The following is a 72,089-nucleotide window of genomic DNA, read 5'->3' as shown; positions in this document are numbered from 1 at the left end:
AGAAGGTCCGCAGCCCCAAGGTATGATCGGTTCCAGCAACCATCGTCAGCGTCTGATTTACATAGTGCAGGAATACCTAGGGGCAAGGTCAGACTTGGACACCTTCCCCACCGAAAATCCTCTGGCTTACTGGGTCTTGAGGATGGATCACTGGCCAGAGCTTGCACAGTATGCAATTGAGCTACTGGCCTGTCCTGCATCCAGCGTTCTTTCGGAATGCACCTTCAGTGCTGCTGGTGGCTTTGTTACCGATCACAGGGTGCGCCTGTCCACCGACTCAGTTGATCGACTGACCTTCATCAAGATGAATCAGTCTTGGATCACCCACAGCTACCAAGCACCTGAAGCTGATGTAACTGAATAATTTTTTTTGAAATATCACATCCCTTCAAGACTGCCTATGCTGATGCTGAGTGACTTTTCTGTTTTGTTGATTGTCTATCCTCTTCCTCCTCCGCTGATATGTTGGAAGAACATTTTTGGTTCTGGGTGATGCCACCAGCCCAATTTTTCTGCCCCTGTTTAACAGGGGCATTTAATTACAATTTTTGATGCAATGTTTTGCAGCAGGGCTCATTCCTGCACCACAACTAGAGTATATGGGAGAGGTTGCAGTGTCGTGGCACCAGCACCAGTGCCTAAGGCCCAATTTTTCAGCCCCTGTTTAACAGGGGCGTTTAATTACAATTTTTGATGCAATGCTTTGCAGCCGGGCTCATTCCTGCACTACAACTAGAGTATATGGGAGAGGTTGCAGTGTCGTGGCACCAGCACCGTTGCCTAAGGCCCAATTTTTCAGCCCCTGTTTAATAGGGGCATGTAATTACAATTCTTGATATAATATTTCACAACAGGGCCCGTTCCTGTGCCCACCGAGAGTAACTGTGAGGACTTATAGTGTTTTGGCCCCAGCACCAGCACCACAACCATCAAAGGCCCAATTTTTTTGAACTGGACAGACAAGTGTCTTTATTCAACCTTACTAACTATGAAACTTTGTGTTTAACAAAGGGACAGTCCCACCATTCCTCTTAAAGAACTGGTTATCCAAATCCCATGTGCACAAATCCACATTGGTGATTGGAAAACATTCAACAATTTGTGATATGCCACAACCTTCTAAAATAAACACTCATCAGTAGGGATGAGCTGGTTGAACATGCGTTCGACTCGAACATCGGCTGTTCACCCATTCTGCGTAACCAGAACCTTATGGGCCGTTTGTGCCACATTTGAATGGCGCTCACGGCCCATAATGCACTGCGGCATTGCCGACTGATGATTGGCCAGGCATGCACTATGACCCGCATGCTTGGCCAATCACAGCACCGTCAGCGAGGAGAGCCATTAGGGCTCAGGGGGTTTAGTACACGCCCCACACTATATAAAGTCGCCTGCGCGGCGGCCTTGCATAGTGTGTTGTGGCAGCTCATAGAGACAGACGCAGAGACAATGTCTTCATTTGAACCTAGTTCAAGTACAGTTTGTGTATTGTGCCCCCTGCAAAGTGCACACCTGAAGCTACTCCAATTGCTCATGTTCTTCAGATCCTATACAACAGGCAGGCAGCTGCAGTAATTACAATCGGTGTACTGTGTCATCTGCACAGTGTGCACCTAAAGCTACCCCAATTGCTGGTGTTCTCATCTCCCTGCATGCCATTAGTATGTCTGGAAGGCCAACAAGGAGAAGCAGATAAAAGAGGGCAAGCAGGCTCTGTGTCTAGAGGCAACAGTGCTGGTCGTGGATGCGGTGCATCGTCATCAGCACGTGGCCATGGGACACACTTTTCCTTATTTTCGGCAGCTGGACGTGTTGAGCCGCATCATGCCGAAGACTTGGTAGAGTGGATGAGCAAGCCCTCCTCATTCTCTCTCACCCCAGCTCAGGGTACTGGCAAAGCAGCTGCCAACGTGGACTCTTCCCTCATCTCAATGGCATCAGTCACTCCTTCCCTAGACCCACCATGTCCTCTGGAGGAGTCCCCCAAACTGTTTGAGCACAGTGTTTGGTACATGCTCCAGGAGGATGCTCAGCGTTTTGAAGGTTCTGATGATGATACCCAGCTAGAGGAAGGCAGTAGCATGAGCCCAGAGAGAGGGAGTGCCCAAGAAGGACAGCAATCTGGCAGTCATGTTCCACCAGCTGCAGCATACTGCCAGGTTTACTCCAGTCATGAGGAGGGAGGGAATGATGAGGTCACTGACTCCACGTGGGTGCCTGATAGGAGAGAGGAGGAGGAGGAGGAAGTATATCTCTAATGAGGCAGGATGCCCTCCAGGGGCCAGCTTAAGGGCAGCACACTGACTGAATCACACTGCAGAGCTCCGCCTTTGCAGGACGCTGCTTCTATGCATTATTCCAAAAGTTCTTTGGTGTGGGCTTTTTTTGAGACGAGTGCATCAGATCGCACCGCTGCTATTTGCAACATATGTCTCAAGCGTATCTCGCGTGGCCAAAACATCAGCTGCTTGGGCACCACATGCTTGACCAGACATATGTTGACCTGCCATGCAGTTTGTTGGCAAGTGCACCTTAAGACCCACACCAAAGAACAAAGCAGAACTCTCCTTGCTCCTCATCAGCTGGGATCTCCAACCCCAGTAGACCTTCAGTCCTCTCTGAAACCTGCTCTGAGAGGAATGAAGGTGTAGAATTAGATGTGCCACAACCAAGTACCTTCGGGCACTCTGCTAGCAGTACACCGACGTCCGATTGTAGCAGGCAAATTTCCCTGCCCCAGCTGCTGGACCGAAAGAAGTTCACTCCCAGCCATCCAAGTGCCCAGTGGTTGAATGCTAGCTTGGCTAAATTGCTAGCACTTCAACTGCTACCTTTTCAGTTGGTAGACTCTGCCCCCTTCCGTGAGTTTCTGCAATGTGCGCTTCCTCAGTGGCAGGTTCACAAATGCCACTTTTTCTCACAGAAAGTGATTCCGGCTCTCTACCGGCATGTGGAAGGCAATGTCCATGCCTCGCTGGACAATGTCTTGGCCTCATTGCACAGGGCGGTCAGCGGTAAGGTGCATATTACCGCTGGCTCATGGTTCAGCAGGCATGGACAGGGACCTTACCTATCTTTCATGGCGCATTGAGTGCCTCTTCTGGCAGCTGGGAAGGTTGCAGGACAAGATGCAGTAGTGTTGGAGGTTTTTCCGCCACCACGCCTATAAAATGCTACTACTGGTTGTGACACACCTCACTCCTCCACCCCCTCCTCTTCTTCTTCCTCCATGGCCTCTTCCTGTGCTTTTTCCTCAGAACCAGCAGTGCTTCGTAGGCGTTTAAGGGGCTACGCAAGTATGCTGGTGTGCTTGGGGGACAGAAGCCACACTGGGGCAGATATTCTGTCAGCTCTACAGGGGCAGACTGAGAGGTGGTTGACGCCACGCCAGCTTAAGTTAGGAATGGTGGTTTGCGACAATGGCACCAACCTCTACTCTGCCCTCCGACAGGGACAACTGACCCATGTGCCCTGTGTGGCTCACGTCCTTAACTTGGTGGTGCAGCAGTTCCTGGGAAGGCACCTGGGCTTACAGGATGTCCTGAGGCAGGCTAGGAAAGTCTGTGTGTATTTCCGCCAGTCATATAATGCCAGTGATCGGCTGGCTGAGCTCCAAAAGGAATTGAATCTGCCCAAGAACCGCCTAATCTGTGACATGCCCACCAGGTGGAACTCAACGTTGGCCATGTTGCAGCGGCTGCACACACAGCAGAGGGCCATCAATGAGTATCTGTGTGACTACGGCACCAGGAGGGTGCTGCGGATCATGTCATCCTTAGTGACCCAGAGGACTCCGGACCGAATGCCTCAGCTAACCTACCCTGCATGGCCTCCCTGATCCTGCAATGCCTGCAGAAGGATCCTCGTATTCTTTGGATCAAGGAGAGGGATCATTACTGGCTGGCAACTCTCCTTGATCCACGGTACAAGAGTAAGGTTGCGGACCTTATCTTGCCATCGCAGAGGGAACAGAGGATGAGACTAGGGATGGCCGAACTGTTCGCCCGGCGGTCGGTTCGCGCCGAATTTCGGCTGTTCGCGGTCCGCCCAATCGGCGGACTATTGCCGCTGTTCGCCCGGCGGACTTATGTGTTTACTGTGTAAAAGAACTTTGACCTATGATGACCCATCTATCATGTGGTACAGGATAGCTAATTGAGACGTTATAGCACATGGACACTTGGACATTCCCCCTAACTTATAAATAGACCCGATCCGGTGGCCATTTTACATTCTTTCTACTGTCACTATAGGGAAAGGTTGCTGTGTGGAGCAAGGAGAGACTACAGTGACACAAATCGCTAGCTATTAGGTCCACAAAATTTCTTTTAAGGACTGGTATGGTATAGGAGTAGTACAGTATATAGGGTTGAGTGAACTGCTGTGCTTGTAAATTCAGCAGCCTGTCTTTAGTGAGTGCAGGGAGGGACAGGACGCTGTGTGTAGCAGGGACAGTCAGTTTAATCATTAGCTGTTACTATTAGGTCCACAAAAGTCCTTTTCAGGACTGGTATGGTGTAGTAGTACAGGATATAGTTTTGAGTGCAGTGCTATTCAAGTTATTGTTGCAGCAGCCTGTGTTTTGTCAGTTTAAATAGGGACAGACAGGAAGCTGTGTGTAGCAGTGAGGGACAGTCAGTTTAATCATTAGCTGTTACTATTAGGTCCACAAAGGTCCTTTTCAGGACTGGTATGGTAATAGGGTTGTACACGTATAATATTCTTTCTTCCAAATATAGAAAGAATATTATACTTGACTGCTGCCCCTTCTGCTGCAGTAGTCCTTTATGAGTATAGGGACTCAGGTACAGTCTGCTAATCACAACCTACTAGTTCCACAAAGGTCCTTCTATAGACTGGTAAGGTATAGCGTACTACAGTATATAGGGTTGAGTGAGGTACAGTCTGCTAATCCTTAAGGACTGGTATAGGTCCACAATATATAGGGTTGAGGTGCACTACTGCTGACTGCTGCCCTTCTGCTGCAGTAGTCCTTTATGAGTATAGGGACTGAGGTACAGTCTTCTAATCACAACCTACTAGTTCCACAAAAGTCCTTCCAAGGACTGGTAAGGTATAGCGTACTACAGTATATAGGGTTGAGTGAGGTACAGTCTGCTAATCCTTAAGGACTGGTATAGGTCCACAATATATAGGGTTGAGGTGCACTACTGCTGACTGCTGCCCTTCTGCTGCAGTAGTCCTTTATGAGTATAGGGACTGAGGTACAGTCTGCTAATCACAACCTACTAGTTCCACAAAGGTCCTTATAAGGACTGGTAAGGTATAGTGTACTACAGTATATAGGATTGAGTGAGGTACAGCCTGCTAATCACAACCTACTAGTTCCACAAAGGTCCTTCTAAGGACTGGTAAGGTATAGCATACTACAGTATATAGGGTTGAGTGAGGTACAGTCTGCTAATCCTTAAGGACTCAAATAGTCTACGTATTCCTAATAAAGTGCAAGTGAAGCAATAAATAGCGAAATCGCAGGTAATAATAATAATAATCCAGAAAGGTGTGCAATCCAAAATGTGTCTCAATCCATAAAAGTGCATCCAAGTGAAAAAATATATGTTAAAAATTGTATAAAAGTAGAATCCAGCAAATAAATAAACAAAAAAATAATAAATATAAAAATATACAAAAAAAAAAATATATAAATAAAGCTAGATATAAACCACAATCCAAAAAAATTTCTTAAAGTGTCTCTATTTGTCGAAAAAATGGCAATCTATATCAGGTCATGCAAATAAGTGAATCCATCATTTTTGACATGTTCCTTTATATGCACTCTCAGAGGTCTTTTGGTGCGGCCTACATATTGTAGGCCACAACTGCATTGTAGAACGTACACAGCTCCTTCCGTGTTACAGCATATAAAATCTTTGATGTCATAGGAGTTCCCAGTACTTGTAGAACTAAATTTGAATTTTTTCTCAGGTGGGCGTTTTGTTTTTGTACACGCAAAGCAACGTTTGCACGGAAAGAAGCCTTTTCCCGTGAAGAAAGTCACACCATTATATGGTGGATCGGGGACATTCCTAACAATCTTATCCCTCAATGTAGGTGCCCTCTTGTACACAAATTTTGGGCATTGGGGTAAGAGGTCCTTCAAATGTACGTCTGAGCGTAGAATATACCAGTGTTTTTTAATAATCGTCTCAATTTTTCTATATTGGGCATTGTAATTCAATATAATTGGTACTTTGCCAGCTTCCAGCTTAGGAGTTTGTTTATCTTTAATCATATCCATTCAATCCATGTTTTTGACTTCCATAATCTTCATCCTAATTTCTTCATCCTTATACCCTTTGTTTGTAAACCTTTGGCCAATTTTATCTGCTTGTGTGAGATATTCTTCAACCTTTGTGCAATTTCTGCGTAATCACATCAGCTGTCCTTTTGGAATATTGCACAACCAGTTTCGGTGATGGCAGCTCATGACTGGCAGGTAGCTGTTCTTGTCAACATTTTTGAAGTGCGTTCTTTTGCGTAAAGTTTTGTTCTCTTGTAAAATTTCTAAATCAAGAAAAGATATAGATTCACTACTGACTACCCACGACAGTTTAATATTCCTGTCGTTGTGATTCAATGTTTCCAAGAATGCGATTATGATAAACAATTGATTTAAACTGTATCTATATCCTATATGCATCCTTCTAAGGACTGGTAAGGTATAGCGTACTACAGTATATAGGGTTGAGTGAGGTACAGTCTGCTAATCCTTAAGGACTGGTATAGGTCCACAATATATAGGGTTGAGGTGCACTACTGCTGACTGCTGCCCTTCTGCTGCAGTAGTCCTTTATGAGTATAGGGACTGAGGTACAGTCTGCTAATCACAACCTACTAGTTCCACAATGGTCCTTATAAGGACTGGTAAGGTATAGTGTACTACAGTATATAGGGTTGAGTGAGGTACAGTCTGCTAATCACAACCTACTAGTTCCACAAAGGTCCTTCTAAGGACTGGTAAGGTATAGTGTACTACAGTATATAGGGTTGAGTGAGGTACAGTCTGCTAATCCTTAAGGACTTGTATAGGTCCACAATATATAGGGTTGAGGTGCACTACTGCCCTTCTGCTGCAGTAGTCCTTTATGAGTATAGGGACTGAGGTACAGTCTGCTAATCACAACCTACTAGTTCCACAAAGGTCCTTCTAAGGACTGGTAAGGTATAGTGTACTACAGTATATAGGGTTGAGTGAGGTACAGTCTGCTAATCACAACCTACTAGTTCCACAAAGGTCCTTCTAAGGACTGGTAAGGAATAGCGTACTACAGTATATAGGGTTGAGTGAGGTACAGTCTGCTAATCCTTAAGGACTGGTATAGGTCCACAATATATAGGGTTGAGGTGAACTACTGCTGACTGCTGCCCTTCTGCTGCAGTAGTCCTTTATCAGTATAGGGACTGAGGTACAGTCTGCTAATCACATGCTGTCCCTTACACTATTGTCAATGTATACGCTCCTAATGTACACCAAACGCGATTCCTCCGTAAACTACATAAGAAAGTTGCTGCAGTTCATCAGGGTGCAATGATATGGTGTGGAGATTTTAATTGCACTCCTGATCCCTCATTAGACTCCTCTGTTTGCACCAAAAGACGCAGACCAGCTCTAAACCCCCTTCTATCTAACTTTCGTCTCTATGATGTCTGGAGATGTATGCACGCTGACGAAAAGGATTTTACCTTTTTCTCTTCCTGCCACAACTCTTACTCACGTATAGACTTGTTTCTTGCGGACCCTTGGACTCTACAAAAAATCTCCTCCTCAACTATTCACTCTGCGACCTGGTCTGATCACTCTCCGGTTAGTATAACTATTGAGGACTCCTCCAAATCCCCTCCAGCCTATCTATGGAGACTCAACACTAGGATCCTGCAAACTGACCCATATGTTGGTCTATTACAGGACAATCTACTAGATTTTTTTTCCCACAACAAGGACTCTGTTAATGATCCCCGTATATTATGGTCAGCTCACAAGGCTTACATGAGAGGCCTATTCATCCAATATGGAGCTAGGGACAGGAGGCATAGGAGGCAGCAGCTAAACGACCTTCTTACCAAAATACAAACTACTGACTCACTGAACAAACAAAACCCTACTTCGGCACTTAAATCCCAACTAACTTCCCTAAGACTCGAACTTAGAACCTTGCTATTAGAATCCATGACCAGTTGCAAAAACGCTTTAAAATGACATTTTTTGCTGAGGGCAATAAACCAGGTAAACTACTTTCACGTCAGATCAATGGACATATGTCGAAATCGCCCATACCCTATATGTTCCACCCCACTATCAAAATCTAAACTGACCAACCCGCAAGATATTGCCAATGCCTTTAGTGATTATTACAGTGGCCTATACAACCTTTCTAACGATACCTCTCTCAGCCAGCCCCAACCCTCTCACATTCAGGACTTCTTACACTCGGTCCATTTACCCCAACTAACCCCTCAACAACTGGAATGTCTAAACGTTCCATTCACACCTGCTGAAATTGGCAAGGCCATCCAAACCCTACCAAACAACAAAGCCCCCGGTCCGGATGGTTTTGTAGGAGAGTATTATAAGTTATTTAATTCAACGCTTACTGAACACTTAACCTCTGTATTCAACTCAGCTGCCTCCTCCGCTTCCTTCCCTCAAGAAATGCTCAAAGCCTTAATTGTTACCATACCGAAGCCAGGGAAAGACCCAAACGTACCTCAGAATTTTCGCCCTATTTCTCTCCTCAATCATGACGTGAAATTGTACGCGAAAGTGATCTCATCTCGACTCCTTGATCTATTACCATTATTAATACATCCTGACCAATCAGGATTTGTCAAGGGACGCCAGACTTCTGATGCCACGCGGCGTATGATCAATATCATACACTATGCAACGACCCATCGAGTGCCTTCTCTGCTCCTTTCTTTGGATGCGGAGAAGGCATTTGATAGGGTTCATTGGCAATACCTAAAACTAACCCTTGAGAAATTTGGTTTTCAGGGTTTTATCCTCACTGCAATTTTAGCTTTATATTCTACCCCCTCAGCCCAAGTCTACTGTCTTTCTATGTTATCTACCCCATTTTCCATCACAAACGGCACGAGGCAAGGTTGCCCCCTCTCGCCCCTGATTTTTGATCTTGTAATAGAACCCCTCGCAGCAAAAGTTAGGTCCCACGATGTCATTTCTGGTTTCTCTATTGGAAAATCTGATCACAGAATCAGCCTTTTCGCTGATGATATTATATTTGCATTAACCAACCCTTCTATCTCCCTGGCTTCGGTACAATGTATAATTGATGATTTCAGCTATGTTTCGTACTATAAAGTAAACACTACTAAGTCCTATATATTACCTATGGCTTTAACTGAGCAGCAGTGAACCTTCTTGCAAAACAGCTATCATTACGCGTGGTCAGCAAGAACTCTCAATTATCTGGGTATAACACTTACTGCTAACTCAACTGACCTCTACCAAGCTAACTATCGAACCTTCCTGCATGCTTTACCCACAGATTTGCTTAGACTATCTAAAGAGACGCTCTCCAGTGCAGGCAGGTTAGCTGCCTTCAAAATGATCCTACTTCCGCGATTACTCTATCTCTTCAGATCGCTGCCCATCCCATTACCCACTTCTTTCTTTACGCAAACCCATTCCCTTCTCAAACGCTTTGTATGGCAGAGCAAAAGGCCTAGAGTGAACCACAAGACTCTTACAAAGCACAAACTGGCAGGTGGTATGGGATTTGTTGATATCAAAGACTACTATAATGCAGCAATTTTAGCGCAACTAAGAGCCTGGTTCACTCCTGACCCTATTAACCACTGGAGCTCCATTGAAGCTTCCCAGGTCCCTAGTGGCAACCTGAAAATTTGGCTCCTGAGTGCCCCCACTTTACGCAAATCTGACAAACTTATGTCTCCGACCATTCGTGCATCAGTAGCAGCATTCTCCTATCTCCTCACTAATTCACCTGCATCTGACACTTCGTGTAAAATACCCATACCGATAGACATCCTCAATCTGCTCATACCCCACATGCAGATAACCCCATGGAAAGATAAAGGTATAACACATATTGCAGACTTATACTCTTCTGACTTCCTCCATTCATTCCCTACATTGCAACGTACCTTTTTGCTCACCTCAAAAGATTACTACAAATATATTCAAACATCGCACTGTTTAATCAAACACCCGCACCTTCAAATTACCATGCCCTTGAAACTCTGGCAATATCTCTCTAGCACTACAGCCCCAACTAAAGGCATATCGCTTTTTTATGCTACGCTTAAAGGTAAAACCACTTTCGATAAACTTCCCCCTATGCTTAAATGGGAAAGAGATATCGGTACTACTTTCTCTTCGCAACAATGGCAATCAGCACTACGTTCCGCCTATACAACAACAAAATCAGCTAACCTACGGGAACTTACATATAAGCTCAACCTCAGGTGGTACATTACTCCCATGCAAATACACTCCTACAATAATTCCTTAAACACCAACTGTTGGCGTCAATGCGGTGCCCCAGGCACCCTTTATCATATATTATGGGAATGCCCCATAATCAATACCTTATGGGTAGAGGTTTTCCGCCTCATTGCAGAAGTCACTAACATCCCTACTAAACCGTCCCCTGAAATGGCAATTCTGTCCATAGGCATAGAGAACTACCCGCACAACCTCCGATGTATAATTACACAGATTCTTTTGGTGACTAGACTAATGATAGCCCGCAACTGGAAATCCTCTGCACATATCTCCTGTGCGGAAATTATTCGCCTGGTACATACTTATAGTTCGTACGAACGAATGTACGCTATTGCAGAGGGACACCTAACCACAACAGCAAGGCAGTGGGAAACATGGGATGCTTGGTTCTCCAACCAACGCCCTCTACACACCTGACTTATCACTTTTACAATATAGACACTATAGTACACCATACTTTATACCACCTGCTTCTTCCCCCTATATCACACCCACCCCCCTTTCTCCCCCCCCCTTTTTTTTTTATTTTTATTTATATATTTTTTTTTTCCTTCTTCTTTTTTTTATCTATATTGCTTTTTCGCAATACCACATTACACTGAAGGCACCATAAGATTCGAGTTCCTCAACCTCATACCTTAAGATGTGCTGTTCAATACTTACTTGTTCAGGTTTATATAGTTTTTGGTTTACTTACCAACCAGTTAATATGTTGTTTCTCTTAATGTACTGTACTACAGGCAGCTTGTCTTAACGTCCTCATTGAGAACTTCACTCCTGTGTCAGTAGAGTGCCTGCTCCTCCAGATACAGCATGATCCCAGTTGGGGTGTCTGGAGGGGAGGCTTTCCTACATAAAGTTGTTCTCCTTCTGTTTCGCATGCCATGTCTTATATTTGCACGGCCTGGATATCTTATATATCCTTAATTCTTGGCCTGAACCCACCTATGCAATATTGTTATAATGTATAATGTACATGTGGTTCACTATCTTCTTTATTTTGCTTTCTTTTCTGTTTATGAACTCCAATAAAAATATTGAACACAAAAAAAATGACAGGCAGAGGAAGAGGCAGGCCCTTCCGCAGGGGTGGTAGGGGTAGGGCAGGAGCAGCAGGCTTGAGCCAAAGTGAGAAATTGCAGAAGGTGCTGTATATCACGGTGCTAGTGTCAGTGCTTTATGTCACGCTGCTGATGTCAGTGCTCTCTATCACGGTGCTGGTGTCAGATCACTCTATCACGGTGCAGGTGTCAGTGCTCTATATCACGGTGCTGGTGATCATCTCCTGCACCCTCTTCTTTGCCTACCCTGACCTTCCCTCACCTCCATTGTCTCAAGAGCCCTGAATTCTAAGAATTTCACATATAAAAAAAGAATGCTTGTAGTTGTCGATCCCAGATTCCCCTCATACATGTGTTATGTCATTGGCCATGTGGTGGGACTATGTGTGCACAGCTAGTAATTATTTTGTGGCTGCAAATATGACCTGTAGGTTTGTAAAGTTCACCATTCCTGTGCTGTACTGACTTCCTCCTGGGGCTGCTTATTATGAGGGGCTCCCACCATCCCTGTGCTGTGCTGACTTCATCCTGGGGCTGTACCTCTGCTGTGCATATTATGAGGGGCTCCCACCATCCCTGTGCTATGCTCATTATGAGGGGCTCCCACCATCCCTGTGCTATGCTCATTATGAGGGGCTCCCACCATCCCTGTGCTATTCTCATTATGAGGGGCTCCCACCATCCCTGTGCTATGCTGACTTCCTCCTGGGGCTGCTTATTATGAGGGGCTCCCACCATCCTTGTGCTATGCTGACTTCCTCCTGGAGCTGTACCTCTGCTGTGCATATTATGAGGGGCTCCCACTATCCCTGTGCTATGCTCATTATGAGGGGCTCCCACCATCCCTGTGCTATGCTCATTATGAGGGGCTCCCACCATCCCTGTGCTATGCTGACTTCCTCCTGGGGCTGCTTATTATGAGGGGCTCCCACCATCCCTGTGCTATGCTGACTTCCTCCTGGGGCTGTACCTCTGCTGTGCATATTATGAGGGGCTCCCACCATCCCTGTGCTATGCTCATTATGAGGGGCTCCCACCATCCCTGTGCTATGCTCATTATGAGGGGCTCCCACCATCCCTTTGCTATGCTGACTTCCTCCTGGGGCTGCTTATTATGAGGGGCTCCCACCATCCCTGTGCTATGCTGACTTCCTCCTGTGGCTGTACCTCTGCTGTGCATATTATGAGGGGCTCCCACCATCCCTGTGCTATGCTCATTATGAGGGGCTCCCACCATCCCTGTGCTATGCTGACTTCCTCCTGGGGCTGCTTACGGTGCAGGTGTCAGTGCTGTATATCACGGTGCTGGTGTCAGTGCTCTCTATCACGGTGCTGGTGTCAGATCACTCTATCACGGTGCAGGTGTCAGTGCTCTATATCACGGTGCTGATGTCAGTGTTTTATGTCACGGTGCTGATGTCAGTGCTCTCTCTCTATCACGGTGCTGGTGTCAGATCATTCTATCTCGGTGCAGGTGTCAGTGCTCTATATCACGGTGCTGGTGATCATCTCCTGCACCCTCTTCTTTGCCTACCCTGACCTTCCCTCACCTTCATGAGTCCTGAATTGTCAGAATTTCACATATAGAAAAAGAATGCTTGTAGTTGTCGATCCCAGATTCACCTCATACATGTGTTATGTCATTGGTCATGTGGTGTGACTATGTGTGCACAGCTAGTAATTATTTTGTGGCTGCAAATTTGATCTGTAGGTTTGTAAAGTTCGCCTTCCATTGAAGTCAATGGGGCCCGCCGCGAATGTTACGGTTCGCAAACTATCGGCCGCGTTCGCGGTTCGCGTTCGCAAAACATCCCATCGGAAGTTCGTCCATCACTAGATGAGACATCTCTGGGAGGCCTTGCAGAAAGGTCTGTGCAATGTGTTCCCAGAGACTGGGAGGTTACAAATTCCTGGTCTTGAACAACGTGTTGCTGAGGCTTCGGTCAGTCACAGAAGGAGCAGAGGAGAAGGTGGCCGTCTGACCGATGTGTTCAGACAATTTTTTGTCCGCAGCCCCAAGGTATGATCAGTTCCAGCAGCCATCGCCAGTGTCTGATTTACATGTTGCAGGAATATCTAGGGGCAAGGTCAGACTTGGACACCTTTCCCACCGAAAATCCATTGGGTTACTGGGTCTTGAGCATGGATCACTGGCCAGAGTTTACACAGTATGCAATTGAGCTACTGGCCTGTCCTGCATCCAGAGTTCTTTCAGGAACGCACATTCAGTGCTGCTAGAGGCTTTGTAACCGATCACAGGGTGCGCCTGTCCACCGACTCGGTTGATCGACTGACCTTCATAAAGATGAATCAGTCTGGGATCATCACCAGCTACCAAGCACCCGAAGCTGATGTAACCGAATAATTATTTTGAAATGCCACATCCCTTCAAGACTGCCTATGCTGATGCTGAGTGACTATCCTGTTATACTGACTGACTATCCTCTTCCTCCTCAGTGATCCTGCTGATAGCTTGGAAGAACATTTTTTTGGTTCTGGTTACCGCCACCAGTGGCCAAGGCCCAATTTTTCAGCCCCTGTTTGACAGGGGCATGTAATTACATTTTTTGATGCAATACTTTGCAGCAGGGCTCATTCCTGCACTCAAACTAGAGTATCTGTGAGAGGTTGCAGTGTCGTGGCACCAGCACCAGTGCCTAAGGCCCAATTTTTCTGCCCATTTAACAGGGGCGTGTAATTACAATTTTTGATGCAATATTTTGTGGACGTCCGTGAAAATCCCGGAATATCCAACACCTCCAAAGGCCAGGGGCCCACAAGCCACTGGCACCCGAAAATGGCTGAGAAACCTACCAAGGCGGGGCCATCTGAAAAGACCCTGAGAGAGGCTGTCGTAGGTGGATGAATGAATATGGAAATCCCATTCCACTCACACAAGAGCTGATCCCACATCAGTAGATCAGCCCTAGCGTTGGCCTGCAACCGCACCACCGAGTCAGCGTCTTGGAAGAGCGGAAGGAGAGCCAGGAGCCTGGACACAAACGACCTGCCCTGAGGAATGATCCTCATGGCAAATTTGAGCATGCCTAAGAGAGACTATTGTCGCATACACACAACTGTTTTTTCTGTCAGAATAAACGCTAACGATTTTTCCGACGGAGTTCTGCTGAAATGGACTTGCCTACACATGATCACACCAAAGTCCATTCAATTACAATGCGATGATGTACGACTAGAAAAAGGAAGTTCAATAGCCAGTTGCCAATAGCTGCCCTTGCCTTGTTTTTGGTCCACCAGAATAACATACAGATAAACGGTTTTCCTGAATTGAAAGATTTAAAAAATATTCTATTTCTAAGTCCATCAGAATTTTAGAATAAAAAAAATTCAGATGAAGCCCACATACAATCGGAATATCTGATGAAATGATTCCGTCTGACCTTTTCTGCCAGAAAGTCTGGCCGTGTGTACGCGGCATTACTCTTTCTTAGAGCACACTGGGGACCTGACCAAACTGTGAATGATCCCGTGGATCCTGACCAGCTTATCCTGCGGCAAACAAGCGATCATGCGGACAGTGTCCAAGGTGATCCCTAGAAAGGTGATCACAGGTGGAAGGCCCGTCAATCTTGTGGGAAGCCAAGGACACATTCAGATCCCTAAACAACTCAGTGAGAGTAGCAAGATCTTTGGAGAACTGGGCCCACATGGCAGTGATTTTGGATGAGAAAGACTTGTAATAGTCATAAAAGGTAGAACCGTCATACTTGTGGGCCAGACCTACCACCTTGTGGAGATAGAGATCCAGCTCCTCCCTCCTGCCAGGAATGACTGCACAAATGAAATCCCTGTAGATACCAAAGGCAAGGACAAATTCAGCAATGCTCAGCTTGTTGTTAAGTTTGGGATCATGGGTTCTGAGGACCATCAAGACTTCCCCGCAAGCACAAGCCTTGTTCTCAAATACGTCCTGAGGTGCAATGAGCAGGGATGCCAGATTGACATCCTTCCCCTCCAAAATGTCCTTCTTTAGATTTAACGGCAGATGTAACGGCACACTGGTGTTACCTGTGGAGGATCCAGATGGTCCAGGACCTGAGAAAGCTGCCGCAACCACCACGCTGGCTGGATGGGCCTCCATCACATCCACTCTGTCCTGCAACAGCTGAACAGAAGTGGAGAGGGTTTTCAACACTGTGTGAATCTGCTTCAGTGAGGTGGTCAGAAATGCATGTTCCGCACTGGTGGAAGGCTGTGGTTGGGATGGGACGGAAAAGGGGAGTCAGAACAATTCCACTTTCCTGGCTGTAGCTGGGAAAGGAATGCCCCTGCAATGGAGCTCGGCAATGAGCTTAGGTATTTGTGCAACTCCCTAGGATGGAGTGCTGCTGTGCTCCGAGCCCCTAGCTGGAGTTAGGAGGGATGAAGGAAAACTCATCACTTTCTGACACGTGACACATGTTCCAATCTGTGGAAATAAAAACAACCGATAAGTCAACTCCACCCCAAACCCGAACAACCCCACCCTCACTATACGAAATGGTGAGTGGTGCTGTAGAAAAATAAAACATAGCACATGAGATACTAATGACCGTGACCCCCTGTGTGAGTGTGGTGCGAGCCTGAGCAACCTATGGTGCTGGGACAAGTAATTAAAAACGAACACTCAGGGTTTGGTACCTACAGACCGTGGTAGGCAGAAATACAAATGTATGTGATGTGCAACGTATGACATGAAGTACGGGCAAGAAGATGGCTGATAACAATCATTAAAAAAGAAAACTCAGCCCGTATGGCTCTGAAGATGTGACAGATCCTGCTCAGGGATGAGCTTTATGTTCGAGTCAAACTCATATTCGACTTGAACCTTGGCTGTTCGCCAGTTCGCTGAACAGCGAACAATTTTGCGTGTTCGCGGCACATTCGAAAGCCACGGAACACCCTTTAAAAGTCTATGGGAGAAATCAAATGTGCTCATTTTAAAGGCTTATATGCATGGTATTGTCATAAAAAGTGTTTGGGGACCTGGGTCCTGCCCCAAGGGACATCTATCAATTCAAAAAAAAGTTTTAAAAACTGACGTTTTTTCAGGAGCAGTGATTTTAATAATGCTTAAAGTGAAACAATAAAAGTGTAATATAGTTTTGTGTGTGTTACTGCCAGTTTAATGTCATATAGTTCTGTGTGCATTACTGCCAGTTTAACGCCATATAGTTTTGTGTGTTACTGCAAGTTTAACATCATTTACTTCTGTGTGCGTTACTGCCAGTGTAACTCCATTTACTTTAAGTTTAATGCCATATAGTTCTGTGCATCACTACTGTACGTAGTGACCTGGTGGAGTGTCCCTACTGACATCTTAACAGGAAGAATCTGGAAGCGGATAGGGCCCCCTGGGAGAACAGTGCCATCAATTGCCAAGACCACCAATGGCGTTGTAAGGGGCAAAAGGGTAAGTCTCATGGAGGATGCAGTTTCCCAATCCATGAAATTGGCAGCGGCTCCGGAATCCAGATGTGCTGAGACCGAACGAGAGGAAGCACCGACATGAAGCAACACAAAAAGGAGAAGACGAGAAGGTGAAGGTGATATTTCAGGGTCTAATACTCCACCTTCCAGATGTATTAGCCCTGAGCGTTTTATCCAGACGAAGAGAACAAGTGTCACGGAAATTACCTTTGGCCCCACAATAGAGGCATAGGCCCAGAGTTCTGCGCCTAGCACGTTCTTCGGGAGATAACTTAGTTCAGCCCAACTGCATAGGTTCCTCAGTAGGCAGGGGGTGCTCCTCGGATCGAAGAGAAGGGACCGGGGGCTCAGGCTGCCTAAAGAACGGGGAGTGCTGGCCTCTTTTTTCCAGGGCCCTCTCCTGAAACCGAATATCGATCTGGTTACACAAGGTGATGACACTGTCCAGATCAGCAGGAAGGGATCTTCCTGCTAATTCATCCTTCACTCTATCAGAGAGGCCATGTAAAAAGTTGCAACTAGGGCCTCATTATTCCAGCGCAATTCAGCTGTGAGGATACGGAACTGAAGAACATACTGTCCCACAGACGTGGACTCTTGACGGAGTCGTAAAAGAGCGCTAGCCGCTGAGGAGACACGACTCGGTTCCTCGAAGATATTCCGAAAAAGCTTCAAGAAATCAAACAGGCTAGAAACCACTGGATCATTTAGTTCCCACAGAGGGGCAGCCCAAGCTAGCGCCTCGCCGGACAGGAGGGATATAATATATGCTACTTTTGCCCGATCGGACAGTAAGTTTTGGGGCTGAAGTTCAAAATGAATTGTGCACTGGCTAAGGAACCCCCTGCAAGCCTTGGAGTCCCCAGAGAAATGGACCGGAGCTGGTAGTTGTAATGAATGTGTGGCTGCGACTGATGCGATAGGTGCAGCAGCAGACAGCGGTTGAGGCTGTTGAACCGGGGGTCCCAACGAGGCCTGAACCTGTTCAAAACGGGATGCCAAATCCTGAAAGAATCGCATCATCTCGATCTGATGCGATTCTTGGGTCTCAAGTCTGCGAACTAAGCCCTGCAACAGATCGACTGCAGGAAGCGGCACGTCAGCCGGGTCCATGGCTGATCAAACTGTCAGGTCACCTTGAGGCCAGGTGACAGATGCACACCATAGGGATAAGGAGTACACCGCAAGGTTGTGGACCCTAAGGCTGACTGATGCGGACGGGAGTCAAGGTGATAAGGAAGGCAGGGCCGCCAGAACACCAAGACCGATCCCACCGGGGTTAGAGCGTAAGATTCCCTGGGGCGCGGAGTCTAAGAGCCAGCAGGTGTTCACCAGAGCCTCTAGTGGTGAGGATGGACTGGGCTGCAACTGGCTCCAGGTCGCAACCCCCAGGGTCCCCCAGCTCGCACCCATAGTAGGCAACAGGAGGATAGGGATAGTGAGGGATAAAGCCAAGGTCGGGGCCACAAGCAGACAGGAATAGTCAGGGACACGCCAATAGGTCAGGATCACAGGCAAACAGGGATAGTCAAGGACACGCAAAAGTCGGTAACGGAACAACAGCAGAGCACACGGCAGGTAACAGGAAGCTAAACACACAAAGGTTGATCAGCAGGGTTGGCCTGCAGTACACAGGTTAATATAGAGTTCTCTGATAGGAGCTAGGGTGGAGTCATGCCAGAGGATGGATTACAAAAGCAGTCAGATGAGGGTCGGCTGGTCTCTAGAAATGAACTCATGGAAACAGGTAAACAGACAAACTCTATTGCAAAACCATGACAATTGGAAGAAATTTTTCATTTTTCTGCTTTCACTTCACAAATCTAAAAATAACTGCTCATTTTAAAATTAAGTTTTTCACAAACTTTTTTTTATTGATACATGTCCCCCAGGGCAGGACCCAGACCTCTATAACCATTGTATGCCCAATTACTTTTATATAAGCCTTCAAAATGAGCACGTTTTTGATGTCCAGGTCCCATTGACTTTAATGGAGTTCGATAGTTGCGTCTGAACTTTTCCGGTGTTCAAAAGCTCTGGTGCAAACCAAACAGGGGTATGTTCAGCCCATCCCTACTCATACTAAATACCTTGGAATAGTGATGGACGAACTTCCGATGGGATGCTTCACGCACGTGAACCGCGAACGCGGCCAAAAGTTTGCGAACCACAAAGTGCGGACCCCAATGACTTTAATGGCAGGCGAACCTTAAAAACCTACAGGTCATATTTTCAGCCAAAAAATACTTACTAGATGTGCACACATAGTCCCACCACATGGACACTGACATAAAAAAAGTAGTAAGTGAATCTGGGATCGACAACGACAAGCATTATTTTTTTATCTGTGAAATTTTGACAATTCAGGAGCGCATGAAGGCCATGGAGGAGAGGAAAGGACAGGACAGGCTATGAAGATGGTACAGGAGATGATCACCCAAACCGTGATAGAGAGTACTGACACCAGCACAGTGATAGAGTGCACTGACACCAGCACCGAGATAGAGAGCACTGACACCACACCAGCACCGTGATAGAGAGCACTGACACCAGCACCGTGATAGAGAGCACTGACACCAGCACCGTGATAGAGAGCACTGATACCAGCACTGTGATAGAGAGCACTGACACCAGCACCGTGATAGAGAGCACTGAAACCAGCACCATGATAGAGAGCACCAGCACCATGATAGAGATTGTCCCTCAGTCCCTACACTGATAAAAGACAGCTGCAGAATCAGTCGGCAGTGCACTCAGAAATAACCAGCACAGCAGTGCACCAGAACCCTATATACTGTACACCTATAACAGTCCTTAAAAGGACTTTTGTGGACCTAATAGCTAGCGATTTGTGTCACTACAGTCTGTCCCTGCTCCACACAGCAACCTTTCCCTACACTGACAAAAGACAGAATGTAAAATGGCTGCCAGATCAGGTCTATTTATAAGGTAGGGGGAATGTCCAATTGTCCATGTGCTGAAATGTCTCAATTGGCTGTCCTGTCCTGATGGATGTGTCATCGTGGGTCAAATTTCTTTCATAATGTAAACGCATATGACCACCTGGCGAACCGCAAGGCCATCTCTACCTTGGAATGTCTAATTTTCAAAAAGGGGTCATGGGGGAGGAAATATTTGTACTGTCCTGGCTTGTTAGTGTCTTTCAGTATATCAGGTGTGATCAGGTGTGCTTGGCACCATAGCTTGCAGACTATAACTTTCACACAGACCAAATAATATACACTGAGTTGGGTTATATTTACCAAAGCAATGTAGTATACATTTTGGGCAAAATTTATGAACAAATAATTACAAATTTGCAAAATTGTATAACAGAAACAAAGAAAATTTTCTTTTTTCCCCCCCAAGTTTCGGGTCTTTTTCCATTTAGCGCAAAATACCCAGTAGTGATTAAATACCACCAAAAAAAAGCTATATTTGTATGAAAAAAGGACAAACATTTCATATAGGTAAAGTGTTGCATGATTAAGAAATTATCATTATAAGTGTGAGAGCACTGAAAGGTGACTGACTGTTAGCATGAAGTTTAACCACTTTCAGACCGGACCATTTTGCTGGTCAATGACCAGAGGTCTTTTTACAATTTGGCACTGCGCTGCTTTAACTGGTAATTGCGCGGTCATGCAATGTTGTACCCAAACAAAATTTGCATCCTTTTCTTCCCACAAATAGAGCTTTCTTTTGATGGTATTTGATTGCCTCTGCGATTTTTATTTTTTGCGATATAAACGTAAAAAGACCGCAAATTTTGAAAAAAAATGATATTTTCTACTTTTTGTTATTAGAAAAATCCAATAAACTCAATTTTAGTCATACATTTAGGCCAAAATGTATTCAGCCACATGTCTTTGGTAAAAAAAAAAAGTCAATAACTGCATATTTATTGGTTTGCGCAAAAGTTGTCACATCTACAAACTAAGGTACGTTTTCTGGAATTTACGCAGCTTTTAGTTTACGACTGCCTATCTCATTTCTTGAGGTGCTAAAATGGCAGGGCAGTACAAAACCCCCCCAAATGACCCCATTTTGGAAAGTAGACCCCCTAAGGAAATTGATAAGTGGCATGTTGAGCCCATTGAATATTTTTTATTTTTTTGCCTCAAGCGATTGAATAATGACAAAAAAAATTTTTTTTTTTTTTTTACACAAAGTTGTCACTAAATGATATATTGCTCACACATGCCATGGGCATATGTGAAATGACACCCCAAAATAAATTCTGCTGCTTCTCCTGAGTACGGGGATACCACATGTGTGGGATTTTTTGGGAGCCTAGCCGCGTACGGGGCCCCGAAAGCCAAGAACCGCCTTCAGGTTTTCTAAGGGCGTAAATATTTGACTTCACTCCTCACTACCTATTACAGTTTTGAAGGCCATAAAATGCCAAGATGGCACAAAACCCCCACAAATGACCCCATTTTAGAAAGTAGACACCCCAAGCTATTTGCTGAGAGGCATGTTGAGTCCATGGAATATTTTATATTTTGCCACAAGTTGCGGGAAAATTACAAACTTTTTTTTTTTTTTTTTTTTTTTTTCACAAAGTTGTCACTAAATGATATATTGCTCACGCATGCCATGGGCATATGTGAAATGACACCCCAAAATAAATTCTGCTGCTTCTCCTGAGTACCGTGATACCACATATGTGGGACTTTTTGGGAGCCTAGCCGCGTACAGGGCCCCGAAAACCAAGCACCGCCTTCAGGCTTTCTAAGGGCGTTACAGTTTTGAAGGCCATAAAATGCCAAGATGGCACAAACCCCCCCCAAATGACCCCATTTTGGAAAGTAGACACCCCTAAATTTAGAGGTACACTAGTGAGACTAGGTAATAAATGGCGGGTGCCCTGAAACTATAAAAAAATAACTAACCAACCAGCGTCACCTGTAACAGTTATATGGTGATCACTGGTGAAAGGGTTAACTAGGGGGCAATCAGGGGGCTTTATGCGGTAGTATATGGGGGTCCCTGGCGCTATAAAAAGCTGCGGCGAACCTAAATACCTACCTGCCTAACTAGCGTCACCTGTGACACTAATACAGCGATCAGAAAAACGATCGCTTATTAGGCTGGGTTCACACTGGAGCGATGCGGGAACGCCACGAATCCGCGGCGGGTTCCCGCATCGCATGCCTCCCGGCGGCAGTTCACACTGCCCTATGCGAACTGCTGGGAGTGTCAGTGAAATGTTAATGACACCCCCAGATCAGTTCGCATATCGCAGTGCGATCTGCAAACTCGGATCGCATGGTGTGAACACCCATGCGATCCGATTCTGCTGCGGACCAAAAAAAGGGTCCCGTGCGAATTTGCGGCGGGTGCGACGGGTGCGGTCGAATTCAGCCATACTATCTGTATGGCTGAACTCGAATCGCACAGAGATCGGATGTGATTTGCACTGCAGTGCGGTGCGAATCACATCCGTTCTCATAAACCGCTGCAATGTGAACCCAGCCTTAGTGACACTGGCGACGGGGGGTGATCACGGGGTTAAACCTTTATTGGGGGGGTTAGGGGGGTACCTTAGAACTAAAGGGGGCTAACCTTAACTGCCCTAACAGTTATTACAGTCACAAATGACACCCGCCGGGTGATCAGGGGGTTAAACCTTTATTAGGTAATAAATGGCGGGTGCCCTGAAACTATAAAAAAATAACTAACCAACCAGCGTCACCTGTAACAGTTATATGGTGATCACTGGTGAAAGGGTTAACTAGGGGACAATCAGGGGGCTTTATGCGGTAGTATATGGGGGTCCCTGGCGCTATAAAAAGCTGCGGCGAACCTAAATACCTACCTGCCTAACTAGCGTCACCTGTGACACAAATACAGCGATCAGAAAAATGATTGCTTATTAGGCTGGGTTCACACTGGAGCGATGCGGGAATGCCACGAATCCGCGGCGGGTTCCCGCATCGCATGCCTCCCGGCGGCAGTTCACACTGCCCTATGCGAACTGCTGGGAGTGTCAGTGAAATGTTAATGACACCCCCAGATCAGTTCGCATATCGCAGTGCGATCTGCAAACTCGGATCGCATGGTGTGAACACCCATGCGATCCGATTCTGCTGCGGACCAAAAAAAGGGTCCCATGCGAATTTGCGGCGGGTGCGGCGCGAATTCAGCCATACTATCTGTATGGCTGAACTCGAATCGCACAGAGATCGGATGTGATTTGCACTGCAGTGCGGTGCGAATCACATTCGTTCTCATAAACCGCTGCAATGTGAACCCAGCCTTAGTGACACTGGCGACGGGGGGTGATCACGGGGTTAAACCTTTATTGGGGGGGTTAGGGGGGTACATTAGAACTAAAGGGGGCTAACCCTAACTGCCCTAACAGTTATTACAGTCACAAATGACACCAATGCAAAAAAAAAATGACATTGGTGTCACTGTGACTGGGGGGCAGGGGTAATTGGGGGGGTGATCGGGGGGGTGTGAGTGTGCCTGGCATGTTCTACTGTGTAGTGTCGTGTTGGTGCAACTCACCGATCCGCTCTCCTCGGTGTCGGAACGAAAAATACCGACACGGAGGAGAGATTACATCACTTCCTCTCCTGTGTTTACATTACAGGAGAGGAAGTGATGTCACGGAGCATTTTCATTCGTCGGGAGCGATTGCGAGGGGGTGGCCATGAATGAATGGGCACCGGGGGGGGCCCGATCGGGCCCCCCACCCGCGGGAAGGCAGGGACGTACAGGTACGCCCATATGCCTGCCCGTGCCATTCTGTCGACGTACATCGTCGTGCGGCGGTCGGCAAGTGATTAAACTGTCAAATTAAACTCATAGGGTTTGATGTAATAAAACTGGAGAGTGCAAAATCTGGTGCAGCTCTGGATAGAAACCAATCAGCTTCCAGTTTTTTTTTGTCTTAATTGAACAAGCTGAAGTTTGGCTACCATACGCATCTGCACCACATTTTGGACTTTCCAGTTTTAGTAAATCAAGCCTATAGTGTTAACTTTCAAAACTAGTTAAAGCTTTTTAATATCTGAAATACACTGGGTGTATGCCAAACCTGGGCATCCTGGTGTTAAAAAGCTCAAAACAATAAAGTTAAACTATTAAAAGGGGGTCCTAGAACATTTTGTGAGTCCATCCCCAAATAATTTTTGTATAGGTAATGCATGCAGAAGGATGTCCTTGAGTCTATGTATGGTTGAGAGACATTTGTTAGCTGTATTTTCACCTTCTATTACCTCCTAACTCATAGTGCTTGCTGATAATTGTAATTCCTCCAGCCAGTTGTTTGCTGAGGCAAGGATTTTAAAGAACTTTGTGGGGTTAGCATAGCTAATGGTTTTTGGTTCAGGTACAGAATGCTATTTTTTAAGCCCTTTTTGCGCACGTTCCGTCTCACATCTTTAGCAATCTACATAATTTCTGGATTTTGTGATTTTGTCATTTTCTAATTGGGACAGTGATTTTATCCTTTGGTAGGTACCTAGTAATGGTCGCACTAATTAAGTAAATAAAAAAGAAAGGCCTAGGATATTTGTAAAGCTGCATTTTTCAAAAAAATAATACCTGGTGGTCCTGCCATAAAGGTTCTTAGTCAGGCACCTTTTGTTGTAGACTGACAGTGCTTTGTACCCCTTCCAGTTGTGCTCCTGCATTATCATGTTTCAAATGGAAACTACAAGTGACAATTATCTTCTGTAAATCTATTTCTCTACCCAAATCTATTTCTCTACCCCTCAGCTCACTCCCTCTGTCTCCTCACGTATCACTAATTTACTATCGGATATATCAGTCTGGATGTCACACCACTTCATCAAACTCAATCTATCCAAAACTGAACTTATAATTTTTCCTCCCCCATATGCCCCTTCCCCTGATCTCACTGTCAAAATCGATGGCACAACCATAAGCCCATCCCCTCACGCCAAGGTTCTAGGTGTAGTCCTGGACTCTGAACTCTCCTTCAAGCAACACATCCAATCACTGTCCAAATCCTGCCACTTCAACCTCCGCAACATCTCAAAAATACGCCCCTTTCTAACCAATGACACAACAAAGCTCTTTATTCACTCGCTGGTCATCTCCCGCCTCTACTACTGCAACCAGGGGAGGGCTGGCAGCCTTAGGCCTGGGGGGCAAGTCCAGTCAAGTGGCCCATTGAACCACTGAATCAGCTCACCACCCATCTACACCAGATTTCCCATACAGAGAGAGAGGGAGACTGCTCCACATTGCCCCAAAGAGAGAGAGACTGCTTGACACTGCCTGCACAGAGAGAGACCCCGCTTCACACTGCCTCCACAGAGAGTGACCGCTTCACACTGCCTGCACAGACCCCGCTGTACACTGCCTGCACAGAGAGAGCAGTCACTTTCTGTGCAGGCACTGTAAAGCAGTCAGTCTCTGTACAGGCAGTGTGAAGTGGAGCAGTCTCTCAGAGAATGGAGCAGTCTCTCAGAAAGAGACTGCATGATTGCCCCCAGAGAGACTGAGAAAAAGAGCTTGCCCCTTCCCCATACCCAGTACACAGACCAATGAGACTGCAGGAAGATGAAGACTAAAGACTGTGCTGTCACTGCAACCACACTAAGCACTACCTGTGGAGTCCGGAGCTTCTCTGGTGAGTGAGCACCACACCACTGGGCAAGCCAAGCAAGGAATCGGATCACATGGTGTGAACACCCATGCGATCCGATTCTGTTGCAGACCAAAAAAAGGGTCCCGTGCGAGTTTGCTGCGGGAGCGATGCGAATTCAGCCATACTATCTGTATGGCTGAACTCGCATCGCTACGGAGATCGGATGTGATTTGCGGTGCGAATCACATCCGAGTCTCCCCCCGCAGCAGTGTGAACCCACCCTTAGGGTCCTTTAACACTGAAGGCGCTGTACAGGCGTTTTAGTGCTAAAAAATAGTACCTGTAAAGCACTTCTTATGCCACCCCAGGTTTCCCACTGGGGCGGTGCGCTTGAAGGACATTCTGAAAAGTCCAGCAAGCAGCATTATTGGGGCGGTTTGGGAGAGGTGCCCAGCCCATTGAAATGAATGCAACACGGCCGTTTTTAACACTTTCTTTGGCCACTAGTGGGGGTTAAAAGTGCCCCGCTAGCGCCATTAAAACAATGATAAAGCGCCACTAAAACGAGCAGCGCTGTACCACTACTGCCCACATCGCCCCAGTGTGAAAGTACCCTTTGGTATTAGATGTGCAAACAAAAAGGTGAGACCACATCTAATACCTACAGAGAGTAATGGAAATAAGGTGGAGTTCAAAGTGAACTGTGTCATTACCTGCAGGGATTGGCATTTAGGGGGGTTAAAGCAGGCAGGGATGAAATTTGATATCAACTATTCACTGCCTGTCAAATGCCTCTGAAAAGTGACCTGAGCATGGATCACTTTTCAGAGGAGTGGCAGTGGCTGCTGCAAGTAAATACAAGCATTTAGGCTCACACTGGTGTGCTGCGGTTTGGCTGCAGTGCGGGTGTACTGGCGGGTGTCACACCCCCTCAGACTTCTTTTAGGTTACTCATTGTTGCTGCATGTTCTGAAAGTGCACCAAAAATGCAGCATGCAGGACGTTTTGTGCACTTTCAGAACATGCAGTAAAAATGTGCATCCTCTATGTCCCAGGGGCAACATGCAGGATGACTGCCAGTACACCAGCACTGCAGCCAAACTGCAGCATGTCAGTGAGAGCCCACATCATACCACCTAGCCCTAGGAGGGCAAGGTACTGGCACAGGCTGCTAGAAAAAAAACTCTTTGGCTGCAGAGAGGAGGAGCTCACTTACTTGGATGGTCCCAGCCTCCCAGGAGCCTCACTGGATTCCAGCCAACTGCTCAGATTGAGCAGAGAGCAGGTCCAGCCTCTGCCAGCAAATGGTGTGGAGTAGGGAGGGGCTGGGCGGGGCTGTGCTGTGTAACACAGACTGTCACCCCTTTCATGAAGACATCGCTGGTTCACAGTACTGGACTCGGCCAGCTCAAGAACTGTGCATATTGCGGTTTTGAGCTGACGACACAGCAGCCTTTGCCACCGCATATCACAGCAGCCCAGGGGGCAATTGCATCCCTGCCCCCTGGCCCAGCCCTCCCCTGACTGCAACTCCCTTCTCATTGGCTTACCTCTACATAGTCTATCACCTCTTCAATGCATCATGAATGCCGCTGCCAGACTCATCCACCTTACCAATCGCTCTGTGTCTGCCATTCCTCTCTGTCAATCCCTCCACTGGCTTCCGCTCAGCCAAAGAATTAAATTCAAAATACTAACAACTACATACAAAGCCATCCACAACTCTGCCCCCAGCTACATCACTTGCTTAGTCTCTAAATACCAACCTACTCGTTCTCTTCGTTCCTCTCAAGACCTCCTGCTCTCTAGCTCCCTCATCGCCTCCTCCCATACTCGCCTTCAGGACTTTTCCAAAGCCTCTCCAATCCTATGGAATGCCCTACCCCAATCTGTCCGCCTATCTCCTACTTTATTAGCTTTTAGACGATCCCTGAAAACACTTCTCTTCAGAGAAGCCTACCCCACCCACGCCTAACTGTATTTTCATTTTCTCCATCAGCTCATCCCCCACAGTTATTACCTTTTGTTTCAACTTGACCCTCCCTTCTAGATTGTAAGCTCTAACAAGCAGGGCCCTCTTATCCCTCCTGTATTGATTTGTATTGTAAGTGTAATGTCTGCCCTCATATTGTAAAGTGCTGCGCAAACTGTTGGCGCTATATAAATCCTGAATAATAATAATAATAATTCTGTAGTCAAGAAAACCATCCTGAGAATTGGAATGCGGTCATCTGTGGATTGAATGTGTGTAACAAGTTCACTAGACATTTAATAAAAAAGCAATGTACTGTAGTTTTGTACTCATCAGTCTCACATAAGACAATAGCCTAGCCTCTTCTTCAGTTTGTGCTTTGTAAATGAGTAAACTTGTATCAGGCTTAAAAATTCTCATACCACTGTGAACATCCTTTGCCTTTGATTCCAATCAGGTTGGCTTTTCAATTAGCACATATTTATATTTTGTAATCTGATTAACATTTTAGCTATATAAAATGCATTCATTTATGTGTATACATTTCATACTTTTTTTACACTTCCACTTTCATTTCCTATGTGCCCAAAATAAATAATTAGTTGCGCATGTAATATTTTTTTAGTCACCCAAAAGATATAACTTTGACAAAGTATTTTTTAACCTACCTGTGTTTTTTTTTTTTTGGTCGACATGAAATAATACATTTTTTGTTTTGCACCCTACAGCTAATGTTTCAACATGTCTAATGTACTGTATATTTAAATCTATGCATAGATATTGGGATATACACTAATACATCTAAAGACATTTTATTTAACAAATTCAGTTGTTAAACCACATTAAATTGGAATCAGATCTCTCCTTTTTAGCCTGAAAATATAAATATTTTATGAATTTCCAAAATTAGGTCAGATTATTTCAACTCTAGAAGTAACAGTATGGGAAGTTATTGATTTGCGGTAGACATTATTTATACATGCATGCTATGTAAAAGTGTTGCAGCCGAGAAGAAATAATTTATAAAATACTCAATTTCCTGGTAATTCATTTTAGTTTCAACTGTATGTTTTCAGAAATAGTCATTAAAAAAAAAAAAAAAGAAGAAAAGTTGAATGTATATACAGGGAAAGATGAAACAAAGGAGCTGTCCATAACAACCATATGCCTTTTTGATATATCACACATTATTAATATTATACAGGATTTATATAGTGCAGACAGTTTACGCAGAGCTTTACAATATAAAAAGGAGACTATACAGTTATAATACAATAAAATACAAGAGGATTAAGAGGGCCCTGCTCAGAAGAGCTTACAATCTAATAGGGTGGGGCAGGTTGTAGAAAAGGCTGTAACTGTGGGGAACAAACTGTGGGGAATGTATTAAAAATGAGAAATATTTTAATATATTTTTGGAATGTTCAATTAAATTGGACTTGTGTTGGTATATTCAATCCACAATCCCCTAATATTAATCTAGGCACTCCTACATTAACTGCCAGTTATGTGTACAAAATTAGAAAAACTGACAGCAGTTGCAAGGCTTTTCAAATTCCTAACTATTTTTTATATCCAACTAGGGATCAGCTCTATATTTGGGTCGAACATAAGTTCGACTAGAACATCGGGTGTTTGCCCTTTTGCCAAAGAACAAACATTATAGGGTGTTCGTGGCACATTTGAGCACCATGGAACGCCCCATAATGCACTGTGAGATTGCAGTTCTTTACTGTATGATGATTGGCCACAGCATGCACCTGATCTGCATGCTTTGGCCAATCCCAGCGACCTCTGCTAAGAGAGCCATAATTGGCCAAAGGCAAGGTGCCTTTGGCCAATCATGCCTCATGGGGGACTAAGTCCATGCCCCACACTATATAAGGCTGCCTACACGGCAGCCGTGTGTAGTGTTTTTGGTGTGGACAGAGAGAGATCTTGATTTAGATTAAGCAAGGCAGGTTATTCAGTTAGTGGCAGTTTATTTTATATATACAATATATTGGCGTATAACACTCACTTTTTCATCATGAAAAAATTGGGTGCAAATAGTGTGTGCATGTTATAAGCCAATACTTCAATTTTTGCTGCCTAGGAGGGGGCAGGACAAGCGCCATCAAATTACATACAGTGAGAATCTCCTGTTTACTTGGCGGCCTCTGTAATGGGAAGTCCCGTCTCCTGGGCCGCCATTTGACCACTGTTCTGTCTATCATAGGAGATCTTCACTGTATATAATCTGTTGGTGCTCGTCCTGCCCCCCTCCCTGCCCCCTCTAGGCTGCAGATGGGCATCGATCAGGCTGCACTGATGGCAATGGTGTGGCTGTTGCATTAATGGCAATGGTGAAGCTGCTGCATTGATGGCAATGGTGAAGCTGCTGCATTGATGGCAATGGTGAGGCTACTGCATTAATGGCAATGGTGAGGCTGCTGCATTAATGGCAATGGGGAGGCTGGTGCATTGATGACAATGGTGAGACTGCTTTGATGTGGACCCATGAGACTGAGACTATATATAGTCTTGTGTGTGTATATATATATATATATATATATATATATATATATCAAAAACAAGGGATATATAAAGGCCCAACAGAAAAAAAAAACACCTCAGCGCCAATTCTGACCTCAAAACAAGTCAGCAGCAAACCAGATAACTGATAAAACAATAACCTTTTAGTATAATAATATAAAAAAGTGATATACAGCTGCTGTTTAAAACGTAAAAACGTATAAAATCTCAAAGAGTTAGTAAAAAATGTAATACAGTCCAAATACTGAGAGTAAAATTACTAAAACAGATTAGGATAATGGAGAAACGGAGATTAGTCCAATCATGATAATCCTAAATAATGTCCCATACACCTTGCAATCAAAATTGGATGTATAGTGAAGTAATATACAATTCATATGAAGAGTTGGTTAAGACTGGCAAACTCAGGGTTAATACCGAAGGGTGCACCTGTCACCAGATATGCAATTCACCACGTGCTGCACACTCCCCCTGGGGGGCAAACTCACCAGAAAAAAATGGATAAAAAGGCACTCAATCAAAACATGCAGACCATTAGCCATGTCTTATTTCCTCATCCTCATCATAGATCGCCAGTTGTGCAGGGGTTAAGACTTCTCTCGTCAAGTAGATATCCAATATGATCCACATGAGAAAAATCTTCCTATTTCCTCCTCACTATATTTTACCAGGACTGCGGGGGTTAACATACAAGGCAAACAGATTCGCATATAGAGTAATACCTTTTATTCAAACAAACTTCCCCATGCAAATAAATCCATCCCTTAGGTAAAAGCTGCGTACATCACACAAAATAGTAACCAGCATCAATGAATGAATACATGCAGAGAGCGCTCTCGCTATACTCAGCTTTTCCAGAAGCACTTTCATCCTGCAGGAAGTATCTCCCACTGCCGGTTAGAGCTTGGAGGGCTGTGGAGCGCAGAGCAGCACCGCTGGAGTATCGCGTAAGCCACGCCCTGACCGGTTTCATAACACGGACTGCAACAGAGGGCGCAGCTACATGACTATTAGACAGATATATATATATATCCCCCACTAACGCTGCCAGCCAATCAGAGGAGCATAGCAACCGATGACGCCATCCGTCCCTGCATCTCCCATTGGCCAGAGGCTAATAGATGGTGGGGCATTCATAAATAATATACAGCACAAATATCCAACTAAAATACATTGATCTACTATTTAAGCAGACCTTATCACCACGTACTGAGCGTGTATATAGTACAGAGCATATTGGGACACATGATAAAAACAAGCCTATTGTATTTATACAGAGCAGCCATCTCCGGCCCCTACAGACAATATAGGCTCCTTAGCAACAGATGACACCAATATGGTGCTTGTGCCTGATTGGTCCGGAGGCGGCATGACTGTAGCTATAATGAGAAAACCATAATAAAAAACTTCTCAACAATATTGCGCAAAATAGAAGAATTTCTTTCAATATCGATGTATATGCAATGGCTCAGCCAACAGTACAATCAAATCTGCGCTGTATCTTGCCACGCATAATTTATACTCATGTTAAAAAGAAAAGGTGTCACCTGTTATTAACTAAACAAGGGGCTAGAATAAGACATAAAAATGGACATTGGGACTAATACACTATCAAATCATATCTGTGGAATATAAGCCGTAATCGGCCTAATAGATACAGCATCCTTAATGTCATTAAATATCTAAAACCATATTTTCCAAGCACTTAAAATGTATAAAGAAATTCTTCCATGGACAATTAATTTATATATTCAAATAATACATATATCAATAAATACCACAAAAAAAGAAGGTAAAGAAGCATCAACATGCTATTAAGGAGAGAACAGGACCAAAGACCACAACTGCACCATGGGATCTACATTGTGACTCTGGAGCAGGATGTTCATAAAAACATATAAGTTAGAGTAAAAAATAAAATAAAAATAAAAATTAGAATTAGAGTGCACTGAGCAATGGCCAAAGCACAAATACATGGACATACAGAATAGCACATAAAAAAATGTATTAAAAAATATCTATATATCCATATAGAAATGCGCTGCCACAGTGCCCAGACCACGGCCTGCGGGGAACACACAGGTCACTAATCACTCACAGTACACTGTATCACCACAATGAGCCATAAAAACACCAATATCATGTTAAAAGTCACTGATAAAACAGTTTATATCCAGATCAACGTTCAACCCTTTCGAGTATAAAGTGTCAGCTAGAAAAATCCAATACGTTTCGCATTTAGACAATTCTCCCACCAAATTAGCCCCTCTCAAGTTTGCTTTTAGATGGTCCACTCCCCAGAATTTCAGCAATGAGGGGTCTTGGCCATGATGAATTTTGAAGTGTAGAGACACATTATGATCTTTATACCCAATTTTAATATTGGCTATGTGTTCCGTGATTCTGATTCGCAAAAGTCTTTTAGTACGGCCAATATAGATCAGCCCGCACATACATTGTATTACAGGTTATAAACTCCTTTATAGTAAATTCTTTATTATTAGAAGAGGTGAACTTCTCAACTGCTCTAAGTGGAGTTGTCACCTCTCTGCAAGCTTGGCATTTCCTGCATGAATAGAAACCATCTTTAATCCAAAAAGAGGCAGGTTTACTCAGGGGATCCAAAACCTTCTTTACCACTCTATCCGTGAAGCTAGGAGCACAATATATAAATCCAGGTTTCACAGGTAATATGTTGTTTAGAATTTTGTCCATCCGGAGTACATGCCAATGTGACATGAAGATATTTTCAAATTCTTTGTATTGTGCATGGAATCCTGATAAAAAACTCCATTCATGTTATCCTCCAGGAGTTTTTCTCTTGGTATAATCGCCACCTCTTCAATCACTGCATCCAGGGTGTCTTTAGAGTACCCCTTTTCCATAAATCTCTTCTTAATCACCATGGACTGTGTATGGAAATCACTTATATCAGTACAATTCCTCCTGATGCGGGTAAATTGTCCTTTGGGAATATTCCTTAGCCACATAGGGTGGTGGCCACTTTGTACAGGGATATAACTATTAGCATCAGTCAGTTTAAAAAATACAGAGGTGGCCAGTTTATTTCCCTGTCTAAAAATGTTCACATCCAAGAAATGTATATTGCTACTGCTCCATTCACTAGTTAGTCTTATATTATTTGTATTTGAATTAATTAATCATGAAATTGATGTAATGAAGAGACGGTGCCAGCCCAAATAAAGAAGAGGTCATCAATATACCTCTTATACATCTTTCTGTTGACAAAATAGTTTTATGCACTCACCCATGAATACGTTTGCGATGCTGGGCACAAACTTAACGCCCCGGTTTTGGGAGTAAAATGTGCCATTGTACCAGAAGTAATTATGTCTTAAACATAAGTCTAGTGCATTTCTCAGAAATACTTCCTGGCTCAATGATAGATCATCCCTCTGACTCAGAGCCCAATTTAGTGCAAGGAGAGCGTCCTCATGCTGGATAATTTTGTAAAGTGATGAGACATCAGCTGTTACTAAATAAACTTCTTCTGCTGAAGTGAAATCCACACTCTGTAGTGCTTGTAATGGGCCTTTTGTGTCTCTCAGATTTGCTTTGGTGCATATTACACTCTCCTGCAGGAATGAATCCAAATACTGCCCCACCCTTGAAGATAGGGAACCTATCCCGTTCATGATGGGTCTCCCTGGAGAGGATTGTACATCTTTGTGGATCTTTGGTAACATATATATATATTGGGCATCCTGCTGAAACTCTGGAGAAGGTACCTCTTTTCTTTAACAGAGAGTACTCCCTTTGGGAACCCAGATTCTACAAGGGCCTGTAGTTCAATTTCATACTGTGGTGTAGGATCTTTATCCAGTTTTGTATAAGTGTCCTGATCTGACAACATCCCCAACAATTGATTATTGTAAAACTCTTTAGTTAATAGGACCACTGCTCCACCTTTATCCACTGGTCTGATCACAATATAATTTCTCTTCTCCAGTGATTCTATACCAGCTTGTATATAGCGTGGATTAATGTATTTTTTTGGAATGATATTTTCCAGATCTCGTAAAACCAGGCTTATAAAAACATCCACATGTTGGTTTGCTCCATTTAAAGGATTGAACAGGGATTTATTCTGCAATCTGCTATTGACTGAGACGGAGGCCAAGTTCGTCACTGGTTGAGAGTTTTTGTTTAGATAGTATTTTTTCATATTAACTTTCCTCATATACTGGTGTATATCAATAAAAACATCACATTTATTGATAGATCTCTTCAGGCCACATTTAAGGCCTAGATTTAAAATATTGGTCTCATTGTGTGTTAAAACAGTGTCTGTTAAATTAAAAATGCCTGTTAGTCCTGTTCTCTCCTTCTTTTCCTGGACCCTTCATCCAGCTCTGCACCCTCTTGTCCATCCCTCCTTGGGCCTGGGTAGTAAGGGCGTTCCCTTTCCCAGTATGGTGGGTCCCTTATTTGGGGGCCCCTGTATTCTGGTGTTGGGTATGGTCTTCCCTTTTGTGGTGGAAATCCCTGGTCCCTTTTCTGCCTCCCTCTCCCTAAAAAAGGATACAGGGAGTAGTGTATTATCCTGGGGTCTATATACATTACCAAAGCTCCACAAGGATCTACAATCGCCTCCAGAGAGACCCATCATGAACGGGATAGGATCCCTATCTTCAAGGATGGGCAGTATTTGGATTTATTCCTGCAGGAGAGTGTAATATGCACCAAAGCATATCTGAGATACACAAAAAGCCTATTACAAGCTTTACAGAGTGTGGATTTCACCTCCGTAGAGGAAGTTTATTTAGTAACAGCTGATGTCTCATCACTTTACACAGTTATCCAGCATGAGGACACTCTTCTTGCACTAAATTGGGCTCTGAGTCAGAGGGATGATCTATCATTGAGCCAGAAAGTATTTCTGAGAAATGCCCTAGACTTCTGTTTAGGACATAATTACTTCTGGTACAATGGCACGTTTTACTCCCAAAACCAGGGCGTTAAGTTTGCGCCCAGCATCACAAACGTATTCATGGGTGAGTGGGAGGATAAATCAATTTTTTCAACAGAAAGACCCCAACTGTTGATGTATAAGAGGTATATTGATGACTTCTTCTTTATTTGGGCTGGCACCATCTCTTCATTACATCAATTTCTGGATCAACTTAATTCAAATACAAATAATATAAGACTAACTAGTGAATGGAGCAGTAGCAATATACATTTCTTGGATGTGAACATTTTTAGACAGGGAAATAACCTGGCCACCTCTGTAATTTTTAAACCGACTGATGCTAATAGTTATATCTCTGTACAAAATGGCCACCACCCTATATGGCTAAGGAATATTCCCAAAGGACAATTTACCCGCATCAGGATGAATTGTACTGATATAAGCGATTTCCATACACAGTCCATGGTGATTAAGAAGAGATTTATGGAAAAGGGGTACTCTAAATACACCCTGGATGGAGTGATTGAAGAGGTGGCGATTATACCAAGAGAAAAACTCCTGGAGGATAACATGAATGGAGTTTTTTATCAGGATTCCATGCACAATACAAAGAATTTGAAAATATCTTCATGTCACATTGGCATGTACTCCGGATGGACAAAATTCTAAACACCAAATTACCTGTGAAACCTGGATTTATATATCGACATGCTCCTAGCTTCGCGCATAGAGTGGTATAGAAGGTTTTGGATCCCCCAAGTAAACCTGCCTCTTTTTGGATTAAAGATGGTTTCTATTCATGCAGGAAATGCCAAGCTTGCAGAGAGGTGACAACTCCACTTAGAGCAGTTGAGAAGTTCACCTCTTCTTCTAATAATAAAGAATTTACTATAAAGGAGTTTATAACCTGTAATACAATGTATGTAGTTTGCGCTCTGCAATGCGCATGCGGGCTGATCTATATTGGCCATACTAAAAGACTTTTGTGAATCAGAATCTCGGAACACATAGCCAATATTAAAATTGGGTATAAATATCATAATGTGTCTCTACACTTCAAAATTCATCATGGCCAAGACCCCACAGAGCTGAAATTCAGGGCAGTGGACCATCTTAAACCAAACTGGAGAGGTGCTAATTTGGTGCGAGAATTATCTAAACGCGAAATGTATTGGATTTTTCTAGTTGACACTTTATCCCTGAAAGGGTTGAACGTTGCTCTGGATATAAACTGTTTTATCAGTGACTTTTAACATGATATTGGTGTTTTTATGGCTCATTGTGGTGATACAGTGTACTGTGAGGGATTAGTGACCTGTGTGTTCCCCGCAGGCCGTGGTCTGGGCACTGTGGCAGCGTATTTCTATATGGATATATAGATATTTTTTAATACATTTTTTTATGTGCTATTCTGTATGTCCATGTATTTGTGCTTTGGCCATTGCTCAGTGCACTCTAATTCTAATTTTTGTTTTAATTTAATTTTTTACTCTAACTTATATTAACATACCGCTCCAGGGTCACAATGTAGATCCCATGGCGCAGTTGTGGTCTTTGGTCCTGTTCTCTCCTTAATAGCATGTTGATGCTTCTTTACCTTCTTTTTTTGTGGTATTTATTGATATATGTATTATTTGAATATATGAATTAATTGTCCATGGAAGAATTTCTTTATACATTTTAAGTGCTCGGAAAATAAGGTTTTAAATATTTAATGACATTAAGGATGCTGTATCTGTTGGGCCGATTACGGCTTATATTCCACAGATATGGTTTGATAGTATATTAGTCCAAATGTCCATTTTTATGTCTTATTCTAGCCCCTTGTTTAGTTAATAACAGGTGACACCTTCACCTTTTCTTTTTAACATGAGTATACATTATGCTTGGCGAGATACAGCGCAGATTTGATTGTACTGTTGGCCATTGCATACACATCGATATTGAAAGAAATTCTTTTATTTTGCGCAATATTGTTGAGAAGTTTTTTATTATGGTTTTCTCTAGGGATGAGCTTCCAGTTTGAGTCAAACTCATGCCTGTTCATGCATGCCTCATTGCCTGTTCAGCCTGCTCGGATAAAGGGTCTGGTATGGATTTTTAGGGGGACCCCCACGTCAATTTTTTTTTAAATTTGACGCAGGGTTCCCTTTAATATCCATATCAGACCTGAAGGGTCTGGTACGGATATTTAGGGGGGCCCCCACATAAATTTTTTTTATTTGATGTGGGGTTCCATTTAATATCCATACCAGACCTGAAGTGCCTGGTAATAGAATTTAGGGAACCCCACACTTTTTTTTTTTTTAATCAATGAATGAATTGTCGGCTCTGTAATTCAGAGAACACTCATTGAGTGTTCTCTGTATTACGGGAGCCGACAATGGAAAGTGATTTTAAAAGACTTTTTTTCCTTGCGAAATGACACTTTGTGCAGGGAAACATGCGCCCCTTCACAGGCATACTATAGACACCCCCCAGGTACGAAATTTAAAGGAATATTACACTTTTATTGTTTCACTTTAATCATGATTAAAATCACTGCTCCTGAAAAAACGGCCGTTTTTAAAACTTTTTTTTGCATTGATCCATGTCCCCTGGGGCAGGACCCAGGTCCCCAAACACTTTTTAGGACAGTAACTTGCATATTAGCCTTTAAAATTAGCACTTTCGATTTTGAACGTTCGCTTCCCATAGACTTTAATAGGGTTCTAAAGTTCACACGAAGTTTAGATCTGTTTGCAGGTTCTGGTGCGAACCGAACAGGGGGGTGTTCGGCTCATCCTTAGTTTTCTCATTATATCTACAGTCCTGCCGCCTTCGGACCAATCAGGCACAAGCACCATATAGGTGTCATCGGTTGCTAAGGAGCCTCTATTGGCTGTAGGGGCCGGAGACGGCCGGTCTGTATAAATACAATAGGCTTATTTTTATCATATGTCCCAATATGCTCTGTACTATATACACGCTCAGTACATGGTGATAAGGTCTCCTTAAATAGTAGATCAATGTATTTTAGTTGGATATTTGTGCTGTATATTATTTATGAATGCCCCACTATCTATTAGCTTCTGGCCAATGGGAGATGCAGGGACGGATGGCGTCATCGGTTGCTATGCTCCTCTGATTGGCTGGCAGCGTTAGTGGAGGATATATATATATATATCTGTCTAATAGTCGTGTAGCCGCGCCCTCTGTTGAAGTCCGTGTGATGAAACCAGGCAGGGCGTGGCTTATAGGATACTCCAGCGGTGCTGCTCTGCGGTCCACAGCCCTCCAAGCTCTAACCGGCAGTGGGAGATACTTCCTGCAGGGCGAAAGTGCTTCTGGAAAAGCTGAGTATAGCGAGAGCGCTCTCTGCATGTATTCATTCATTGATGCTGGTTACTATTTTGTGTGATATACGCAGCTTTTACCTAAGGGATGATTTTATTTGCATGGGGAAGTTTGTTTGAATAAAAGGTATTATAGGTAAAGGTGAAGTATATGATGTGGATCATGTTGGATATCTACTTGACGAGAGAAGTCTTAACCCCTGCAAACCTGGCGATCTATGATGAGGATGAGGAAATAAGATGTGGCTAATGGTCTGCATGTTTTTTTCTGGTGAGTTTGCCCCCCTAGGGGGAGTGTGCAGCACGTGGTGAATTGCATATCTGGTGACAGGTGCACCCTTCGGTATTAACCCTGAGTTTGCTAGTCTTAAAGCGGGAGTCCGCCGGGAGTGCGCGTTTTTTTTTTTTTCAAAGCCAGCAGCTACAAATACTGCAGCTGCTGACTTAAAATAGTGACACTTACCTGTCCAGCGCGCCCGTGATGTCGGCACCCGAAGCCGATCTCTCGATCGTCTCTCGGGTGCTGCCGCCGCCATCTTGGGTATCGGAATCAGGAAGTGGAGCCTTTCGGCTTCATTTCCCGGTTCCCTACTGCGCATGCGCGAATCGCGGTGCGCAATGAGGATGGACCCGCTGCCTCTGGGATCTGTGTGTTTCCCAGCAGGCAGAGGGGGACTTTCGGAAAGGGGCGTAATCTACGCCCCTTTCCGCAGAGAGCTATCCAGGAAGTGGGTGCAGATACCTGTACTGTACAGGTACCTGCACCCCCTCCCCCCTGAAAAGTGCCAATTTTGGCGCCGGAGGGGGGGAGGATTCCAATGAGCGGAAGGTCCACTTTAGGGTGGACCTCCGCTTTAACCAACTCTTCATATGAACTGTATATTACTTCACTATACATCCAATTTTGATTGCAAGGTGTATGGGACATTATTTAGGATTATCATGATTGGACTAATCTCGATTTTTTAGAGCTGTTTTAGTAATTTTACTCTCAGTATTTGGACTGTGTTTAATTTTTTACTAACTCTTTGACTCTTTGATACATATATATATATATATATATATATATATATATATATATATATATATATATATATATATAAAAGTAGTAGGTGAGATGCACACACGGTCAGTGAAACAGGTGTGCCAGCAATTGAGTCCGTCCCAAAGACTCAATATAAAAAAGCAGAAGAGGGATTGCTGCACAAACAAAAGTTTATACATTTTTTACAAAAGTGATAACATTTACATCACATCAGGTATAATTCAGGTATTCGGGTGACGTTTCGGGCTAAGCATGTTATCACCCTTTCTCATGACCACATACCTTCCATTAAAAATTGTAACCAACTTCACATATAAAGGCTTAGGGTCCGTTCACACAGGGGCAACTCCGATCCGACTTCAGGTCGCCCCTAGTCGCCTCAAGTCGGACAACATTTAAAAAGCAATGTAAGTGAATGAGAGCCGTCTTAATGCACACTACTGAAGTCGCTCCGACTTCAGAAAAGGTTCCTGTACTACTTGAATCCGACTTGTAGGCGACCGTTACCCATTGATTTCAATGGAGGTCGCCTCCAAGTCGGATCTCCGTTTATACGGAGGCGACTCTGACAGAATTATCAGCTCTCAAGAGGGCACTCCACGCCAAATTTTTTCATAAAAAGCATACCAGGCCCTTAGGTCTGGTATGGATTCCAAGGGGAACTCCCTACGCCGAAAAAACGGCGTGGGGGCCCCCCCCCCAGATTCATACCAGACCCTTATCCGAACATGCTACCCGGCCGGCCAGAAAAGGGGGTGGGGACGAGCGTGTGGCCCCCCTCCTGAGCCGTACCAGGCCACGTGCCCTCAACATGGGGGGTGCCTTGGGGAAGGGGGGGCCGCACGGCCCCCCCACCCCAAAGCACCTTGTCCCCATGTTGATGAGGACAAGGGCCTCTTCCCGACAACCCTGGCTGTTGGTTGTCGGGGTCTGCGGGCGAGGGGCTTATCGGAATCCGGGAGCCCCCTTTAATAAGGGGACCCCCCGGATACCGGCCCCCCACCCTATGTGAATGAGTATGGGGTAAAATGTACCCCTACCCATTCACCTGTAAAATAAAGTACAAAAAAAACACAACACACAAGATAAAATAGTTTATTGCACAGCTTCGGGGGTCTGCCGTCTTTGGGGGTCTTCTCGCCGGACTCCTCCGCTATCTTCTTGTAGCTCTTTTACTAGCGGAGGAGCCTGGCTTTCTTCCTCGCCGCCGCCCTCTTCTTCCGACTTCGGGGGTCTTGTCCCCCTCTTCGGTTCTTCTGCCGGGCCACCGCGCCTTCTTATGGCTCTTTTACAGGCGGTGGCCCGGTCTTCTGTCGCCGCCGCCGCCGCCGCCTTCCGTTCTTCTTCTTCTTCTCCTGGAGATGTTGACTCGACGTTCTCTCCGGCCGCAATGCCAGGGACGCGCTGCGCGGCGACTTATATAGGGACAAGGGGCGGGGTCATCGGTTGATGTCACATGGGTTGATGTCACATGGCGACAGTCCCAGCATCCTCCGGGACTATGACATCGTAAGGGGGCGGGGTCACTATGTGACACCAACCCATGTGACATCAACCGATGACCCCACCCCTTGTCCCTATATAAGTCGCCGCGCAGCGCGTCCCTGGCATTGCGGCCGGAGAGAACGTCGAGTCAACATCTCCAGGAGAAGAAGGAGAAGAAGAACGGAAGGCGGCGGCGGCGGCGACAGAAGACCGGGCCACCGCCTGTAAAAGAGCTATAAGAAGGCGCGATGGCCCGGCAGAAGAACCGAAGAGGGGGACAAGACCCCCGAAGTCGGAAGAAGAGGGCGGCGGCGAGGAAGAAAGCCGGACTCCTCCGCTAGTAAAAGAGCTACAAGAAGGTAGCGGAGGAGTCCGGCGAGAAGACCCCTGAAGGCGGAAGACCCCCGGAGCTGTGCAATAAACTATTTTATCTTGCGTGTTGTGTTTTTTTTTGTACTTTTTTTCACAGGTGAATGGGTAGGGGTACATTGTACCCCATACTCATTCACATAGGGTGGGGGGCCGGTATCCAGGGGGGCCCCCTTATTAAAGGGGGCTCCCGGATTCCGATAAGCCCCTCGCCCGCAGACCCCGACAACCAACGGCCAGGGTTGTCGGGAAGAGGCCCTTGTCCTCATCAACATGGGGACAAGGTGCTTTGGGGTGGGGGGGCCGCGCGGCCCCCCCTTCCCCAAGGCACCCCCCATGTTGAGGGCACGCGGCCTGGTACGGCTCAGGAGGGGGGGCGCACGCTCGTCCCCACCCCCTTTCCTGGTCGGCCGGGTAGCGTGCTCGGATAAGGGTCTGGTATGAATCTGGGGGGGACCCCCACGCCGTTTTTTCGGCGTAGGGGGTTCCCCTTAATATTCATACCAGACCTAAGGGCCTGGTATGCTCTCGGAGGGGGAACCCACGCCAAATTTTCTTCACGCCTCATTCTCTGATTGGCCGCGGCAAAAGTCGCCTGGCCTGGGGCGACTTAAAGTCGTGTTGTAAGTCGCCCCAAGTCGTGTTCAGGTCGTATCCAAGTTGCGTCCAAGTTGCCTCCAAAAGTCGTGTTGAAAGTCGTGTTGCCCCTGTGTGAACGGACCCTTATAGCTCACATCTATCATTAATCAATTAATTACATTCAGCTGGAATCAATCTCCACAAACCACCCCTTGTATCTCTCATACATCATTTTTATATCTATGGGTATACCAGAACAATAGCTAAAAAGCGGGACAAAAGGACGCCTTCCCTTGATGATAGTATACTGAATCATGTAGTTCAACCAAAAAAGTATACAAAGAAAACATAATCAATTGATCATCAAAATTAATTTGTATATTCACATATTGTATATTCGATTGTATATGGTCCTACCCTTACGGTATGAAGGTAAAGGGGAGAAACAAAACTAAGGGACAGAAGGATCGTTTTTGCTTAATAAGGACCAGTGTTTTTTAATAATATTATTAACTTTATTAGAGAAGGGATGAAACTGAGAGATGAAGGGGACAGGATTTTTTGTGTTTCTAAATTAGTACGTTCAAAATGTACTATATCACCAGGATAACCCCGCTGTCGTAGTCTCGCCTCCATCTCACTCAGTCTGTCCTCCTTAAAGCTAGATTTATCAGTGATCCTAGCAACTCTTTTTAAAGTGGTTGTAAACCCTTACAACCAACTTTGACCTACAGGTCCAAGAAATATCTCCTAAACCTATACGGTTTAGGAGATATTTGCCAAAAGACAGGCACCGCTGTCTATGGCGCATGCGCTGTAGACAACTGTGTGCAGGTGCACTGAGCGCACCACGGTCAACGGCGATATGCCGCGAGTGGCGGCTCTTGTGCGCATGCACGGGAGTGACGTCATCGCGGCTTCGCTGAATGACAATTATGCTTTACCTTTGCAGGGAAGGAAAGAGGAAGTAAACTCATCAGGGTTTACTTCCTTTTTAAATGACTTCTTGGAATGGATTTAAATACACCTGGAGGGTGAAAACTAGAATAGTGTAGTAATTGATTGCAATAAATATCGCTAACAATCCTCCCTTCCTGAACATATAATAGAGTGTCCAGAAAAGAAACATTTTCACTTGTAACCGACATATTAAATTTCAGACCAGGAACCAAACAGTTGAGATATTCATTGAATAACCATAGCAATGCACTGTCGCCCACCCATATGCCAAAGGCATCATCAATAAATCTAAAATATGCCAGACAATTATCTTCAAACAGTTTACAATGATGAAAAAATGCATTTTCCAGCATATCCATAAATGCATTGGCATATGGGGGGGGGGGGGGGCGACATTAGAACCCATCACCGTGCCTGTCAATTGTAAATAATATGTATCCTTAACCACTTGCTTACTGGGCACTTAAACCCCCCTCAGTCCCAGACCAATTTTCAGCTTTCAGCGCTGATGCACTTTGAATGACAATTGCGTGGGCATACAACACTGTACCCAAATGACATTTTTATCATTTTTTTCCCACAAATAGAGCTTTCTTTTGGTGGTATTTAGTTACAGCTGGGAGTTTTATTTTTTGCTAAACAAACAAAAAAAGATGCAAAAAAAAAAAAAAATCATGTTTTAATAGTTTGTTATAAAATTTTGCAAACGGGTCATTTTTCTCCTTCATTGAAGTGCGCTGATTAGGCGGCACTGATAGGCTGCATTGGTGGGCACTGATGGGCTGCATTGGTGGGCACTGATAGGCTGCACTGGTGGGCACTGATAGGCATAGTTAAGCCGGCACTAATAGGCACAGATAAGGCGGCACCGATGGGCACAGATAAGGCGGCACTGATGGGCAAAGATGGGCACAGATAAGATGGCACGGATGGGCGGCACGGATGGGTGGCACGGATGGGTGGCACGGATGGGCACTGATAGGTACCACTGATAGATGGGACTGATGGGCACTGATAGGTGGCACTGATGGGCACTGATAGGTGGCACTGATAGGTGGCTCTGATAGGTGGCACTGCTGGGCACTGATGGGCGGCACTGCTGGGCACGGATGGGCGGCACTGCTGGGCACTGATGGGCGGCACTGGGGTGAAGCACCTTTGAGGCAGATTGTGGGCACTGTGGGTGGCACTGCTGGGTGGCACTGTGGGCACTGCTGGGTGGCACTATGGGCACTGCTGGGTGGCACTGACGGTGGGCACTTACTTTTATTCAGGATGGCACTGTGGGGGGCAGGTGGGCACTGGCAGGAGGCAGATGGTCGCTTGAATTGCTGGCCGTGATCGGGACTGATGTCCCGATCACGGCCGCCGGCGATCGGCTTTTTTTTTTTCTCCTTGCGCTGTCAGCGCGAGGAGGAATACTAGCCGATTACCGGCTCCGTTCTATCACCTGATCAGCTGTCATTGGCTGACAGCTGATCACGTGATAAGGGGTCAGGATCGACCCCTTGCACGGATCGGTGATCAGGCGAGTCTCGTGGACTCGCCGATCACAGAGCGCGCCGCGCGCGCCCCTCAGGGGGCGCGCAGGCCGCTCGTGCACGGGACGACGTCAATAGACGTAGTCCCGGAAAAGTAGGTCCGCGCTAATGCCGTCATTTGGCAATAGCGCAAATCCCAAGTGGTTAAATAGAAAAAAAATCTTCCAATACAAGCTGCAATAGTGTTAAAATAAATTCTATTTGAACAGAACTATAAAGTCCCGATTGTTTTAGAAGGCATTTGCTTGCTTCAATTCCTAGCTCATGTGGAATAGCTGTACACAAATTTGCTACATCCCAGGTGACTAATACAGCCCCTGGGGGTATATTAAACTTCTCTACCTTTTCTAAAAAATCCATATTATCACGAATATAGGAGCGGGTATTGGAGACCAGAGGAGATAAACACTTGTCTACATATTTAGCTAATGGTGTGGTAATGGAATTTATACTAGAGACGATGGGGACGTCCAGGATTTTTCAAATCCTTATGGATTTTGGGCAGTACATAAAATATGGGAGTCGCAGGGAATTCTGAAACAAGAAATGTCTGCGTATTATTATCTATGATACCTGTCTGTACTGCATGTTTTACTACCTTTTTTATTTTATTAGAAACCTGTGAAGTTGGATTACTGTCCAATCGTTTATAAGTTCTGACATCATTAAGTTGTTTGAAAAATCTCCCTTTCATACTGAGAAGTATCCATCACCACTATTGATCCGCCTTTGTCGGCCGGTTTTATTACAATCTCCTTCCTATTTGAAAGCATAGACAATGCATCAATCTCCTCTCGATTGATATATGGATACATAGTCTCTCTTAGTGTGATCATTCAAAAACAATTTAACAATATATATGCTCAAAAAATGGGGAAGGAAAGAAGGGATTATTGTGGTGCCAAAGAACATGAATACACAATGGTTTATAAAATGTTATATAATTCATTTTATTACATCACAATTTAATTACAAAGAACAAAAGATAATAAAAGCCAAACAATTATAGGGAGCGATATCCAGATAATGAAGGCCCCAGTGTGGTAATCAGCCTTTAATAAAATATACAAGTCGGACCTTCCCTACATGTTTCTCCAAAACACTGGCTTCCTCAGGGGAATAAGATTAACCGAAACTTGAATAAATAGCTCTATAAATACAAAAACAACAATAGAAAAAGAGCTTGGAGATACAGGACTTTTAGGGTACCCATTTATACAGATAACACATGGCAATGAAATAAAACAGACAAATATTTTTTCTTTTACAAAGGTTTTTATTACAAATGAAGTATAACAAAAGTGTACAAAAAAAAATTACTGGTTACAGTAGATATCAGACAGCATCATTGATATAAAAAATAACAAAACAACAAAAAGACCCGACATCAAAACGTTGGCTATAGTAAGCTGTGTACATAACGCTCATGAAGAGGAAATGAAAATCCTAAACGATTCTGAAGGACTTAATCATCGACAAAAAATAGTCACTGTGGACAAAGCGTATGAAAACAAAAAGAAACAAAAAAAAAGAAAAAAGAAGTACACATCGTAAAATAAGATAATTAAGAAGTGCAATATAGCCCGTCGGGTTCGGATATTTCAGTCTACCATAACCATCAGAATTAACTTGGCTCCGTCTCGGCCAAAGTCTTCTAGAGAAAAAAAAAAGACTAAGGCAGAAAAGAAGAGGTAAATGAAAGTAGGAAACAGAAAGAGAGCAGAAAGAGTAAAAAGAAAAGAACAGAGGAGGGGAGGAGGAGTCCATTCCACTAAAGGGAGCGGGGGGTGCACACGGAGACCCTAGATAGACAAAAGTTGGTTGTTGAATCTGGAAGGTTGGACAGAGGAAATCCAGGGCCCCCAGGTTCTGAGAAACTGGTCATGGGTATCGAAAGCCAAGGAGGTAAGTTTTTCATTTATCATGATGTCGCTCATACGGTTTTTAACTGCCTCGAAGCTGAGTGTAGGCGTTTTCCAAGACTTAGCAATGATCAATTTTGTTGCATTAAAAAGGTGTTGGGCTAGTTGACGCTCTGGGCGGAGAAGTTCCGGGATAGGTTTACATAACAGAGCTGCATAAGGGTCTATTCTCAGGTTGGTATGGAACATATTTCGTAACAGGGCGTATACCCGAACCCACAATCTGCAGGCTCTAGGGCAGGTCCACCAAATGTGGGCCATGGACCCTGGTACCGGGCAGCCCCTAAAACAATTAGGGGAATGTGAAGGAATGAATCTTGCCACCCTCTCAGGCATGTAGTACCACCTATAAAAGACCTTATATGCATTTTCTAATATGAGAACATTCCTGGAACTTTTCATGAGATTTGTGGTCATAATCTGCCAATCTGCCGGGTCCAACCGCGTCCCTAATTCTTTTTCCCATTGGAGATGATATTTAGTTGTTGGGGGTTTGTTGGTAGAAATAATAGAGGAATATATCAATGATATTGTCCCCGGGGAATGAGGAGTAGCCCTACAGACCTTTTCGAAGGGAGTTAGAGAATACGGGGTTGGCTGAGCCCGAAGGAGCTGTTGTATAAAATGTTTGAATTGTAGGTAACTGTAATGTTCCCGTAGGGGAATGTCGTGAGAAGAGCGAAGCATAGCAAACGTAACTACTCTCATGGGAGTGAGCAAAGAATGGACATCCGTGAATCCATTAGTAGCCCACCAAGAAAACTGACCAGGATTGTCTCTACTAGGGGGGAATAATGGGCAATAGGAGAGGCGTAGCAAAGGCAGATGAGGGGATATGAGACCAGCCGAATATTTTATCGAGTCCCAGATGCGAAGCAAGTGGGCCATACACGGCCCTGCGCCTTTCGGCCGCTGCGGGGGAGGGAGCCATGGCACTGAGGAAATGGGAATAGGGTGCGCATCCACCAAATCAATAGTGGCCCAGAGCGGCATTTGATAGTTGTCATGAAAACTAGTGATTTGGGCAAGACTGGCCGCCATATAGTACGCTCGGAGATTGGGGACCGAGAGACCCCCTTCAGACCGCCTCGCGTACATTATCTGCTTATTAATTCGGGGGCAAGAAGCAGCCCAAATAAATTTCAAAAGTTTACGCTGATGGATTCGCAATATATGGGGGGGAACTGGAACGGGCAAAACTCTAAAAAAATATAACAACTTTGGGAGATAAGTCATACGGATTGCAGTGATTCTACCGAACCAGGAGATCGGGTAATGAGACCAAGAAGATAACAGGGTGTCTAGCTTACGAAAGAGGGGGGGGGAATTAGCCTGGTACAAGCCATCATATTTGGGGGTGATACGAATTCCCAGGTAGGGTAGTGAGGGAGGCCATTGAAAGGGGAAACTTTATTTTATGGTTGACAATTCCGATGGGGAAAGGTTTACTGACATAGCTTTAGACTTTGAGGGGTTAACACGTAAACTGGACAGGGACGCAAATGTCTCCAGGAGAGAAAACAAATTGGGAAGCGAAATTCTAGGTGACGTCATGGTCAATAATATATCATCAGCAAAAAGCGAAATTTTATGCGGAAAACCTGCCACTTCCACGCCTTTGATATCTGGATGTGAACGGATCGACTCCGCCAGCGGTTCCATGGCCAATACAAATAAAAGAGGCGAAAGCGGGCAGCCCTGACGGGTGCCCCGTCGTATAGGAAACACATGGGATTCAAACCCATAGTATCTAACTTTAGCTTGGGGGACATCGTACAGGGCCGCCAACCAACGCAGGAATGAGGCTCCGAAACCGTAACGGCGGAGAATGGTCATAAGATATGGCCAAGACAACGTATCGAAAGCCTTGTTCACATCCAGCGACAAAAGCATGGTTTCGAGGGATCGACTATGGGCCATATGCTGTAATTGGATAATTCTACGAATGGCATCTCCAGCCTGCCTCATCAGAACGAATCCTACTTGGTCCTTTTTAATGAGCCGAGGGAGAAACGAATTTAAACGGTTGGCCAAAATTTTCGTAAGGATTTTCATATCAATATTAATTAAAGATATAGGATGGAAATTCGCCCAGGAAGTATGGTCGCGGTCAGGCTTCGGCAGCATCACTATATTAGCTGTCAGGAGGTCAGATGAAAGGCTCTGCCCTTGCTTGACGGAGTTATACATGGCCGCCAAGGGAGCTGCAACTACATCCACCATTTTTCGATAATATAGTGCCGTGAAGCCATCCGGGCCTGGCCGCTTCCCGACCTTGAGGTCCTTAATACTTTCTCTGACCTCAGTCTCCTGGATATCACGGTCCATAAGAGTCATCTGGGCCTCTGTTAAAGTGGGCAGGGCTATTCGCTGGAGAAATTCCGTCCTATCCTGTTCTGTCTTAGAATCTTGGGCCGAGTATAGGGACGAGTATAGGGAGGACAGACAAATATTTTTTATTTAGAAAAAGTTAAAAAGAGAAATATAATGACTGCAATGATACCTGTTGTCATAAGTCTATACACACAACCTATCACAGGAAAACAGGAATCACATCACTCAAATACAAAAAAGAATATTAAATACTTCATCCCTATTTTTTCGCCATGTTTCGCCGATGTGCCCTCTTCAGGAAAAAGGACGCAAAGTAATCTTTCTAAATACAAATAGATATATCCCACTCTAGATGTATATAACAGAGAAATAAAAACAAAAATTATTATTGATAAATAACATTACAAAAATGATGTTAACAAATACATAATGTACTTCTTTGCAAGTGCGTGACTCTACAACCCATACACCCAAGAAAAATCCTGAACACAACCCCTGCTGCAAGACATGATATTACATATTCCCCCTATCTCCAAAATGGGGGGCATAGGGGTCAAGTCCAGTCTAAAGAGAGTTCCCCACAAATCTCATCGCCCACACAGCCAAGAATGGTCCATAGAAAAGCCAGAATGCCTGTAGAGAGGGACAAATTTACTAAATGTTTCTCTAGAGCAGGGATATGCAATTAGCGGACCTCCAGCTGTTGCAGAACTACAAGTCCCATAAGGCATAGCCAGACTTTGACAGCCACAAGCATTACACCTCGAGGCAGAGGCATGATGGGACTTGTAGTTTTGCAACAGCTGGAGGTCCGCTAATTGCATATCCCTGCTCTAAAGGATGCAAAAAGCTACCTGTAATGACATTAAACAATAAAAAGCCTATACATCAAAAATATAGAGGGGGCAAAGGAACAGTCCAAAACAGGCTTCCAACACTGAACTGCACCTACCTCCCACTCATAGTAAATTAAAACCTCTAAATAAATCCGGGAGCTCGGGTGAACCTTGCAAAAGGCTATGTCCTCATAAAAAGTTTTTTTACCAACAAGATCTATGGAAAAACATCAAGAAGGAAAAATTAAAAAAAAAAATGAAAAAAAAAAACTAATAAAAAAACTAATAAAAAAATAAACTGAAACAATAGCACAATAGCAATAGATGACTAAGAACACACCTCATTACTTAATCCATTTATAAATAGCCCATTATTCTCAAAAGATGAAATTCTCACCTTAAATAGCACCAAAGCTCTTATACAGGGCACCCCAGTAGGTTCCCAAGGGAAGGGGGTGGCCAAGACAGCTACACAAATTCCCAAATAGAAACACGTCACCAAACAGAGCGATTCGAAAATTTAATTCATGTGCCTAATTAAAAAAAAATATATAAAGAGAAATGCCAATTAAAAGTGAATCTCCAAAAGAAAGAAGGAAAAGAGGCTCCTAAGTTAGACAGAGGACTAATTTTTACCTATAAGTACAAGTTCAAAAATGTCCCGAGTTCCCCTGTACTCCCAGCCTGACGCATGTCAGGCCGGGTTTAAATGTCCCTCTCCGTGGCGCCAAAACCTGGCGTGTGACGTCACGCCACAATGACGCCACGCGGATGCTAATGCGGAAGTCCGCAAAACACAGGCTGACAAACCGGAACCAGAACTGAGCATCACTTCCGGTGCGCACTCACGGTCTGCACAGGAGAATACCTCAGTTCAGACACTACCTAATGGAGCACCAATAAGGCAAGTATGTTCCTAAAGAGCCTGCGCAATGGCTCTGGAAAAGCTGTGTCACAGAGAGGACCTCCAAAGCGGGCCTATGGGAAAGCAGGTTACCCACAAAAAAGTGGATAAAAACAAATGCCCCCCCCCCCCAAAACACCCTGTGGGCATCTATGGCACATGAACCAAATGGCTAGGGTCAGAGAGAGAGAAAAAAATATATAAAATACCCCCAACCCTAAAACCTCAAGGAAGAAAGATGAAGGAAAAGTGTATGAGTTATATAAATAATTAAATTACGCCACACACTTACATTACAACTTTTAAAGACAAAAATATTTTGACCAAATCCCAAAAAGGGCTAAACTAAATACAATACACATAAATAACACTAAATGAACAAACTTATGCAAAACCTCCATTATTGGAGGAAGATGGCAGCAAGCACCTGGGGCACCGTCCCAAAGACCCCCCTGAGGAGTGTAAGACACAGAGTATAGTTCCAAAATGAGTGAGAACTAGGGATGAGCCGAACCCCCCCCCCGCTTTGGTTCACATCAGAACTTTGGAACGGACCGCAAATTCCTACAAACTTTATTTTTTTGGTTTCAAATTTTTTATTGTGAACAACACAAGAATAGAAAATACAAACAGAAGTATTCAAGTCTGAGAGCACGGCACATAACGCCAGATACAAAAAACATAGTGCTTATATCACAGTGTTTATACGGCTCCAAACAAATTACTAGTGCACTCTAAATTGGAACAAGGGAACATACTGGCGTATTCGCTAAGAGGTTATCCAGTAGAAAAGAGAATAACCCCCTGCCCAACATCAATGTAAAACAATAAACAAATTGTAGAGACAGAGGAGAATGCAGGGTATGGGGGATAGTCAGCCTAAGGACCTTGTTCTTGTCACAAGGAACATAATTAGGGAATTTATAGCCATAGGCTAAGGAGAAAGAGAGGGAAAAAGGATAAAGTAGGAAGGATAGACAAAGAAAGAGAAAAAGGGACAGGAATGGAGAGAAAGAGTCAGCGTCGGTGGGACCACACAGGAGCCCAGAGGGCCATCAAACCATTCAGTTTCAGGGGGGACTAACTTTATGGCACAAGATGGCTTGTGTCAGTCTGGAGGAAGAAAGTTGTCTGCCCAGGGAGTCCAAATTCGAGAGTGGTGAGGGACACAATCCAATATTGTTGCCTCAATCTTACTATGGATCATGGCTTGGGTTAACCTATTTTTCGTTTCAGCTATATGGAGATTTGGGGTTTTCCAGGCTTTGGCGATGGTCTGTTTAGCAACTGTAGTCAATTGAAGGAGGAAGCGGGATTGGGCTCTGGTGTAGTCTCCTTGTATGTGGTTTAGAAGTGCAAGGGCCGGGTCAGGAGCCAAGGTGTCGTGGAGTAATGTGGAAGCTATCCGAAATACTGCTTGCCAAAATTGCTGCACTATCGGGCATGTGCACCAGATATGGGCATGTATACCCCTCCCTCCAAAGCCTCGGAAACATGCTGGCGAGTAGTTTGGTAGAAATTTGGAGATCCTAGCAGGGACCAGATACCACCGCATAAGCACTTTATAATTAGCCTCCAGAGCCACTACATTTTGAGTGGATGATTTGGTATTGGACCATATTTTGGACCAGTCCTCCGCATCAAGAGTCAGTTGCAAGTCTTTGGACCATTGCGCAGCATATAGAGGAAGGGCGGTCGGGAGGGCGGTTAGATAGGTATAAATATCTGATATAATACCTGGGGCATGGGGGTCCGAGGAGCTTATCTTTTCAAAAAAAGACATACGGTCAAGAGAGGAGCAAGAACCAATCGTTGTTCTGACAAAGTGAGCTATTTTGGAGGTACCGAAAGGCCTCAGTAGAGGGTAATCCGCTTTGGGCTTGAAGAACCGGAATTCGTACGAACTTTAGAACCCCCTTGAAGTCTATGGGACTCGAACGTTTGAAATAAAAAGTGCTAATGGCTAATATGCAAGATACTGTCCTAAAAAAGGTTTGGGGACCTGGCTCCTGCCCCAGGGGACATGGGTCAATGGCTAAAATGTTTTTAAAAATGGCCGTTTTTGCGGGAGCACTGATTTTAATGACGATTAAAGTGAAAAAACGTGAAATATTCCTTTAAATATCGTGCCTGGGGGGTGTGTATAGTATGCTTGTGAAGTGCCATGTGTTTCCTGTATTTAGAACAGTCCCTGCACAAAATTACATTTAATGGAAAAAAAAAAGTCATTTAAAACTGCTTGCGGTTTTAATGTAATATCTGGTTCCGGCAATATGGATGAAAATCATAAAAAAAAAATGGCATTGGTAGCCCCCCTGCCCATTACCAGCCCCTTTGGGTCTTGTATGGATATTAAGGGGAACCCTGTACCCATATTAAAAAAAGGAAAGACGCAGGGCCCCCAGGCCCAATATACTCAGAACAGCAGTATACAGGCGGTGCAAACAAGACAGGGACTGTGTAGGTTTGTTGTGTTAAGTAGAATCTGTTTGTAATTTTTAACTTGTACATTTTTAAAGTGTAGCTCCAGTCAAAAAATCTATTTTTAAGCTTTTTGGAAAACATAGGGAAGGGTTATCACCCCTGTATAATTTGTTTTGCCATCCGTCTTTTTTCATATTACTTCCTGTTGTCTCCTTCCGTTTGCAAGTAGCAGACGTTTGTAAGTTGGATGTTTGAAAGTAGGGGCCTCCCCTATATGCTCTGCAGAAATGGCGTAACAAGGTGTTGGTGTTGCCACAACATTGTAAGCCCTCAAAGTGACTCTTGGTGGGCGCTGGAGCGCCCTGCTGCGAACGATTATATCAAGAATTGTAATTACATGCCATTGTTGAACAGTGGTAGAAAAATTGGGCCTTTGGTGGTTGTGGTGCTGGTGCTGGTGCCACAAAACTATAAGTCCTCACAGTTACTCTCAGTGGGCACAGGAACGGGCCCTGCTGTGAAATATTATATCAAGAATTGTAATTACATGCCCCTGTTAAACAGGGGCTGAAAAATTGGGCCTTAGGCACTGGTGCTGGTGCCACAACACTGCAACCTCTCCCATATACTCTATTTGTAGTGCAGGAATGAGCCCTGCTGCAAAGCATTGCATCAAAAATTGTAATTAAACGCCCCTGTTAAACAGGGGCTGAAAAAATGGGCCTTTGGCACTGTTGCTGGTGCCACGACACTGCAACCTCCCCCATATACTCTAGTTGTGGTGCAGGAATGAGCCCTGCTGCAAAGCATTGCCTCAAAAATTGTAATTAAACGCCCCTGTTAAACAGGTGCTGAAAAATTGGACTGGTGGCATCACCCAGAACCAAAAATGTTCTTCCAACATATCAGCGGAGGAGCAATCAGGATGCCTGGAGGTTGGGACTTTGAATGAAGCAGGCAGGTGTAAAACATTTAAATTTATTGGAAAATCAATGGTAAGTTGAATGAGGGTAATCATGAGGATTGTGCAGATAAAGGGCTGGAACCACCATGTGAGTCAATCTGCCCCAAAAGACTTATAAGGGCTAGTCTGCCACACCCACCAACATCACGTGGGAGCATGCACTAAGGAGGATAGGCAGCTGCAGCTGGGGCAGATTGACTCACATGATGGTTCCAGACCTTTATCTGCACAATTTGTGGATCACTCAACACTGAAGTGTCTATTAGGTAATTTAATCTTACTTTTTCACCATTTGATTTATGCTGCACTTCTATTTTATCTAATCCCTTTGGTTTATATGGTTTCTTAATTTTTTTTTATATTCTATGTATTTTACCTTTCCAATCATTCAAATTTATTACTCTCACTAAGTTAACCTTACCTATACACTCATTAGCATCTCATTATCCTATCCTTTACCAAGTTTAAGACAGATGACCTAGTGTGTCACATAATATGATCTTCCAACCTATTTTACAATCCTTCTTTTATTTTTAGCACATATGGTCACTGTTGACCATTATTAATTTTTGGAATTTCCTTTCTTGGAAACCATCTTTGTCCAGTCCTGGTCTGCCTTAACCACCTCAGCTCCCACCAGTGATACCCATATGGGGTTATTCTGATTCATTTTGGCACATTGCTACTGCATAGATACAGATAATGTAAGTACTTTTGAAAGTGGTTTTGGGGGATTTATCCTAGCCAATATTACTTCTAATTACTTTATTTTAATCTCTGCTTTCTGTGACAGAGTCAGACCTTACAGATATTCTTGTTATTATTATACTACAGCATTCAGTTTTCCATGTGCATGCTCCTGAAGAGTGGATGAATCCACGAAATGCATAGAGCTACTATATGCCATGTTTTATGCCAACTATATGTTTTACTTACTTAATGATCACTTGTAATATGTGATTTGTATTTTTAGTGGTCAATTGTTATTGCTGTATGTTTATCCATTGAATGGAATATATTGGTCTTCTTGGTGTACTCATGATTACCCTCATGCAACTTACCATTGATTTTCCAATAAATTTAAATGTTTTACACCTGCCTGCTTCATTCAAAGTCCCAACCCCCAGTCATCCTGATTGCTTTATTCAAATAGGGATGGAGGCAACTGACCTTACCCGGTCACCGCCTCATTTAAAGTCCCAACGTTCTCTTTTTCTTCTAAATATTAGCGGAGGAGGAAGAGGATAGACAATCAACATAACAGGACAGTCACTCAGCATCAGCATAGGCAGTCTTGAAGGGATGTGATATTTAAAAAAAAAAATTATTCAGTTACATCAGCTTCAGGTGCTTGGTAGCTGTGGGTGATCCAAAACTGATTCATCTTTATGAAGGTCAGTCGATCAGCCGAGTCTGTGGACAGGCGCACCCTGTGATCGGTAACAAAGCCACCAGCAGCACTGAAGGTGCATTCCGAAAGAACGCTGGATGCAGGACAGGCCAGTAGCTCAATTGCATACTGTGCAAGCTCTGGCCAGTGATCCATCCTCAAGACCCAGTAAGCCAGAGGATTTTCGGTGGGAAAGGTGTCCAAGTCTGACCTTGTCCCTAGGTATTCTTGCACCATGTAAATCAGACGCTGGCTATGGTTGTTGGAACCGATCATACCTTGGGGCTGCGGACTAAAAAATTGTCTGAACGCATCGGTCAGACGGCCACCTTCTCCACCGCTCCTTCTGACCAAAGCCTCAGCAACACGTTGTCCAGGACCAGGAGTTTGTAACCTCCCAGTCTCTGGGAACACGTTGCACAGACCTTTCTGTAAGGCCTCCCGAAGATGTCTCATCCTCTGCTCCCTCTGCGATGGCAAGATAAGGTCGGCAACCTTACCCTTGTACCGTGGATCAAGGAGAGTGGCCAGCCAGTAATGGTCCCTCTCCTTGATCCGAAGAATACGAGGATCCTTCCGCAGGCTTTGCAGGATCAGGGAGGCCATGCAGTGTAGGTTAGCTGAGGCATTCGGTCCGGAGTCCTCTGGGTCACTAAGGACAACATGATCCGCAGCTACCTCCTCCCAGCCACGTACAAGTCCACGTGTTTCTTGGGACTGTAAATCATCCCTACAAGACTACTGCTGCTGCTGCTGATGCTGAGTGCCAGCCTCCACCTCCATGCTGACACAATCATCCTCCTCCTCGTCCTCATCCTGTGTGATGGGTGGGACAGCAGGAACACTGTCTGGATAAAGGGGGCCTTGAGAGGCAAGGATGTCCTTCTCTTCCTGCCTCTGTTCTGCCTCAAGTGCCCTGTCCATTATTCCACGCAGCATATGCTCCAACAGGTGGACAAGAGGTACAGTGTCACTGATGAATGCACTGTCACTGCTCACCATCCTTGTGGCCTCCTCAAACGGTGACAGGACAGTGCATGCATCCCTGATCATGCCCCACTGGCGTGGTGAGAAAAAAACGAGGTCCCCTGACCCTGTCCTGGTGCAGTAGTCGCACAGGTACTCATTGATGGCCCTCTGCTGCTTGTGCAGCCGCTGCAGCATGGCCAACGTTGAGTTCCACCTGGTGGGCATGTCCCATATAAGGCGGTTCTTGGGCAGGTTCAGCTCCTTTTGGAGCTCAGCCAGCCGAGCACAGGCATTAAATGATCAGCGGAAATGCACACAGACTTTCCTGGCCTGCTTCAGGACATCCTGTAAGCCCGGGTACCTGCCCAAGAACCGCTGCACCACCAGGTTAAGGACGTGAGCCACACAGGGCACATGGGTCAGTTGTCCCTGTCGGAGGGCGGAGAGGAGGTTGGTGCCATTGTCGCAAACCACCAATCCTGGCTTAAGCTGGCGTGGCGTCAACCACCTCTCGGCCTGCCCCTGCAGAGCTGACAAAATATCTGCCCCAGTGTGGCTCCTGTCCCCCAAACAAACCAGCACAAGCACAGCATGGCATAGTTTTGCCTGCGTACTTGTGTAGCCCCTTGAACGCCTATGGAGCACTGCTGGTTCTGAGGACAGAGCACTAGAAGAGGCCATGGAGGAAGAAGAAGAGGAGGGGGTGGGGGAGAGAGGTGTGTCACAACCAGTAGTAGCATTTTGGAGGCGTGGTGGTGGAACAACCTCCAACACTACTGTACCTTGTCCTGCATCCTTCCCAGCTGCCAGAAGAGTGACCCAATGGGCTGTAAAAGACAGGTAACGTCCCTGTCCATGCCTGCTGGACCATGAGTCAGCGGTAATATGCACCTTACCGCTGACTGCCCTGTCCAGCGAGGCAAGGAAATTGCCTTCCACATGCCGGTAGAGAGCACAAAGTGGCATTTGGGGACCTGCCACTGAGGAACCGCACATTGTACAAACTCACGGAAGGGGCCGAGTCTTCCAACTGAAAAGGCAGCAGTGCTAGCTTTTTTGCCAAGCTAGCTTTCAACCGCTGGGCATGTGGATGGCTGGGAGTGAACTTCTTTCGACAGTCCAGCAGCTGGGGCAGAGGAATTTGCCTGCTATAATCGGACGTGGGTGTACTGCTAGCAGAGTGCCCAGAAGCACGTGGCTGTGACACACCTAATTCTACACCTTCATTCCTCTCAGAGCAGGTTTCAGAGAGGACTGAAGGTCTAGTGGGGTTGGCGATCCCAGCTGATGAGGAGCAAGGAGAGGTCCGCTTTGTTCTTTGGTGTGGGTCTTTGAGGTACGCTTGCCAACGAGCTGCATGGCAGGTCAACATATGTCTGGTCAAGCATGTGGTGCCCAAGCAGCTGATGTTTTGGCAACGCGAGATACGCTTGAGACATATGTTGCAAATAGCAGCGGTGCGATTTGATGCACTCATCTCAAAAAAGGACCACACCAAAGAACTTTTAGAATAACGCGCAGAGGCAGCGCCCTGCACAAGCGGAGCTCTGCGGTGTGATTCAGTCGGTGTGCTGCCCCTAAGTTGGCCCCCAGAGGGCATCCTGCCTCATTGGAGATGTGCCTCCTCCTCCTCCTCTCTCCTACCAGACACCCACGTGGAGTCAGTGCCCTCATCATCCCCTCCCTCTTCATCGCTGGAGCAAACCTGGCAGTATGCTTCCGCTTGTGGAACATGACTGCCAGATTACTGTCCTTCTTGAGCATCCCCTCTCTCTGCGCTAATGCTGCTGCCTTCCTCTAGCTGAGTATCATCATCAGAGCCTACAAAACACTGGGCATCCTCCTGGAGCATGTACCCAACACTGTGCTCAAAGAGTTCAGGAGACTCCTCAGGAGGATGTGGTGGGTCTAGGGAAGGAGTCACTGATGATGACATTGAGACGAGGGAAGATGATGCGTTGGCAGCTGCTTTGCTAGTACCCTGAGCCTGGGTGAGATAGGATTAGGAGGATGAAGAGGGCTTGGTCATCCACTCTACCAAGTCTTCAGCATGATGCGGCTCAACAGGTCCAGCTGCCGAAAATAAGGACAAGCGTGTCCCATGGTCACGTGCTGATGACGATACACTGCGTCCACGACCAGCACTGTTGTCTCTAGACACAGAGCCTGCTTGCCCTTTTTTATCGGCTCGTGCTTGTCTGCCTCTCCTTGTTGGCCTTCCAGACATGGTAATGGCCTGAAGGGAGATGGGAAAACCGGCAATTGGGTAGTGTATATTGTGCTGGAGGCACACAACACCCACTAACTCCTGCAGATGCCTTTATTATAGCACAACAGGAATTAAAGGGTAGATACCTGTCACGAGGATCCTGGCAGCAGTGGTCAGTCCGGACCTTCGGGCACGCGTCCGCGGGTGCGCGCCTGCGCGTCCGTGCGCGTGCGCGGGTGCGCACGCGCGGTTGTGCGCGCGTGTGTGCGCTCGTTGGCGCCAGGCGGGCTATTTAACTCTGTTGGTCACATCCAGTTCTTGCTGTCTGATCTACAGCGTGCGAGTACCCTGATTCTGAGAACCTGCCTTCTGTGACCTGTTGACCCGGCTTGTTTACTTACTGCTCCTGCTTTCCGCCTGCATTTGACCCCGGCCTGCCTGACCTCCCCTCTGCTTGATCCTTCGGTGCCTTGCTGCCTGCCCGTTTACCGACCCAGCTCGTCCGACCATCCACCTGCTCAATCCTTGGTACCTTGCTGACCGTCTGACCTCTGACCCGGCTTGTCTGACTGCTCCGCTTCCAGCCTCCTGTTCCGGTGCCGTCTGCTGCTTCACCTCCAGTAGTGGTTCCAGCACCTGCCTGAAGTCCTGCCTCTGCCAGAGTTCCTGCATTGGTGTCCTGGTCCAGCTTCTCTGCCTGCCGCTCTGCTTCAGCTTCCTGCACCTGCCTGCTGATCCTGCTTCCCTCTGATTCCAGTCATTCCCTGATCCAGCTGTTGATCCTGCCAGACACTCGTGCCCCTCTTGACTCTTGTGTTACCTGTATACTCTACCAGGGCCCTTGTGTCGGAGCCGCAAGAGAGGTCTCCTCCTGCAAGTCGGGCTCTACCACCAGGTACGTGACAATACCGTTGTATACTGTGCTGTGCTGGAGGCACACAACACCAACTCCCTCCTGCAGATTGATCAATTAGAGCAGAGCTATGTAGGTGGATAATGGTGTATACTGCGGTCAGGGCACACAGACAACACCCACAATCTCCAACAGCTGACTGAAAGCTCAATTACAGAAGAGCAATATAGCTAGCTATATAGGTGGATAATGGTGTATACTGCGGTCAGGGCACGCAGACAACACCCACAATCTCCTACAGCTGACTGAAAGCTCAATTACAGAAGAGCAATATAACTAGCTATGTAGGTGGATAATGGTGTATACTGCGGTCAGGACATGCAGACAACAACCACAATCTCCTACAGCTGACTGAAAGCTCAATTACAGAAGAGCAATATAGTTAGCTATGTAGGTGGATAATGGTGTATACTGTGGTCAGGGCACGCAGACAACACCCACAATCTCCTACAGCTGACTGAAAGTTCAATTACAGAAGAGCAATATAGCTAGCTATATAGGTGGATAATGGTGTATACTGCAGTCAGGGCACGCAGACAAAACCAACAATCTCCTACAGCTGACTGAAAGCTCAATTACAGAAGAGCAATATAGCTAGCTATATAGGTGGATAATGGTGTATACTGCGGTCAGGGCACGCAGACAACACCCACAATCTCCTACAGCTGACTGAAAGCTCAATTACAGAAGAGCAATATAACTAGCTATGTAGGTGGATAATGGTGTATACTGCGGTCAGGACATGCAGACAACAGCCACAATCTCCTACAGCTGACTGAAAGCTCAATTACAGAAGAGCAATATAGTTAGCTATGTAGGTGGATAATGGTGTATACTGCGGTCAGGGCACGCAGACAACACCCACAATCTCCTACAGCTGACTGAAAGCTCAATTACAGAAGAGCAATATAGCTAGCTATATAGGTGGATAATGGTGTATACTGTGGTCAGGGCACACAGACAACACCCACAATGTCCTACAGCTGACTGAAAGCTCAATTACAGAAGAGCAATATAGCTAGCTATATAGGTGGATAATGGTGTATACTGTGGTTAGGGCACGCAGACAACACCCACAATCTCCTACAGCTGACTGAAAGCTCAATTACAGAAGAGCAAGAATGCTAAATCGGTCGATAACGAACGGTATATACTGTGCTGAAGGTACACAGAGAACACCCACTAACTCCTACAGACGCCAACACACTACACAAGGCCGCCATGCTGGCGGCCTTATATAGTGTGGGGCGTGTACTAAACCCCCTAAACTATAATTGGCCACAGGCATCCAACCTGTGGCCAATCATGGCTCTCCTCGCTGCCGGAGCATGCCAAGCATGCCATGCATGATGGGCCAAGCATACGGGGTCACAGTGCATGCTTGGCCAATCATGAGCCAGTAATACACTACGATGGCGCAGTGCATTGTGGGCCGTGAGCGCCACACAAATTTTGCACGAACGGCCCATCACGTTCGTTATTCGCCTAACGTGCGAACAGCCGATGTTCGAGTCGAACGTATGTTCAGACCCGGAAAACGGGTTGCTTGTAATGAATAGATCAATTTAGTCTCTAATTGCAACAATTTTTTATCCAAGTCCCCTCCCCATCCTTGTGGTGGCAGATGTTCCAGACTAAAGGAGCCAGTTAAACTGAGATTAAAATGATGGTGTAGCCCTACATGGTGGCTTATCAGGGTCTCCATTTTATGTTTCGATATCAAAGCCACATGATCCCTTATTCTGCAATATAGTGGACACTTCGTTTTGCCTACATAGAAGGCTCCGCAAGAGCACTTCATTATGTAGATTGAACCCACTGACTGACAGTTCCGTCCCATGTTTGGGGGTTCATACACTTCCATCCGGAAGTGCAACATTTCTCCCTTCCAGGATGTAGCGACAGAAACCACATTTCCCACACCGGTATTTGCCCAGTATTGTGTTTCTAGTGGCTCTTGTATCCATACAGTGACTAGAGACCAAGGTATCTCATAATGAATGCAATGCTTTTATATGTGATTTTTGGGTAGGACTTGATACATTTTGAAATTCTCTCATCCGCTGCCATTAGATGCCAGAATTTCTTGTAGATGTTCCGAACTTTAGTGTGTTGCCGGTTAAATTTAGTTATAATTCGTATTGAAGAAGATGACTTATCCCATCTAGGCTTATAGAGCAAAAGCTGTCTATTCAAGCCCCTAACTTTATTGTAAGCTTTTCTCAAGCAGGTCCTACTGTAACCTCTGGCCAGGAGGCGGTCACGTAACAAATTTGCCTCTCTCTGGAAATCCTCATGTTGTGTACAGTTGCGTTTAATCCGCAAGAACTGACTATAGGGAATGATTTTAATCAATTTATCTGTGTGTGAGCTACTGGCAAGCAGCAAATTATTGCCTGCTGACTCCTTCTTGTAAAAGGTGGAACATAGTACCCCCCTATCATCCACAAACCGTTTGATGTCAAGAAAGGTAATTATTTTTTGGTCAAAGCTATGCGTAAATTTCAAATTTCAATTTCAACTCAGCAAGTCCTCCCTTGATCCTGCCCATATCATGAGGACATCATCTATATAACGATTCCATGAGATTATGTGACCGATGTTCCCCATTCTTGATTCATCTGAAAAAAGGTCTTGTTCCCACCCCCCAGGTACAGGTTTGCATAAGAGAGGGCACATTTGGCCCCCATAGCAACACCCTGCACCTGGAGGTAGTGGGAACCCTTGAACACAAAAATATTGTGTGTCAGTATAAAACTGAGCATCTGTACAACAAAGTCATTGTACCTCGAAGAGTCAAGGTCACGCTCGCTAAGAAATTCACGTAAACCTCCACACCCTTTTTATGTGGTATCAAGTTGTACAGTGCCTCTATGTCGATCGCGACCAGCCAGGCATTCTCTGGTATTTGTAAACCATCCGTGATTTTTAATAGCTCAATAGTGTGCTTCACATAGGAGGACAAACACTTAACATGTGGATGCAGGTATTTCTCAATTAGCACACTGGCCTTCTCAGTTTTGGACGAACAGAAGGACATACCAGACTCTTATGCACCTTTGGTAGTGCATAAAAGGTCGGAGTAGTAAAATCCATCATATCCAAAAATTCAAAAGCTTTCACATCAATAATCCCACCCAGTCGTGCTCTCACTATGATGACTATGACTTTATATTTTCGCAAATAGTAATTCACATGGGATGCTGGGACTGGTCTATACCACGTTCTATTTAGAATGATATCGTAATACATTTTTTCATATTGGTCCGTATCAAGTACAACCAGATTCCCACCTTTGTCCGATGGCTTGATTATAATTTGTTTATTGGAACTAAGCTTTCGAAGTGCGTCTCTAAGATCCCTAGACAAATTAGATTGTGATCCACTTCACCAATTGGTAGACTCAATTTCCTTGGTAACTTGGATCACAAACGCCCATATATTAGAATTCCCCTGAAGGATCGGAAAAGATTTAGACCTAGGCTTATACTTTTTCAGGGTACCAAAGTCTGGTCTGCATGACATGATGGAGGGGAGGGAGCAATCGGCGGGTGGATGGGTGTGGGACTTTTCACCCACACCATTAGATGAATTGAATATCCACCCATCCTCCTCTGGATTGCTCTCATCCCAAAGCTCCATCAAGTCATGCAGAGCTTGTAGATCCTCAAATGTCACCCCTTCCATATTAGGATTGCTCCGCTCCGAGTTCTGAGTATTAGATGATTCCTTATCATACAGTTCAAAAAATATATTTAAACGGGGTCAGGCGCTACCGATAATAGCTAAAAAGAGGTGTGTGCATAGAGGTAAGTACACATACAGCAGTAGCCACCTAAAAAACCACAGTAGTTGTTGGAGGTAGAAAACCACACCTTCCACTGATAAGGTACAGGAAAGAGGAGTAAGCAGAGCAAAAAGCCAGCAAGACCATATACTATACCCCACTAATAGATAATACCATTAAGTACTAGTTGTGGTACGCGCTAATATCCATAGTGTGCTAAGGAATGTCACAAAGTGTATAGGTAACTCATACCACACCCAACGGTGCATGTATAAACCACTAAATAGCACTTATGTAGCCATATACCAGATAGACAGGTGTATCACAGCGGCAGGAGATACATATATATGAAAACAACAAATAATACTAAGTTGTATATATGCAACCCTAAAAGGTTATTAAAAGTGTATATACATGTGTATACACACATGCATATACACTAAACTTGTAAAGTGCTCTAAAAATGCTGGGGAAGTGCAAAGGGTACAAAAAAGTGCACGAAGTGCAAAAAATGTATAATACTTGATCACATAAAGTGCTAAGTGTTAATATAACAAAAAAACAATCACAATGAAAAATAAGTGAAGATAAACAAATGAAGGTGCATTAATAAAGAAGTCCAGCAAAAAATTCATATATAACCCAAAAAAACTCCTAAGGGGTGCAGTCCAAAAACAAAAAGGAGGTATGTGTCCTCAGAATCTTCAAATAGGTGCAGGTTAAGGTGACTGGTGCTCAAATGCATAAAATTCAGATGACTTCCGTGCTCGCCCCCTCAGCTCCCCACTCACTGGAACTTTAAGCCCACGAAGGGCAATCAGGCCTGTAGATCTCACACGGCAGGGACCAGTCCACAGAAGGAGAGTCTAGAGGAGGCAGTTTCCACTCCTTTCTTGATATGTAGAGAGAGCTAGTACTGGTGAATCAAGGTTTCCTCAAGAAGAAAAAAGGGGGGAGGGTGTGTAGTAATTCCAGATCTCAAAAGGTTAATTTTTTTTAAAACATATACTTTATTAACACACCAAATAAAGGAGATGTGTCTTTAAAAAACAGATAACAGAACCCCTGGGGGGTAATATGCATGAAAAAATTACAGTCCCGGGTTAACTAAAATAGATAAACAAAATCTTTTTACAAAAAATACCAGAAAATGTGTAAAAAATTAAAAATAAAAAGGATAAAAAAGAGAAGTGTGAGGTAGGTATTGTGTTTACAGACCTCCTCTAACTTAAACCCTTTATGAGCAAAAGTGGTAGTAGACAAAAACACTATCAAGAATAAGCAGGGAGAGAAAAGAATCCTAGGTGCAGCTGTCTATACCACAGGGTTAGGATCCGTGATTCCCAGTGCAGCAGCCTGGGGGGGGGGAGGCATGCACCGCTGATCCTCACGGAAGATGGTAACCCACCGTCTGTAGTGAGACTGACAGTGCCCAACCGTATCGGTAAGAACAAGCACGCTTACGAGCGAGTCTAGCATGCGTTCCACCCTGCGTTCCACCTAGCTCAAACAATCAATCCGGAAGTGGTGTGCGTAATTACCCCAGACGCGTTTCGTCATAAGACGTCTTCAGCGACGATAACACGCACCCACACACCCACATCTTAAATATCCAGAAGGGGACTACCCATAAGGTTGAAGAGGATATGCGATAGGTTAATGTGCTTGACGGGACCCGCCTACCCAGGATGAGACATCCATATGAGACCGGCTTATTTACCTTTTTAGGGAGGGGAAACCCATACATATACCAGGGAAGATACAAGGCCGAACGGACCATTGTAATTAACATAGCTCCTGCTGATTTGCATAAGCTATTTTTAACCAAGAGGATATGCGATAGGTTGAAGTGCTTAATGGGGCCCGCCTACCCATAGTGAGACATCCATATGAAACCGGCTTATTTAACTTTTTTACTTTTTTAGGGAGTAGAGAAACCCATACGTGTATCAGGGGGGATACAAGGCCGAACGGGCCATTAATAATTAACAACGCTCCTGCTGATTAGCATAAGCTAATTTTAAACCAAGAGTAGGGCCCCCCACCTACGAGAAGAATTTTATTAGGTGTTATTACTTTTAAAGCTGTGCAGGGCGAGAATAGAGCAAGTATATATTAGTATAAGTAACACAGCGCACTGAGGGCTAAAACAAAAAAGGGGGATAGCCATCTAGTGGCTAATACCCAAACTACAACCATAACTAGTGCAGAGGTACAAAACCAGCTATTACCTAGTAAACTTACATCAACATCCAGGAGAAAGGGGCTGTGCATAAAGAAGACTTTCTAAAGAAGTCCACCTAATGGCTCAGTGCAGGGGAGGAGATTATATCACAGTCAGCATAATGACTGAGAAATCATGCGCTTATGCCTAGGCACAACCAAGTTCTTTTTAAAGTTGGTACATACAAGGTCCTTCCTCCTCTGTCTTTTTATCAAAAAAGGCAGAGGGGAGTAGTTTAACCACTTCAATACAGGGCACTTAAACACCTTCCTGCCCAGACCAATTTTGAGCTTTCAGCGCTGTCGCACTTTGAATGACAATTGCGCGGTCATCATTTTTTTCCCACAAATAGAGCTTTCTTTTGGTGGTATTTGATCACCTCTGCGGTTTTTATTTTTTGCTAAACAAATAAAAAAATACCGAAAATTTTGAAAAAAAAAAATGTTTTTTTTTGTTTCAGTTTCAAAACTTTGCAAATAAGTATGTTTTCTCCTTCACTGATGGGCACTGATGGGGTTACACTGATGGGCAATGATAAGGCGGCACTAATGGGCACCGATGAGGTGGCACCAATGAAGTGGCACTGATGAGGTGGCATTGATGGACACCGATATGTGGCACTGATAGGCGGCACTGATGGGTGGCACTGATGGGCGACACGGATGGGCACTGATAGGTGGTACAAATTGGCACGGATTGGCATGGATGGGCATGGATAGGTGGCACAGGTGGGCATGGGTTAGGCGGCACAGGTGGGCATGGGTAGGCAGCACAGGTGGGCATGGGTAGGCAGCACAGGTGGGCATGGGTAGGTGGCACAGGTGGGCACGGGCAGGCGGCACAGGTGGGCATGGGTAGGCGGCACAGGTGGGCATGGGTAGGCACTGATAGGCGGCACAGATGGGAACCGATAGGCGGCATTGTATTATAATATATTGTACTAATGGATGCCAATCAGTGTCAATCAATAATGCATGCCAATCAGTAATGCCCATTGTGGGCACTGATTGGCATCCATTATGGGCACTGATTGGCATCCATTGTGGCACTGACTGGAATCCCTGGTGGTCTAGGGTGGCATACCTTGTCCTTGGCATCCTTGGTGGTCTGGTGGCGTCCCTGGTGGTCCAGTGTGGGCATCCTCGGGGGGGCTGTGCTGATAATCGATCAGCACAGACCCCCCCAATCGGCTCTCCTCTACTCGCATCTGACAGACGCGAGTGAGGAAAAGCCGATCACCGGCTTTTCCTATTTACACTGTGATCAGCCGTGTTTGGACACAGCTGATCATGTGGTAAAGAGTCTCAGTCGGAGACTCTTTACCGAGATCGTAGTTGCCGGGTGTCAGACTGACACCCCGCAACAACGATCGCCGCGATGCGCGCCCCCGGGGGCGCGCAGCAGCTCATAATCCTGATCACGTCATATGACGTCCGGTCAGGATTATGCAACCACTTTGCCGCCGTCTATTTGCTATAGGGCGGGCGGCAAGTGGTTAAGGACACCATCAACAATAAACTAACATATCAAACAAAAGATATATAATATATAATAAAGCTTATACTGAACCCTGACCCCCTGGCCGAACCATATGATACATATGAAGGCCAAATGGATTACAGTAGGTTATAAAAGATTGTGAGAGGGGTATTTCAATGGGCAACTTGCAAGAAGTTGTTTGTAAAGGCTGTATCATAGAGAAAAGGACCCCTGATGCAAGAATTTTAAGGGTTAGCTATAAAACAGTTTAAGTCAATGTCCAAGTTCAACCCCTTAGGGGCTATTGTGTCAAGGCAATATATCCAGGCTGTTTCATTTTGGGATATGAGTGTGGTATTTTTACCACCCCCTGATCAAAATGTCGAGAGAGATTGTGATTGGGGAAGCCTTTTTTAATATTATTGATGTGTTCTCTTATCCGAACAAACAAAGGGTGAGTGGTTCTCCCTACATATTGCAGTTTACAAGGACATTCAATCACATACGTGACATGTGTACTCCTACATGTAATAAGATTGCGTATTTTGTACTGATTCGTTCTAGACTTGAAAGTGTCACGTTTACGGGGTTGAGCCTTACTAACTTTGCATGGAAGGCATCTGTTACATCTGTAGAAGCCCTTCAGATCATCAAAGATCTTGATGGGCCTGGGAGGGTCAATAACGTTGTGTACCAGCAAATTACGGAGATTGGGGGCTCTTCTGTATATAAAAGAGGGTCTCTTTGGGAGGATATTGGCCAAAGTTTTGTCCCCCTGCAAGATGGGCCAGTACTTCTTTACGATTTTCTCCACATCACGGTATTGTGTGTTATAACCAGTGATGAAAGATAAGTCCATTTTTGTTTGTTCTTTTTTATTTTTGTTAAAGAGGGTTTTTCTATCCATAGTCGCAATTTTGTCTTTCAGCTTAACTAGTATACCTTGGTCATAACCCTTCTCGACAAATTGTGCTATTAGTCTATCTGCCTGTTTAGAGAAGTCAAGCAGTGAGTTGCAGTTCCTTCGAATTCTTATGAGTTGTCCTTTAGGGACATTTTCTTTCCACCTTGGGTGGTGGCAGCTTGATCTAGGTATGTAGCCATTACGATCTGTGCTTTTAAAGTAAGTTTTAGTATTTAAAGTGTCCCCTTCTTTAAAAATTTCGAGATCTAAGAACTCCATTTTTTGTGTGTCTGATTTTTCACTGAAAGTTAACCCATATTTGTTCTTATTCAAACTATGAAGGAATTGGTTAAAGGACTCAGCTGTACCCTCCCAAAGCACAATCAAATCATCTATGTATCTCCGTAGGTATTTCAGCTCTGGTATGCTCCTGGCATAAACATATTCCTCCTCCCATGGGTCCATGAGGTTTGCCACACTCGGGGCATAGCGTGCTCCCATGGCTACCCCCTTTATTTGCACATAATATTGTTGCCTGTACCAAAAATAGTTACATTCCATGGCTAAACGGAGACCTTCAATTATATACTGTACTTGGTCATGCCTCATGTCGTTCCGTTCATACAAGGCTTTTTCTACGCCAAATAGCCCATCATTTTGTACGATACTCGTATAGAGGGAGTTCACATCAATAGTTGCTAGCAGATAGTTTTGAGTACCTGAGATATTCTGTAGGTCTTCTATGAGTTGGGAGCTATCCCACAGGTATGATCTCCCCATAGGTACCACCGGTTTTAGAAATTTATCGAGGTATTCACTCCACCCCACTTCTCCCCCCCACAGCATATATATATCACCCTCACTTCTGTCCTCTCCTTATTACTGCACCCACCAACTCCTGCTAATTCTAAATCCACACACACTAAAAATCTCCAAGACCCTGGGGCATGTCCCTTCATATAAATCTCACTCCCATATTGCCTCCCTCACCCTCCTGCTTCTCCTAAACTCTGGAGATATATCCCCAAACCCCGGACCTCCATCATTAAACTGTACCCATCACCCTGCACCCTCTGGCAGCAGCCGCAATCAACACAATTTAGTTCCCATTTCTATTCTTCCCAAGACCAGACTCCCTTTCTCCTGTGCCCTTTGGAACTCCCGCTCTGTCTGCAACAAACTCACCTCTCTACATGACATCTTTATCGCCAACTCATTTAACCTACTCGCCATCACCGAAACCTGGCTCCACGAATCAGACACTGCATCTTCTGCGGCCCTATCCCATGGTGGTCTTCTTTGGACTCACTCCCCCAGATCCAATGGACATAAGGGAGGAGGTGTTGGAATCCTTCTAGCCCCACATAGCACCTTCCAGGTACTTCAGCCACCTCCCTCTCTGTCACTCTCCTCTTTCGAAGCACACTGCATTCGTCTCTTCACTCCAATTTCTTTAAGAATAGCCGTGATCTACAGGCCCCCTGGACCAGTATCAACATTTCTTGATGACTTCTCTGCCTGGCTACCCTACTTTCTTTCTTCTGAAATCCCCACAATCATTCTCGGGGACTTCAACATCCCTATTAATACTAACACCTCTGCTCCTTCCAAACTTCTCAGCCTAACCTCCTCCTTTGACCTGAAACAGTGGATACATGATCCTACTCACTCCGAAGGCAATATCCTTGACCTCGTTTTCTCTCACCTTTGTACTATCTCTCTAACTATCCATTCCCTCTCTCTGATCACCACCTTATTAGTTTCACTCTCTCCCTCTCCTTCACCTCCTCTCCCTCCAACCGCATTAAAGTTACCCGCAGAAACCTACGTCATCTCAAGCCTTCTCTTCTATACTCTGCTATTGACAACCTCTATGACAAAATCTCACCCCTATCCTGCACCAACCTAGCCACTTCTGTCTACAACACTTCACTTCTGGCCTCTCTGGACTCACTGGCCCCCCTCACTACACACAGAATCAAGCCCCGACCCCTTCAACCTTGGCAAACAGATGTCACTAGAAGTCTGAAAAAACGTAGTCGTGCTCATGAGCGCCTGTGGCGCAAGACCAAGTCTCAGAGAGATTTCAATCAATATAAATCTGCCCTCCAAAATTACAATTCTAGCCTCCTCTCTACCAAGCAGAACTATTTTATCACTCTCATCAGCAACCTATCATCCCGTTCCCCGTCAACTCTTCTCTACTTTCAACTCTCTACTTCGTCCTCCACCGCCTCCACCCGCCAACTCACTCACTGCCCAGGAGATTGCTAATCACTTCAAACAGAAGATTGATACAATTCGCGCAGAGATTTCTACTGTTCTGATACCCTCCTCGCTTTACACATCATGCCCACAGTCACAATCATTACTTCCCTCTTTCAACCCCACCACTATAGACGAAGTTGCTAAACTACTTGGTAATGTCCACCTTACCACCTGCTCTCTGGATCCTGTTCCCTCGCAAATGCTGCGTTCACCCTCTGACTCTATGCTACACTCTCTAACTCACATCTTCAATCTCTCCCTGTCTTCTGGCATCTTCCCCAACTCTCTAAAACATGCACTTGTCAAACCCATACTTAACCACTTCAGCCTCGGACCAATAAATACCTTAAGGACCAGAGGTCTTTTTCCAATTTCGCACTGCGCTGCTTTAACTGGTAATTGCGCGGTCATGCAATATTGCACCCAAACGAAATTTGCGTCCTTTTCTTCCCACAAATAGAGCTTTCTTTTGATGGTATTTGATTGCCTCTGCGATTTTTATTTTTTGCGATATAAATGGAAAAAGTGCGAAAATTTTGAAAAAAAATGATATTTTCTTCTTTTTGTTATAAGAAAAATCGAATAAACTAAATTTTAGTCATACATTGAGGGCAAAATTTATTCAGCCACATGTCTTTAGTAAAAAAAATGTCAATAAGCGTATATTTTTTGGTTTGCGCAAAAGTTATAGCGTCTACAAACTAGAGTACATTTTCTGGAATTTACACAGCTTTTAATTTATGACTGCCTATCTCATTTCTTGAGGTGCTAAAATGGCAGGGCAGTACAAACCCCCCCCCAAATGACCCCATTTTGGAAAGTAGACACCCCAAGGAAACTGCTGATGGGTATGTTGAGCCCATTAAATATTTATTTTTTTTGTCCTAAGGGATTGAATAATGACAAAAAAAAAAAAAAAATGTACAAAAAGTTGTCACTAAATGATATATTGCTCACACATGCCATGGTTATATGTGGAATTGCACCCCAAAATATATTCCGCTACTTCTCCCGAGTACGGGGATACCACATGTGTGGGACTTTTTGGGAGTCTAGTCGCGCACGGCATCCCGAAAACCAATCACCACCTTCAGGATTTCTAAGGGTGCAAATTTTTGATTTCACCCCTCACTACCTATCACAGTTTCGAAGGCCATAAAAAGCCAAAATAGCACAAAACCCCCCAAAATGACCCCATTTTGGAAAGTAGACACCCCAAGCTATTTACTGAGAGGCATGTTGAGTCCATGGAATATTTTATATTTTGCCACAAGTTGCGGGAATATTACAAACTTTTTTTTTTTTGCACAAAGTTGTCACTAAATGATATATTGCTCACACATGCTATGGGCATATGTGAAATGACACCCCAAAATACATTCTGCTGCTTCTCCTGAGTACAGGGATACCACATGTGTGGGACTTTTTGGGAGCCTAGCCGCGTACGGGACCCCAAAATCCAAGCACCGCCTTCAGGATTTCTAAGGGCATAATTTTTTTATTTTACTCCTCACTACCTATCACTACCTATCACAGTTTTGACGGCCATAAAATGCCAAGATGGCACAAAACCCCCCCAAATGACCCCATTTTGGAAAGTAGACACCCCAAGGAAACTGCTGATGGGTATGTTGAGCCCATTGAATATTTATTTTTTTTGTCCTAAGGGATTGAATAATGACTAAAAAAAAAAAAATGTACAAAAAGTTGTCACTAAATGATATATTGCTCACACATGCCATGGTTATATGTGGAATTGCACCCCAAAATATATTCCGCTACTTCTCCCGAGTACGGGGATACCACATGTGTGGGACTTTTTGGGAGTCTAGTCGCGCACGGCATCCCGAAAACCAATCACCACCTTCAGGATTTCTAAGGGTGCAAATTTTTGATTTCACCCCTCACTACCTATCACAGTTTCGAAGGCCATAAAAAGCCAAAATAGCACAAAACCCCCCAAAATGACCCCATTTTGGAAAGTAGACACCCCAAGCTATTTACTGAGAGGCATGTTGAGTCCATGGAATATTTTATATTTTGCCACAAGTTGCGGGAATATTACAAACTTTTTTTTTTTTGCACAAAGTTGTCACTAAATGATATATTGCTCACACATGCTATGGGCATATGTGAAATGACACCCCAAAATACATTCTGCTGCTTCTCCTGAGTACAGGGATACCACATGTGTGGGACTTTTTGGGAGCCTAGCCGCGTACGGGACCCCAAAATCCA

This window comes from Lithobates pipiens, unplaced genomic scaffold (genome assembly GCF_037356315.1).
Source record: "Lithobates pipiens isolate NorthernLeopardFrog02 unplaced genomic scaffold, aLitPip1_a1.2 Scaffold_23, whole genome shotgun sequence".
NCBI lineage: Eukaryota > Metazoa > Chordata > Amphibia > Anura > Ranidae > Lithobates > Lithobates pipiens.
The sequence above is the reverse complement of the archived record's forward strand: the minus strand, read 5'-3'. Positions refer to the sequence as shown.